This window comes from Eulemur rufifrons, chromosome 13, assembly GCF_041146395.1.
Source record: "Eulemur rufifrons isolate Redbay chromosome 13, OSU_ERuf_1, whole genome shotgun sequence".
Lineage (NCBI taxonomy): Eukaryota > Metazoa > Chordata > Mammalia > Primates > Lemuridae > Eulemur > Eulemur rufifrons.
In genome coordinates, this window is record NC_090995.1 from 9,410,687 (window position 1) to 9,471,634 (window position 60,948).

The 60,948-nt window shown below is 35.1% G+C and overlaps 1 protein-coding gene across 1 annotated transcript; it reads right to left on the reverse strand.

Moving 5' to 3' along the window:
• Positions 1-16,653: 16,653 nt before the first annotated feature.
• On the reverse strand, positions 16,654-60,019 carry MMRN1 (multimerin 1). The gene is made up of 8 exons (XM_069485508.1): positions 59,433-60,019; positions 49,283-49,402; positions 45,399-45,505; positions 36,720-36,839; positions 35,227-35,400; positions 28,228-30,216; positions 18,369-18,515; positions 16,654-17,139 (listed from the first exon to the last, which is right to left on the reverse strand). The coding sequence occupies exons 1-8, from the start codon at positions 60,017-60,019 to the stop codon at positions 16,718-16,720; spliced, it is 3,666 nt and encodes a 1,221-aa protein (XP_069341609.1). The 3' UTR covers positions 16,654-16,717.
• Positions 60,020-60,948: the final 929 nt, after the last annotated feature.

Genomic DNA, 60,948 nt, shown 5'->3' on the forward strand with positions numbered 1-60,948 from the left:
CTTCATCTAAGCCCATATGATTTCAAAATTCATCTTTGGGAAATAACCAGGCAAACTCACTTAATTACAGTAGGAAAAGGCAGGAGCTGCATTCACTGAACCAATTGTAGGCACCAGGAAGGATTCATTCTAGCAAGATGCATTTCCACAGGGGCTGGAGGAAGACAAGAATTGAACTTATCACAGCACCTCGAGTGATAATGTATTAAGGTGTCCTACCAAGACAATTATGTACAAATTAGGAATTTACAAACTGACCAATGTTTACTCTTTCCACGGAGTCCCAACACTATCTTCTGCAAGAATCAGAGACCGCTAATCTCTCCAAAAGTTATTAGAGCCCCAGAAAGTACAACTGACATTACTTGCTCCTACGCTTATGCTTCCCTCGTTTTCACTGAGTACACAAATTAATGGACAAAAATAAATCCACACTTAAGCATATTCAGAACACTGGATAAAAAGGGAAGGGTACTAACAAAAGATGGGTCAAAATGGTCAGGAAGATTTTTCTAAGGAGGCAAATGTGGGTTGAAACCAAAATAAAAAGTCATGCCTAGCTGGGGGTGGGTTTGGACAGTGTTCCACGCAGAGGGAAAGAACAGTCTAAAGACCTTGAGGCAGGAAAAAAGTGAAATTTTAGAGGAATTGAGGAAAAGTCTGAGTGTTTAGAGTGGGTGTAATGGAGTGTTTGAAGAAACAGGGAAGGGCTAAATCATGCGTGGATTTTACTTGTAGAAAATAGAAGAAATTAGAGTGTTTAAGCAGGCAAGAAAACTTGTCTAAATATTAATATCAACCTGGCTTCCATGTGGAGAATGGATTGGGAATAGGCAAGATTGGAAGTAAGAGACCATGTAGGAAGTGGTCCAGTCTAGAGACAATGGTAGCAATAGAGATGGCAAGAAGTGGTTAAATACAAAATACGTTTGAGACAAAATATACAAAATTAGGTGATGGATTTAGCATGGTGGCTGACGGAAAAGGAAGTATTAAAGGTAACTCACAGATTTCTGTTTGGGGCAACCTGGTACATGGTGGCACCATTTATCCAGGTAGGGAATGCTGGAGAAAGGACAGAGGGAAGTATGCAAGGAGAAAGATAGATTTTTCACACAATTTAAATTGCAGATGCCATTAGGAATTCAAGGGGAGCTATGAATCTCACAGTTAGATTTGTAAATCTGAAGTTCAGATATATGTCAGGGAGCTGTCAGAATTCAGAAGTCATTTAAAGTTGTGGGAATAGATAAGTGTATCTAGACAGGGTGAAAATAGAAGACTACTCATGTTCAAGCTCCGAGTAATTCTGAAAATTAGAGGTCTGAGGAAGAAGAGGATCAGAAAACGAGACTGCAAGGATGCAGACAGTGACATAGGGAGACAGTCAAGAGAACATGGTGATGTGGAAGTCAAAAAAGGACACTGTGTCATGAGGGAGGGAGGGAATCTGTTACATCCAGTGCTGCTGGGGAGTGAAGTTAAGAAGAGAAGAAAAATGGTCCCTCGTATTTGAGACTATGGAGGACATCAGCGATCTTGAGAAAAATCGTTTTATTGGAATGGTCGCTGCAACAGCCAGAGCTGAGCAGATTGAAGAGGGAGAGGGAGGTGAAGAATTAAAAGCAACAGTGGAAAACAGAGAAAGGGTGGGTTCCCATAATATATTTGTTAACTGAATTGAATTTTCAAGCAACCCCCTCATCTCTCAGTAAATGGGAATGTTGGGCAGCCCACAGGACAAGCTGTGGGGAAGGGAATGATGACGGTCAGGAAGGGCCATATCAGAGGGGACTGTAGTGTCAGTGTCATAAATTAGATACTAAATCAGTTACGGACTACTGTCAAGTGACTGTCATTTTATTTTTCAAGTAAAAAGCATTCACATAAAGTAAAAATTCAGAGCCAGTCTTTCAACCAACTACAATCACAAATGTCAAGAAGCCCAGAGCTTTCAACACTCAGTTGTACTTTAGAATTTTATGGTAAAATCAAGTTATTCCAAGTGCCTATTGATTTTTACGTCTTTAACTTGTTTTTGTCACCTATACAGTTTTAAAGCTGGAAGGGTCCTGTATTGGCTTTCTATGGCTGCTGTAACAAATCATCCCAAACTTGGTGACTTAAAATAACGGAAATTTATTCTCACAGTTCTGGAGTCCGGAACGTTGAATGCAGTATCGCTGGGCCAAAATCAAGGTGTCAGCGGGGCCACAATCCCTCTGGAGGCTCTAGGAAAGAATCTGTTTCTTGCCTCTTCCAGCTCCTGGTGGCTGTCGGCATTTCTTGGCATGTGGCTGCAGCACTCCATGGTCATGTTGCCTTCCTCTCTCCGGTATCAAATATCCCTCTGCCTCCCTCTTATGAAGAAAACACTGCGATTGCATTTAAAGGGCCACCTGAATAATCTAGGATAATCTCTCATCTCAAAATATTTAACAATCATATCTACAAAGTCCTTTTTGCCATAAAAGGCAATTTTCATAGTTTTCGCACACTGGGACTGGGATATTTCGAGGAGCATTGTCTGGCCTACCTCAAGTCCTTGGAAATCACTTAACATGATCCTTTGTCATTTTTGATGAGAAAAAACGATGCACAGTTGAAGTTACCTATCCAGGTGCATACATAATCACAGGCAGGGCTGACGCCAGCTGCCAGTCTCCTTGCTGCAGTAACCTCACATTCAATTAGAAACAGGATGACACTTTTTCTGTTTTCTGAAACTGGTTTTGTACTGGAAAGCTATACAGATTTTTGAATCACAGAGACTTAGCATCAAAAATTCAAAATCATATGATTTTATTTCAACGATAATCCTAAAAATTATTTTTAACAATCACATACATAAAATTTCTCATTTACAGTGATAATTCATAATTTAATATATTTTATTAGATTATAGAGTTTGGTTCTTCCTCAATGAGTTGGTGGACAATTTTCCTAAGGGTTCTGGGGCATTTTCTTCATTTGAAGAAAGTGTTCAAAAACACTGGGATATCTGTGTTCCAGGGCATTGGTGATTCCGGAAATTAAACATTTTCTCCTCTAGTACCTGGTTAAGTATTGTGTGGCCTGTTGAGGGGACAGGGAAGGCCAGCAGGGTTTATATGCTTCCCAAACTATTTTACAGCCAGATCAGTACACACTTTTCCCTTTTATTTATTTACACTTCACACATAAAGGTTTCCTGACCAAAGGTGGAGAAAAATAAAAACACTGTCTTAGATGATCAAATCAAACCATAGTAGATGTTGGTATGGTCAAATCTTGGTTGTTAGTCATCACTGCAAACTTTCCAAGTGTCACAAGAGTCTTATGTGAAAAATCATAAAATATAGGCAAATAAACATTCAAATTCCTCTTGATTATTCCACAGTCACTCAAAGATGTCATGGAGAGGAATAAAGAGATAATATTAGAATACTTTGAGAATAACTGGTACATGCTTAATACTGTTTGGAGCTCTCCTATGTGAATCCTTATCGAGGAAACTTTTCCAAATATTAATACATTCAGCCCCACCACACCTTGTCTGAAAGGTGAGTTTTGACAAATATCATGTTCTGATTCTAACTTCTGCACTCAGTGGAATCATTCCCCTACATCCCTACTTACCTTCAATCATTTCATTTTTAGCAATTCAGTGGTATGTACTCATATGTCATTGTTGTGTACCCTTTTATTAATATATGTTCATTGTCTATTTGGATATCCTCTTTTGTCAAATTTCTGTAGAAGACTTATGCTTATTTTTCTTTTAAGCTATGTTTTCTTTATTGATTTGTAGGAGTTCTTTGTATGTACATTCTACCTCTTAAGAAAAAATCTTTCAGTTAATTATTCCTACTCTGCCTTTTATTTCATGTCTTTTCCATTGTGCTAGAGTGAGAGAAGAATATTTCTAATTGAACATTTAAAAATACTTACTTTAGAGAAATCCATCAAGAGATTTTAGTGAAGTATTTTACTTCTACTAAGCCAAGCAATTTTTGGCAATATGGTTTCCTTAATTTTCATTTAATTTTGATGCATTAGAACAGTTTATGATGCTCAATAGCTCTAACTCCTACATACTCTGTGTGATCTGTTATAGTGACATTTATGGTTATTATAATACCTAAAGAATCTATAGGCCGGGCGCGGTGGCTCACGCCTGTAATCCTAGCACTCTGGGAGGCCGAGGCGGGTGGATTGCTCAAGGTCAGGAGTTCGAGACCAGCCTGAGCAAGAGCGAGACCTCGTCTCTACTAAAAATAGAAAAAAATTATATGGACAACTAAAAATATATATATAGAAAAATTAGCCGGGCATAGTGGCGCATGCCTGTAGTCCCAGCTACTCGGGAGGCTGAGGCAGGAGGATCGCTTGAGCCCAGGAGTTTGAGGTTGCTGTGAGCTAGGCTGACGCCACGGCACTCACTCGAGCCTGGGCAACAAAGTGAGACTCTGTCTCAAAAAAAAAAAAAAAAAAAAAAAAAAAAAGAATCTATGAATACTATAGTAAAACTGATTCTAGAATGCCAATAAGCAGGCAAAAAATGGATTTAATATTTTTTATTTATGTGATAAATCCTTTTTTATTTTGGCAATAATTTTTTTCATACCCTTTTGTAGTTAAGCCTTTTTTTCACTCCCCTGCAAGCTTTGTGTCATTATGATAGAAAGAAAAGTGAAAAATTAATATAGTGTCTGATGTTCAACAAATAATTTCCTGTTACATTTTCTTGTTCATATGCCTTTATTTCCTATGCCAGCTTTTTGCCTCAAACACTGATGTATGACCTCAGACTAAAGATACATTGCATTTCAGAAGTATGCAACTGAACGTGCAAGACTTTTTATCTATGAAAGTTGATGCTAGTTACATGGTATCTCTTGATTTATTCATTTTCATAAGCTGTTTACCAATTCTGTTCATCATATGGCTTTTCTTTTTCTATGCTAAAACTTGAATCCAACAACAAGCGGTTACATTGAGCTTGTCACTTGTCTTCTGTGCTTTCCTGTGCATTCTCCTATATTGCTCACAATCTTCTTTCTAGTCTAATAACAGTGCTAGCCAATCATTTTTGAGTATTTGCTAAGTACTGGTCATTGTGTTTAATGTTTTACATGCATTGTCTTGTCTTGTTTAATCTGCATCAGAATCTTAATAGGTAGGAGCCATTTTTTATGTCCATTTCACAGATGAAGAAAATGAGGCAGAGAAAAGTTAAGGTCAAATGGCTAATGACTGGAGTTTGAACTCAGTCAGTCACGTCCCTAAGATCTCCCACACTTACTAGCTTGCCTCTCACACCAAATAGGTATGATCTTCGGGTTTGACCAACTGACAACTGATTTCAAGCTTTGTTAAAAAACGAAGACCTGATTATCTTGGGACCTAATCTGTGATTAGTGTCAGTGAAAAAAATTCACTTTCAGATAATCAAAAAATGGAATCAGAACTTTTAACAACATGCAAATATTCAAACTAGAGTTTACACATGATTCTTATAGCCTTCCATTTGGAGTTGATTCACTTCTACAGATTTAATTTAATTGTTATGCTGAATAGACAGGAGATTACAGCAAACTACATTTATATGAAAGATTATTTTTATAAAAAATTTATTTTGCCCTTACAATTTCCACATACATGTATGTATAAGTTATGCAATTCTTTATAGCTTATTTCTGTTTGAAGACATTTTATTTACTTTCTCAGGTAACATGATATATTTGTGTATGCCTAAAACATGTATGTCCTTGTGAATACTTCACTCATACATTTATTTTTCAAGTCAAGCACTCAGCAAAAAAAAAAAAAAAAAAACACTAAATTGTCCACTATATGTTGATTATTGGGCTGGGGCTTACAGATACTTTGAAAAACAAGAAAACCAATGGTAAGTCCCTGTGAAATAGCACTAATAAATATAACCAGTGAGTGGATATTGCAGCTTTCTGATTACAGGAGTGTTTTGGTTTTTTTTTTTTCTGTAGTAGCTTATGCTTGAATGTAGATACTAAATACCAGTGTTTCTTTGTAATGAAAAGCAACATATAGGAGTTCAGAAATCTTTTCTTTTTAAAATTTAAGTCACTTGCAAAATAGGTTTGATTATTTAGAGAGGTCTATAAATTACCCTTTATTCAAAATGTCTATAATTTTAATCATGTTATTTTAATTGTGATAGGTTGTAAATTTGCAATAAAATAACAAGAAGGGAGGCTGTAACAGATGTTCTGTCAGCACATGTGATTTCATCTGAGACAATCTAGCATTCATCATGCTTAATCTTCATCAATTGAAATGTACTACTGATTTTCAATAACGTGAGCTCTGTACATTCAAAAAGCTTCTGATACTTAGAAAAAAATTTCTTTGACTGAAACATTAATTTTATAGTGGTTAATTTACCCCATGGATTTCTTTAGCCCTGATTATATGTAATTTTATTTAGTTGTGTATTTTTTTATATTACATGATAACAAAAATGGCTATTTTTTACTATAAATGCAGTCTTTTTTTTTACGAATCATACCATGTTTCTTTGCATATGACAAATATTTAAATAAGTAAAATGTCACCTATACTTAAACTGGATGTACTTTGTAAATACTGGTGTTAATTTTTTTCTTGGAAATACACTGCAAAGATTGCAGTTTAATTTGTTTAGATAGCCGTAGAATCCTATGGAACAGCACATTAGAAGTAATATTTTCATAAAGAAAATACAATGTAGGCCTGCTTCAGTGCTGTATACAATAGAAATTAATTTCATTAATAATATAGCACTTCCTAGAGTGCAGTTTGGATTATTATGGGGCCTTGGAAAATACGGGGTGAAAATAGACGAAGAAAAGGAACAGCAGGATATATAGTCTGTACATTCGTTAAATGATGACTTAGGAAAACGTGTGTAAGAAAGGGAGAGTGGGAAGGAGAAAGAAGGATAAAGAGGAAAGCAAAAGAGAGACAGTGAAAGAAGGGAAATTCAGAAATAATTCAGGGGAAAAACGAACAGATAGAAAGAAAAAGAATCGGATGAAGAGGAGGAAGAAAAAGAGGCAGAAGAGCAGGAAGAGGGAGAGCAGGAGGGGAAGCAGAAAAGGAAAGAGAAAGAAGAAGGGAGAAATGAAAGGAGGGAAAGACAGGATCACACAAGTGAAAAGACCAAAGCTTTTCCTTTCAGGTGCAAGGCCAGACTCCTCGCATGCACGTGCTGACGTTCAGAGGCTCACGCGGAGATTCAGGCTGCTGGGTAATGAGAAGGTGAACTCTGGCCCCAGGGCTTGTTTTCATGGAAGAGGAGTGGATGTGGGGGGAGACATGAATTAAAGTTCCTGCCAATGGGACTTGGGGAGAGGCAATTAGGTCTTGGCTAGTTCGCAGGTTCTGCAAAAGCCATTTGTCTGGGCCTGGAACTGTCGCGGTTGCTGGGTAAATGATGTCGGTTTGAGAGGCTCCCGAGGACATGTGGGGAGTTGCCCAGAAATGCAGGGCTGGTGAATCTAGAGGTCAAACAAAGTAAGATTTCAAGTAGGAAAAAACAAGGTGGGGAGGGAGGAGGGGGGACAGAATTGCCCTTATTTCTTGGCCTTTTCTACCAAAAAGGTTGGAGAACAAAATAGAATATCTTCCAGAATTTCTTTGCATTCATTCTAAAAAACGGTCATTACAACCCTGCCTGAATGACATTATAACATATTTTAGGAAGAAAAAATCAGAAGAATGTACCTCTGATGCCTGTTCTGAGATTTTATAACGAACCCCCTCTCCCAAACTCCACCTCCACTGTTACTTATTTATTTGTTCATGAGTGTTTTCTCCTTTTCCAAAAAGGATGCAGGCTGAAATCAAGGAAGTTTTATTTTAGGGTGGAAATTTATTTTGTCTTTTAAGAGCTTTTTGGGAGAGAGAGAAGTAAATATTATTACAAATTATTTTCTGACCAATATTTATAAGAACGTATTTTATATTAAGGGCCAATTCAATGTAAATTCATTTTAAAGCCACTACTCTAAGACATTTTTAAAAAATTCATATACTATTTTCTTTACTTTTAGAGTTCAGGAAACACAGAAAAAGTTTAAGTGCACTTGCTAACTTCCTACATTTGTTTAGCAGCAATGCTAGTGTAGCAATTCAGCAATTCCGTTATGGGAACTTAAGCTCTATTTATTAAAATCACACCCACTTCATCCATTCATGTCTTTTGTTTTAATGTACAGAGCTGCCTCATATGACTTAAAGGAGTATGTTGAACAAATGCATCGATAATCACATTATACCAGGGAATAATCTTAGGATTCTACTGAAAGAAAATTTATGGGGATGGTAAGTTTTTTCCCTCGTTAGAAAAATTCCCAAGTTTCAGGAAATAAGAAGGAAACAAATGAAAGACACATAATCACACAGAATTTTTGAAATTAAGGCAACAATCCCTGTCCTTTTCCTTCCTAGTTTGTGAAGCCAGTATTAAGTTACTCAAAAATTAGCAACTTCACAAAGTTCAAAGGACAATATGTCTGGTCACAGTCTGAAATGTCAGTTCTTGGTGCACTCATAGTGGAATAATGACCAGGCACACCAAAGTAAGGCAAGCACGAACCTGAGGTTTATTGAGAAGAGAAAGATAGGATTATAGAGTCAAAGCAAGATATAGGTTTAGAGAGTGAGATACATACACCACAGTTGATGACTGGATCTGCTGTTGCAGCAAAAAAGAAAAGAGCTTGGGTATGGTCTGGGTCTTGTTTTACCAGTGTCTGGATAGAGACCTCCCTGTGGTTCAGATTGAAGAACAGGAATTGATAGTAGGAAAATGTGTGCTCTCTTTGATTCTAACTGATGCTATTCGCTTCTGTGACTATGCTTGCTTTTAGTTGTTTAATAAATATAGTTAATCAGAATGAAAAACAGAGATAAGAACAAAGGTAACTCCATGATAGGCTAGGCTTCCTGGATGTGAGAAGCCTAGTTCTGCTTCTGTATATATGGCTTGCTGGCTTGGTGCTTAGCGTAAGTGGAGCCAGGGCAGGCTTCACTAAAGTAAAGGAAAACAAAGCCCCGGGGAGGTAACTGCAAGTTGCTTTCTGATAAAGAGCTGGAGAATCCAGGTGCCCTCCAACCAACTAAGTAAATAAGAAGAGCAAGACATGATCAGCGCATGAATGGCTTGTGCAGGGCGTGTGTTCCCAGTATGGCTTGTAACCAAAAACTAGAAGGTATGCAACAACAGCCCCCGCTCCCCCGTCGGAGACCCTCCTCTTCCCCTGGATGATGTTAACTACAACTGGCGCCAGTGCAAAAAGCCCGAAACTTAGAGTCAACAAACCTGAAGCCAATGCGATCAGCCACTTCTAAACAAAAGGAACAAATAAACTGAAGGGGAATAAAGTACAGACTAGTGTGTCGTGTGCAGACTAGTGTGTCGTGTACAGACTAGTATGTCATGTGCAGACTAACGTGTTGTGTGCAGAATAACGTGTCGTGTGAAAACTAGCATACAGAAAAGTATAAAAGCCTAATCTTTACCCCAGGGTGGGGTCCTAGTTCCTGGAGAGGCCACTGCGTTGGTGCTCTGGAATTTGGACCCTGGCCTGGGGCTAGTTAATAAACTCCTTTGCCTTTTTGCAGCCTCGGTGACTCTGCCTCTCTGTTCCTGGGGCCAAGGGGAACCGGATCTAACAAGATGTCACCATGGAACCACTTTGGACAGTTAGAAATTATATGACCTGAGTCTTACTACACATGCAGATCTCCCATGAGCCTCTCTGAAAGCTCATTTGGGGGAATGGGGGTGAACCATCATGGTACCCATTTTCATCCCTAGGAGACCCAGAATCCCTTGCTATCTACCTAACAAATGTATGTCTTAAAATTTGTTCAAGACAAATTTGCAGGTTTTCAAAATGGCAACTGGATTGGGTAGAGACAGTAAATGATTGCCTGTTGTAGAGTTCTTCTACTGGTTTTTCATATCATCAAAGCCAGAGGGAGGTTGATGAAATGGTACTAATATCTTACATCGCTGGTGATTTTCACTTTTCCACACTGTCTCATACTGTGTTTGGCCACCCTCTGTCTCTCAAAAGGAACCAATCTGGCTATACTCTTGACCCCAAAACAACACAGGCTTGCTCTGTAAACCTATCGCCTGATACGCAGATTTTCTTTAGACTCTGTCACCCCTAAGACAGCAAGACCAACACCCCCCTCTTCTTCCTCCTCCTCCTCCTCAGCCTACTCAACATGGAGACAATAAGGATCAAGATCTTTGTTCTCCACTTTGTTCTTCTCCTACCTTTTGTTCATATTCTTTTTCCTTTTTCCTTTGGCATTAATTTTCTGCCAGATAGCCACCAAAAGATGCAAAACAATAGGGCAGGAACATATTCAGGAGTTTTGTTTCCTGAAGTTTGTATTGGTTTTGATTTTACAATTATAGAAAAAATGACATTGTAACTTTTCAACTGTAGTGATATAAGGGAGATTAGTCCCTCTTGGTAATGTCTACTTCAAAAAGAAAAGGGCAAAATCAAATTCTGCATAATTATTTACTATTGAAAGTGGTCTTTTCTCCCTGAGGCTGGAAGCATTTGGTCCTATTGCAAATAGTTTTATCACACGGTCACTTGCCAAGTCAATTTTTCCACTGAGATAAAGAAGACATAGCTTGTTGACAAAACTGCATCAGCGTGGTCAGGATATAGCTAGGAATGTAGTAGTTGTTGGTTACAACACAGAATGAGAAAATCTTATGAATATTTGATGTCTTCATCACAGGCCTAAAACCTCTATTCAATGATGATAACAACATTAATCGAGTGTAGATGTCGTGTTTTACCCCTCCATATTAAACAAAGAGAAATCAGGATTGGTGGTTACAAATTCAAATATGTGTCTTCATTAGGGTGAGTAAAATGAATTTTACTAGAAAATTTTTAAATTTTATAAATTTTTCAAATTTGATTCAAGAATTTAGAACATTTAATTCTTTCCATATTCCAGCATGTTCTGTGCATTTACTGATATCAGTGTTTTTTCACTAGCTGCAGTGCCAAGACCTTTACTGATGAGCAATTAGCACATGGCCTCATGGAATTCTTAGGTGTTCTGTGGGCACTTTAGTCTACTTGTTCTTCAGAATAGATTATAAAATCAGTTTTCAGATACCAGTATTGTTCCAGTGATATCTACAATGCATTTCTTAAATGTAAAAGTTTCTTTTGTGATGCCCAAGAATGCTTTTAGGGTATATTGGTGTGTTGATGATGATGACAATTTCTTTTCTCACACACAAGTTCTACTTTGAGTGTACCACATAGAAAGAAAAAAGACAAAATTATACAGCAATATATAATAGTAATGGCCTTTGTTTATTCTTCTCTTCATTGATGGGGTAGATTTCATAGTTTGCTATTAACATAGAGCTCCATGATAGAGTAAAACTCAGTGATGATCTGTCAGTGTGTTGGCTAAAGGAAATAGAATTAGAGTTTATGAAATAGAATCATGTTTCAAAGGATTTAATGACAATATTCAGAAGGAGCAATAAAAGTCACATTAAAAAGATGTGCAATCTCTGGAGGGTCTTTGAATTTCACCTACAGAATAATTTCTACACTATTTAGTTCCCACTTCAGCAGGAGAAAAAGAGATCTAAACTTGTTCATTAAATAGCAAATTCACAATTGTGAGTTAGGGAAAAGGGTATAGTAGGGAACTGAAAGAGGGATGGAGGCTGTGGAAGGCATTTTTGTAGATTGCTCTTTGTTAATAGCAAGGTTAGTCTGAAAAATCATGAAAATTAGTGCATGTGACTATAACTAAGAAATCATGATAAGGAAAGCACATGTTCTTGACACATATTTGATGTATAAATGGAAATTAAATGTGTTTGTCTAAGTTTAAATGTTTTCTTAATATAAATTATACATCCAGCCACCTTAAATCATTTTTAGAAAGACCTAGGTATTACAAATAAATGTATTTTTCCTACATATGTTTTTCTGGCAAATTGCTGTCATCCTTAATCCTTAGATTTCACATATATAAGAAATATTCATGTGGTCCTCTCTATACATATTATGCACAAATAAATGTTTTGATGGTGATGATAGTGACAGCAAACATAAATGAGGGGAAGTAAATTACAAAAAAAAAAAAAAATTAGAAACTATCTGTAATAGTCTGTGTCCTGGTAAGAATAACTCAGTACGTCAATTTCTTCATTAGTATTTGAAGTACAGAGAGTAGAATGGTATTTAAAAAACATTCATCCCTCAGGTGATATTGTATCATATTTTTGCTGTTAACTTGAGTAGACTTGATATAATTATTGATTTGAATTCAAAAACTAAGAAATCTAAATAAGTATTTGAATCTAAATAATACATTAAAAAACACCACCTCCAAGATTATGTCATGTAGCATTTTCACTATCTTCAGTGGGCTTGATATAAATATTTATTTGAATCTAATAGGAAGTCACATTATAACCATGATCTAGCATATACTGATATTTTAAAAGTTATGAAAATAATGTTTTACAACACCACTCTAGATACTACTACATTCAATACTTGGTACAATGGACTCCATGTTTGTGCCCTCTCCTCCCTCAAATATTTATGTTGAAGCTCTAACACCCAATATGATGGTATTTGGAGGTGAGACCTTTTGGAGCAATTGTCTTTAGATGAGGTCATGAGAGTGGAGCCCACATGATGGGCTTAGTGTCTTTATAAGAAGAGAAAGAGATCAGAGCACTCACATACTTTCTGTTCTCTCTCTCTCTCTCTCTCTCTCCCTCCCTCCCTCTCTATCTTCCTCCCTAGACCATGTGAAGCCACCATGAGAAGGCAGCCTTTTGCCTTCTGCAAGCCAGGAAGAGAGACCTCACCGGAGAAACCAAATCTGCTGGGACCTTGATCTTGGACTTCCCAGCCACTGTGAGAAATACATGTCTGTTGTTTAAGCCACTCAGTCTGTGGTACTTTTTTATGGTAGCCCAGGCTGACTTAGATACATAGTATCTGAAAAATGCTTGGACTAAAGCCTGGGGTTTGATAGTACAGGAAGCAAACCATAAATAAATAATAAAACCTCCAAAATTTGGACTTTTCCCAGCGTTTTATATTGTTTAATTAGGATGTCATCCCAGAGAAATGTATACTGCTTTATTGTTGTTTTCTCTAAACACAAATGTGGTATAGCTCATCGAGAATTCTCACTGAGCTGTGGTAAAGCACTCAAGGGAAGGTATTTAGTAACACTCCCAAGCTTATTGATGAAACCCTGGATTTGAAGCCACTGGGGCAGCAAACATCTCCACCTTCTGCACAGGAGAGCAACTGAACTGCGTGCTCAAGGAAGGGCAGGCCTATATTTTCTTGCCATAATGTGTCCCGTGTGTCCTTATAGGCAAAGTTTTCAATAATGAGGAAAATTTTGCTGCATTAAAAATTGCCTTTGATGAAGGCAAAGACTCACTAGGTTTCCAGTGTGAATCAGTGAATTTAAATTTTGAAATAGATGAACCACCACCAAAAAATCTCCTCTGAGAGGACTAAATGGACAAACCAAACAAAAATCAGTATGGCTTATTTTAATCATTTCTCAATGCCTGAATTATATTAGCTCATTCTTCCAAAATGAGAATTTTGACTGGTGAAAGAGAGTAAGGAAGAACAATTTTAGGCACATGTGGTTTTGAACATGAAGCCTCTCACTGCCTGGAGTGATCCAAAAGGAGGTAATGGGAGATTGGTCAAGAGTGCAATAAAAAGAAGAGGGTGATTATTAATGATAAATTTCCCATTCTTACAGAGCTACCTATGATTCTAGTAGTGGTAAATGTCTGCATGACCCTGGATAACGTATTTCAAATGCAGCACTTTTCTGTATTGATTTACTTGACCTGTATTTTTATATTATTTGTTACATGTAATTTATCATGCTTGTTATAAATTACATATTTACATATTTATATTTATTTAGTAATTAATAATTATTTAGAGATTAATAATGAATAGATTTGAGATTGTCATTAATTAGGACTTGGTGTACTTTGGGAGCTGGCTGGGCAGGTAGGAGAGGTAAGAGATAAGGCTTTGAAATTAAATCTATAAAATATATCCAAGATAGTCAGCTATCTTCATGGAAGAAATCAAGGAAAATTCCAGTGCTGTATTTTTTCTACATGGTTAAGTTTGACCATGACAATTAGAAATCCTTTACTAAATTTTCTTACATTATACTGAGTGGCTTTTGAATACATAGCCAAACAAGTTCATAGCAACTTAGAAGCTGCTATAATGCCTCTAGACTATTGGTGACAGTTTGGTATTTAATTGTATATTCTATAAATATGTACAAAAAATAAGATATAATAGTAATTAAATTTCCAAATACCAAAGCATCATTTAATGCTAAATGTTCTAAATTATCTAATTACAAAATAAGTAAGTTAAATTGGGCATTGCACTGATGAATATTGTCAAGGGATTTACTTTCTTCTGTTCTGGTAATATTAAAAGTGATGCATTGAAATCACTGAAATCCATGTTGAAAAGCGTATTTGGAAAGCAAAAACCATATTTTAATCCATATTACTTGAAGAAATGAAATGAAAAACATTCTAGAGTAGAATGAATTTTTAGGTAGGGACTAAAGAAATTATTAAAACTTTTCAAATGTTTTTGAAAATGACAAATTTATACATAACAAGATAAGTATTGTCAGTAATCAGCCTCTAGTTTTCAGCTTGTAGGTCCCACTCTTTTCTGGCAGCCTGAATCTAGTATTGAGTGAAGCTGAGGTATGAAGGCCGTTTACTTTGATTCCACTTGGGATATTCTAATGGATTGACCAAGGTTTATCAAGATGCAGTTTGAAATCTTCTTCTGCATAATTATGGTGAGATTCTTGGGTGTTGCAGTGTGTTGATTCTTCTTTATTGCTTGGTGTACTACTCCATTGAATGGATATATCAAAGTTTGCTTAACCAATTTGTCTATTGCTAGACATGTGGGTGATTCCCAGTTTTCAGCTATTACAAATAAAGCAAGTATGAACATTTATATATGAGTCTTTGTATGGACATATGTTTTCAAGTTTTGGCAAACTTGAAAAATTTTCAAGTTTCTACTCTTATATAAATAGACAGTACTTTCACTTTTAAGACTGGAAATATTTTTAAAAATTGTGAATTTTGAGAAGGATTGTGGAGGATAAAGAGCACTCTTATTCATATTGATGGAACTATAGATTGGTACAAATATTTTTAAAAGCAACTGGATAGTACCTATAAAAATTGAAAACTATGTTTATCCTTTGTTCCAGAAATTCTCCAGCATTTGCTGTAATATTGGAAAAATGACTTAACTTCTATGTGCCTCTTTCTAATGGGAAGAAAGAGAACAATAACAGGTAATACATATTTCATAGTTTAATACATAATTTGCCAGGTTATAGTGAGCATTAAACAAATTAATTCACAAAAAATGCTTGCCATACCAAAATTTTTTGTTATCATTTTTATTACTGCTTATGGGAATCTATTTTTCAGAAATAATTTGTCAAATATGTAAGAAGTGTATTTATAAAAATGTTCACTACAATAATATTGTTATAATAAAAAATTGGAGATAAATGTCCATTGATAGGGGATTAGTTAAATAGATGCTGGTATATCTGTGGGAGGCAGTATAGCGAAAGGATGGACGTGGGCTCTGGGGAAGATATGGCCTGATTCCTATCCCGCCTCAGTCCTCATATGATGTGGGCCTTGGTCCATTCCTTAACCTCACTGTGCCTTAGTTTCTTCAACTATAAAAATAATGGCAATAATACCCACCTTGTAAGAGTTATTGTGAGGAATGAGACATCACATGTAAATTATTTAGACGAGAACGTGGACACAGTGAGCATCCCATAAATTGTAATACTGCACAGATTACTACTTACCCCTTATAAGAAAAGGGGCAGATCTGCATGTATTGCTATAGAAGGATACTTATTAGAAAAAGCCTTTATTTTTCTCCCTGTAGATGTTGTATGAGGGATCCACTTACATATCCTTAGACTTGGGTATAAATGTCCAAATATAGGTTGATTTCTACTTTATCCTCTAATTGTAGGAAAAGAACAATAGTTAAGCATATTTTAAGTTTTTAATTTAACTTTCTTAACTTTGATTCCAAATGAAAATTTTAGTACGCAAAGTGGAACAACTCAACAGTAAGGACGAAAAATAGAAGTTTAAAAAAGTACTTTTCAGTCTTTGAGTAATTTATTTGTATTTGTGAATCTAGGAAATGTATGTTATATATTTATATACAGAGGGAATAACAGAAGTTGTGTTTTATTGAAAAGAATACTGTGATAATACTGTGTGATTGCCATTTTGTAATATTACTTTACATTGAAATGCCTTAAAATGAAGGAACAAAAATAGGAATAGTTGTGCTAACAAATTCACTTTTTTTTTCCTGTGCCACTACATTTCTTTAGGAGCAAAAAGAACTCCTTCATATACAGGCTATTCAAAAGATATCCAAATGATCTTATGAAATACACATACAACTTTACTCACATTAAAAAAGAAGTTAGTCTGGTTTTCATTTTATGTAGAAAAAACAAAACAGAGCAGATGTGAATGCCAAGATAAATAAAAATACTGGCTGTTTCTCCATAAAGGTGATAGTCTGTCTTTCATACTAACTTACGTACGATACAACAAGTAACCACTAAATGTAGTAACAGGGGGAAACTTGGCAGGAATTGTTCCTTTTACAAGTCGCAACCAGACTTCCTGCCCATAATTTAATTCTAATAAGGCATCCCCAGTCAAAACCCTATCACAGTGTGTTTCACTGTTAATATTCTCGGCCTCAAATGCAAGCTTATCTTTTCCATCAACGACTAAAAATCCAGAGATATGAGGACTAAATGACTCAATGGTATACTTGAAAACATACACCCCAAGATATGGAACTCTGAATTTTCCAGTTCTTGGGGTATATGAAGCTCCATAATTGACATCCAAATTGTTAAACAGGATAGGACCAGGTGTCGTCATTCCATATGTATGAGATGCAAAAAATGCCACCATCGGTGCATATCTATAAGATCCTTTGGAAAAATCTGTTAGAGGAAAAAAATGGCAAGAGTTAATGTTAGTGATTTTATCTTATTTTGTCTTTCTTCATATCTTTATCATGTTTATCTCAGTTACAAAAAGGCTTAGCAGAAGGAAAAAGATCATCTATCAAATTTAACAAGGGTATATGCGAGTGGTTGCCTGCCTCTTTTCTTGGAGGAATCCCCTAAATCACTTAGTCTCTTGGAGCCTCAGTTTCTCCATTTAGATCAGGATAGAATGAACATGAAAATAACATTTGATAACTCCGTTATAGAAATGCCTCAAAGATTAATTTGCATGTTGCTTTGATCTCCCAAAAGATAATGGAATTCAAAGCACTCTATGATTATTACGGTATGCCAGAATGTTTTAAAGCCCCTTGCAGGAATTGAAGCTGACATGATGTAGAAACAATTTTTCCAACACCTTGTCAAGCAGTTTCTAGAGGCTAAAGCGAAAACCAAATAAAGCCAAATTCACTGTAGAAAAGTAGACAAAAGCAATTTTCTCTGTAATTAATGCGAAGTGTACTCAGAAAGGCTGAGATTTAAAAATAGACTAAAAAATTTACTCTTCATTATACAGGATATTATTAAGAAAAGCCTGATTTGAAACATAAATTTTGCTGTCATTAAAGAGAACATATTTTAAATGCTGCACATGTTTTCCTGTATGAAAAGCAGAAATGGTGCACTCTTGAAGTAAATCTCAAGCAACCAATACTTATGAATTTAAATGGACCAAAAAGGCATCTTGTTTTACTGAATACATTCGAGCACGTTCTAATAGTCCTCACACAGTCAAAATAGCACTATTAGCTTAACCTTCACAGAAAACATGTTGCTGAGCACGGATTAAAGCCTTATCTAAATGTCCATACCTGACATGAATCAAAGGTGTATTTAACAACTTGTTTTGAGGAGAAAGAGTTTATACCAGTCACATATATTAATATACACCTGTGTTTTCTTTAAAAGATGAACCAGAGGCAAAAATTATGAGGGGGCAGAATTTTCCATGAACTACCTCTAGTATACCAACATTGAAACTTTCAACAAGTGCATGTAAATAAGAATTTGTCTGACAAAAAGACATTGCCACTTGTAATTCAGGTGCATTATTCAGTAAGTTTCAGAAGTAAAAGGAATTAATTCTCACGTGGATCCAGGTTAAGCAGGTTGTTTCTGTTTACGACTTTGAGCAAACCCAAGGATGCATACACTTTTTTTACCTGGAGCTAAAGCATTTTCTTCCACCAGCTTGACAGTGCAGTTGTCACCAGTAAAAGGATGGCGGCAGGCACAGGTAAAGCTAGCTCTTCCGTTTATACACGTGCCCCCGTTCTGGCAAGGGAACCTACTGCAGCCTGAATACTCCTCTGTTACTGAAAAAGAATCAAGATAAAAGAGAATAAAGTGACCTGTTTTCCTGTTGATCTCAAATCATAGTTTGTAGCAGAATAGGAAAAACACTGAATTTGAAATAAGCAAAATGGGTTCCTAAGCCCAGGTGTCGACGTGGTCATGAACATGGACATGAACTTGGACTTCATGTAAATCCCTCAGCTCTGATCTCCCTTTCCCCTTCTGTGAAGTGGGGAGAATTCTGTGATTCATTGCACTTATTTCTGTGACATGTTAAGATTTTGATCAAATGTAGAACAAAATAGAATTATCTAGGCACAGGACTATATATATTCAGAACTGGTACATGATAAAGGTAATGTTTCAAATTACTGGAGAAGAAAAATGTCTATTCAATACATGGGGCTAAGGCAATTGAATATCTATAAATACACAAATTCCATGTGTACTAAAATACTAAACATGAACAAAAAAACCATACCATTGTATTAATTAAATAAAGTACAATATCTTTGCAGAGCTATTAACATTTTGAAAAGCTCTTTCAAAGCAAAACAAAACAAAAACAACCCATAAGAGAAAAAAATTCTCACTTTTGATCACGTAAGAATCAAAATGTATTTGCAGTGAAAGCCACCCTTATTAAAGTTCAACGATAAGTGACATATTAAGAGAAAATATTTTTTGACAGACATAACAATATAATGAGTAATATCTATAACATCTGAAAAACTCTGATAAGTCCCAAGGAAAAAAAACACCCTCTCCTAAAAAAATGAGAAAATGGGCAAATGATATAAGCAGGCAAATCACCGAACAAAAATCACAAAAGCTCACTAAAAGTTTTACAACATATGCAACTTCACTACTAATTAAGGAATAATACATTTAACAATAATACCATTTTGATTTCAGGCGGCAACATTTAAAAAGACAGAAAACAGTCATGGCAACATGAGGAAAAATGGGCTTTTTCATATGATGTTGGCTAAAGCTTAAATTGTCATTAAACCTTTTAATAGGAACATATTTATCAGCATTAAAAAGGTTTGTTTACTTAGAGCCAGACATTTCTCCTGGCTGAATATACACACTCAGACATACTTGTCCATGTACACAAAGATAATTCTTCAAGGATGACATCCTTTGCATTAGGGAGAAATTAAAAGACTCAAATGACCACTGATACAGGACTTGTTAAATAAATGACAATATATTCCTGCTGAGGAATATTAGGCAGCGGTTAAAGAATGAGGTAGATTCCCAACATATTTGCTTTACTGAAGACAGTAAGTTACAGTTTGGACATTACATGTAGAATAATTTCATTTATTTAGAAAACTTCAAATTATGAATATGGTTATATACATAATTATGTAAATGCAGAAAAAAGGAAGAATAAAGCACTTACACTACTTGCCACAGGTACCACTGTGGTGCCACCTTGTGGCAATAGCGTAGTTTACAATTCACTCATTTGAAATTGCGTGATTGTGACAATTTTTAAATTGGAAGTGATTTGCTTTGTTTAATATTTCTCTAACGAAGTAAGAGCTACGCATATTTTATGTACATTATGTTTCATATCTGTGTAATTGAAATTCTCATAAAATTTGACCAAATTGTATGCTTCTATTATTAGAATTTTTTGCAAAGAAAATATATTCATATATTAATTATGTAATTAGAAACTTATTTGAATTATTTTGATATATGTTCTGTGATAGTCTATAAATTATTTTCCTTATTGAGAAAAGTATTAAAAATATTTCATGTATCTAACATCTTTTAACAAATATTTCAAACTGGCCCACAATTCTTTAACATCATTTCTCTTATGTCATTTCTCCGCCATGTGACTAGGTGATCAAACCCTTTCTTTTGCTGTTAGCTATCATTAGCTATCTTTCTAGAACTTAGCACATTACTTGCCAGCTTTAGAAACATCAGTGTTTCTCCATTACCTGTACAAATATGAATTCTTTATATCAAAACATTGGCTTCATTTATTTTTACATTCTCTGAATCTAACGTAGTGATCAACTCACAGGAGAGTGTTGAATTAATGTGTTTCTCTAAGAATGAATCAATTGTGCAGTGGAGTTGGGGAACACTGAATTATTTATGTAACCTGATCAGCTCTATAATTCTAATTCTCCCAAATGGGAAAAAGTCACACTCACCTATAGACTCAGCCCTGTCCATGAATCAGGGATCAAACCTGTGCTAGAGAGGAGAATTTAAGAAGTTGTAGAAAAAAATGGATTTCTCTGCATTGCTATTGACTCAACTCTGATTTTTCAGGACCAAGGCTATCCCTTCTATCTAGTATCCAGGATGAGAATTGCATTTTTCTCCCTGTGTTCCATAACCTTAGCAATGGGGCCTTGCCTTGCTCTTGTCTTTTGAGTGATTTCAAAGAGTGCTATTCTGACCTTTATTCCAATGTCTTTATAAGGTCATTCATCTGGAGGAGGGGAGGATTTTTTTTTAAACATTGTGTTATATCTAAAACATCTAGAACAGTACTTGATCCCATTAGGCACTTAATATTTGTTGAACTGAATTGAACCATTATGAATTATAATTTTCAGAAAATATTAGTAATTCTAAAGATAATTTATTTGAGTTTTAAAAGAAAAACTGCTTAGAAGAGTTTTAGCACAACATTTTAAGCTAATATGACACTGAATAATAAAAATTATCTTGTACCTTTAATTGTCCCTTTAATCTAGAAAAGTATTTTACAAACATCTTCTTTTTTTTGTTTGTTTGTTTTTTTTTTTTTTTGGAGACAGAGTCTCACTCTTGCCTGGGCTAGAGTGCCGTGGCGTCAGCCTAGCTCACAGCAACCTCAAACTCCTGGGCTCAAGCAATCCTCCTGCCTTAGCCTCCTGAGTAGCTGAGCCTTAGGCATGCACCACTATGCCCAGCTAATTTTTTCTATATATTTTTAGCTGTCCAGCTGATTTATTTCTATTTTTAGTAGAGACGGGGTCTCACTGTTACTCAGGCTGGTCTCCAACTCCTGACCTCGAGCTATCCTCCCTCCTTGGCCTCCCAGAGTGCTAGGATTACAGGTGTGAGCCACCACACCTGGCCACAAACATCTTCTTGAGATAAATCTGCAGCTTGACATTTCCAAGCAAGTTTCCTAGTTTATAACAGATGACTAAACAAATGTATACATGACTTTGTACAAACAATAATTTCTTAGTTGACCATAAAGTCATTGAGTGGTAGTCTGAAAAGTACATTTGAAAAGTAGTATTGATATCTCCTCATTATTATTCAGACAATTATTTGAGATACTGAGTATTTTTATAAATTCTAATTTACTTTGATAGAACTGGAAAACACAATTGTATGCTAATGTCTATATATGATGTGCTCAGCCTCCTATCTCTTTGTTTCTTCTCAATATTCTCTCCTGACTTCTCTCTCTCTCTCTCTTTCTCTCTCTCCCTCTCTCTCATTACCCTTTAAAGGACGTTGTTCCTCTGATTCTGCTCCTGGTTCTGGTCTTGTGGTTATGTGCATATTCCCCTGGCTTTTCTCAACCACACCCAGAGTTTCAAAACACCATCTTTATGCTTGTGCCGCTCAAATCTAAATCTCCATGCAAATTTCAAATTTTAACACTTGCTTAAGATTATAAAGCCTAAAATTCTTAAAGGAGGGTTGATTAACCACAAAACATGGTTTGGTTTTTTTTTTGTACAAAGCAGATGTATATTTTGGTACCTTTATCATTCTGGCACAACACATGCAATAACCTTCTTTCATTCATTTTTTGTTTTCTAAACATTGTATAATAATTTTATTGGTAATTTGTTTTTAGGGTAAAGAGCCTTGAGTTTAGATTTATTAATAATGACATCAATAGAGCGTCATGTGATATTTTCCCATAAAATGATGACATTCAACATAACCAGATTTGAAAAGTTCAGATTATTTATATAATAAAATACTCATTATTTCTTTTTAGAGTAAATTTTAAGCTGTGGATAGTAAAATTGGCAATTAAAAAACTTAAAAGGGCCGGGCGCGGTGGCTCACGCCTGTAATCCTAGCACTCTGGGAGGCCGAGGTGGGCGGATCGTTTGAGCTCAGGAGTTCGAGACCAGCCTGAGCAAGAGCGAGACCCCACCTCTACTAAAAATAGAAAGAAATTATATGGACAGCTAAAAATATATATAGAAAAAATTAGCCGGGCATGGTGGCACATGCCTGTAGTCCCAGCTACTCGGGAGGCTGAGACAGGAGGATCGCTTGAGCTCAGGAGTTTGAGGTTGCTGTGAGCTAGGCTGACGCCATGGCACTCACTCTAGCCTGGGCAACAGAGTGAGACTCTGTCTCAAAAAACAAAAAAAAACAAAAAAAAACAAAAAAACTTAAAAGTATGTTTTTCAAACTCTGTATGCAGTTAATACATGGTACCACTGTCATTTTTATGCTGCAGTTTTTGTCAGGATGGAAGTATTATGTTCACTTAGACCATTGTGCAACAAATTCACGATATGTGATTTAATAATTCCCACACCTACACCTTCCTCTCTGTGTTTGATAATCAACACGACACAGGTACAATTTTGAATTAATGATGCAATTAATGACTGGTACAAAGACATATATTCATTGTATTTAATTTGCAGACCAGTTACCCAGATTTAGTTTCAAATCTTAGGTGTGAAAGAAACAGCCTATTGTTGAGAAATAGCTCCTGTGATTCTTGCTTGGGAAGGACACAAGCATATGCAGTAACTATGCAAACGGAACCTGTACTCTGTCCCATTTCCTTTTTAACATCACACCAGCTGTTATAACGGAATTTTGGTTCAGAAGATGTGATCATCAAACGCCTGGGTTTCTGACTGTTCACCTTGGGTATCCTGGCTACTTTATTGTAGGACAAGGTGCAGAAAAGGGCTGTCAATTTTGTCAGCATCCTCTCTGCAACTGTCACCATCCTTCCAAATAAAGGGGAATCGTATGGAAATCGGGGGGGAGTCTTTTCTTCTCTCAGAGAGCCATGAGCAAAAAGTAGTTCATTTAATATTCTCTTCAACACTGATATGTTTTATTGACACAAATTGGGGAGGCCATCCCCAGTAGACAGGCCTGCTAGCCGACTCTGACACAAAGAATGTCTTTAAGATCACGTGCAGAAACGAGTGAACACAGCGAGCCTGAGACTGCTATCTTTAGCAAGGCCTACTTGGAAGGTTGTGCCCCGGGCTGACATCTGGGAACTTGACTTCTCTCCATTTCTTAACAGGTAAGTGTCATTCGCTGTGCCTAGACTTTGTATAAACAATATGGTTTATGCTGAACATCTGCTTTCCTTCTGAGAGTCTGGAGTTTTGATATGTGCTAGGCAGAGGGTGCCTATGTGACTAGTCCTTAATAAAACCCATGGAGATCTGATAGCCTTCTCTGGGAAGAATTATTGTACTTGTCACTATGTTTTTTTGTGGCTAGAAAAAAGGGCACACAGAAATGTTCTCCTTTGTGGGAGGGAGAGAGCATAAAGAATCCTGTGCCTGGATTTCTCCAGACTCTGCTTGTATCTTTTTCCCTAGCTGATTGTACTGTGTATAAACGTTAGCTGAGAACGCAACTATATTCCAAGTCCTATGAGTGCTTCTGTTGAATCACCACATGTTTGCTTGGTTTAGGGGACCTTCTAAAACTGAACATAAATTTTATATTAAAGCAAATAGCCTTCAAGATTTAATTGGCTTCTATTCAGCCATTTTGTGCAGAAGACAATTTATTAGTTATTTTGAGTTTATTTGAAAATGTTATTTCTTCATACATATATATGGAAAATGATATAAATAGTAGAAAATCTCTTGGAGAAAACCATTATTAAATCGTTTTGCAGATTTTTTCAGTGCTTATCAATACACATCTTTTTATACAGTTAAGCCTTTGTATTTTATATCCTATTCTTTTTGGATTCATCATTATATGATAAGCTTAAATGAAGTTATAAGCATATGCTGAGTTTGAAACAAACTTATAAAAATAAAGATAGGGGACAATGGAATGCCACAAGTTCATAAATTATGTTGATGCATGAAAATAATCATAAGTCAAATATTAAGTGAAAATATTAAGAAAATAAAAATATAAACATTAAATATAGCCAAGGAAATTGTATCATATAGTCATAACCAACTTAATAATATACTGTGTGCAGATTATTTCTTTGATCCTCAAAGTAAACTTATACGGTGTGTAGGTTTTTCTTATTTTATAAATAAGAAAGGAACAGTTTAGAAAAATAAATGACTTATTATAAATAAATACATTGGTTTATGATTCCAAATTCAGTGCTCATTCGTCATCACAATTGCCTCTATGCGGAGTCACAAAATTTAGAAATGACTTTAAAACTACAGTTACGTAGTCACTAGGCCCTTATTTTTCCTTTTTTAAGTTGCTTATATTCACAACAATGATACTTTTTAGAAGTATTTGGTACACTACCAAATGTTTAATGGAATGTAATCTTTCTTAGGAGTATATAATTAATTATGAATGAAAGAGGTGTATTAAGGAGAGCTAAATTGGCAAAGATTAGAGAAATGGTGGAAATAAAAAGTCAAGGGTTTCCCAAGCGGGAGGCGCGCATGCGCAGTAGTGAGGACGCCGACATGACATGGCGCTGAGGCGGGATTCAGCTGCTCCCGGAAGGGCAAGCAGCCAACTTCTCTCTGCGGGGAGCAGTCTGCCAACTGCTGCACAAACAAATCTTCAAAGATGAAATAAAAACCTCTTGGTGTCTATTAGAATATTGTTTAGAAACAAATCAAATATTTAGCCATTGAACCAGAATAGCTTATCCAGCAATGGCCTACGAGGAATCAGAATTAGCGTAATTCAATGGCTCGACAGGAAGTGATAGGGATGAATGCTTTAAATTTTGCCCTCCTCCTCCATCAGTCAAAGGAAGAGCTTGTGAATATCTGATGGTGACTTTCAATGACTACCCACTGGCCGTATCACAGAAGAGCCACGCTGAAAAGTAGCACCTTTGATTCCTCATGGTACAGAAACAACTTGTCAGTACTTGGATCTTCTAGAAAGGAAACTCCCTAGGAACATCAACTCTGGTCACATGGAACCTTCAGATATGGCCGGACTCTGGGCACACATGACACATGGAACAGTAACAGAAAGATAAGAAAGGCATAATAAGAACATTTTCCACCACCTCTTGGAGGACAGTGGTGGAGGATGGAACCCCGAGTCCAGTCAACCAGGAGTCAGGCTCTATCACTTCCTAGTTGAATGATCTTAGGCAGGATACTTTAATTAATGTCTCTGAAGGTTATTTTACTCATCTGCAGAACAAGAATAATAATACCTACCTCATAGGTATTGTTAAATGAAATAACAAATACTCTATAATTTGTACAGTGTCTGGCATGTAATAAATGTTAATAAATGGTCTGTAATATTATAGTGTTATAATATTAGATTAATATTAATTCACCACTAGTTTTATGCCCCACAGAAGCAGGGCCAGGTTAACAGGCATGAACACCTATCACCCACTTAAAAGGTCCCCACACATTATGTTCCTGGACCTGAATAGGATGAAACCTATCTTGCACATAGAATTAGCTCAATGTATTTTTGTTGTCTTAGATATAATAAAGAGGTTTTAATTAATTATAAATTTTGATAGGTAAATATATAAAAAATTCTACTCATAGTAAATAAAGAAACATCAAGCAATTTTATCAAGGAGTCATTGGAAAAAAGAGAATCAGAACTGAATTCTTTCCTATTGTTAGCCCATTAAATGCAGTATTGAGTCAATTGTAATAAATATCTGAATATAATTTTTATAAGGTCCTAACTTGCATTCTTTATGCTGTCAAAGTTTATAAGTTCTTAGGTGCTATGAAATTTTTTTACCTTAATTAATTTTGAGGCTATTTAAATTTTATAATTACTGAGTAGATACTATACATATTTTTTTGTTTAGGAAGAAAAATGACAGCTTGTCTGGTGTATGACCACACATACTGTAGAGCTTAAATGAAGCTCATGTTGAAGTTCCCACATGAAGATCAAGGATTGAAATAGTATGGAAAATGAACAACACATTAGTTTTCCTAAAACTGTTATAAGAACATCTTGCATTGAGATACTGCCTTTCTCTGGGAAATATATAAGTCTAAATAGTTTGTTCTGTGTTCCCACAGAGGTAAAATTAGTTCTCCAGGTCAGATTAATTTGGGAAAGTCATAAATAAACACACTCATTTAAATAGTGGAGAGAATTCAACTCTGTGAATAGTGGAGGGAATTCAACAATATTCTGTGATTTTTAATGTTATTAAAACATTCAGAGATTAAATATGAGGATTCATATCATGTTAGAATAATGATCATCCCCTTGCAATTAAAAACCAATAAACTACAAAATTTATACAAATGGGCATGTAATTTAACAGCAGACAGATATGAGAAAAATACTGCCATTTCTTTTAGTAAAATTAGTAGCTGTTCTCATTCTCAAAAGATCATTCAATATAATGCATATGCCCAACATATTCACAAAACAGTTCTTTCATACAGAGACACTATTATGCAGTTTATATGCACCACACTGAATTCTTCTTTCACCCAAATTTATGTTCCTCCTTTGGTGTTTACATTTGGTAATAGTATCATTATCCTCTCATTTCTCAAATTCAAAACCATAGAATATTCTAGCTCTGTCTCTTTCCCAAGTGCCACACATTCAGGCTGTAAACAGCTCAAGTTCTTTTACAATGATACGATCTTTAACATATTTCTGCTAATGACTTCAGCAAATCACCTACTGCAATCTCCTCATTTAAAAGGAAGAAACTGAGACCCAAAGAGGTGAACTTTTTTTACCTAAAGCTACTTAGTAATACAACTAGGACTAGAATCAAAATTTTTTCTTAGATCATTATTCTTTCCACTCATCTTCTGTTTCTGCTGATTATAGCTTCACATTTCTCACATCTCTCTACTGTTTCAACTGCCTCTTCTTTAGATCTTACTCCTACTGCTCTTGCCAACATTAGTTCAATAATGTCCTGACTGGTACCCTAATATCATTCTCTGCAATCATGCTACACACTACTGCTAGCTTCATGCTTGTGAGCCACAGTTCTTACCACAACCAACCTACTGCTACAGATTTTCACAGACATCCCGTTCTTTATAAAATTGTGTCTAAGTGCATTAGCTTGGTATTCATGGCCTTCTGTGATCTACTGAAATCTAATTCCTGGACTTTCACTGTCAGACAGTCATTCCGCAGATATTTACTGAGCTCTGATTGCATACCAGAGATTGTGTCAACATGCCAAAATGAATACTAACTCTTATCTTATTGACCAAGGATCTCATTGTCTAATAGTTTCCTTTAATAACTTATGCAAAGAAAACTCTTTTATAGGAGCAAACTTGATTGTTTCATAGGGGTCTAGTCAGAAAAAGTAGAAAAAACATATAGCCAAATATTTATACTAGACATATTTGTTTTGGATTGATACCTAAATTCCCAGAAGTTAGAATCAGATTCAAATGTGTCAGTGATTTTTGCATTGCTTGACTATCTACCCAAGTTCACATACGCACCTTTTATGTTTTACAGTCTTGCTTAACTATACAGATCTACTAAATATTTAAATAAAGAGAGGTTAAAAGTTATTTTTCAGTAATAGCTTACCGGGATATATAATATTGTCTGTGTTTCTTTGATTCCGGCCTATCAGGACAGTGGTAAGGTTCACTGTTGGTTTCTTAAGTGTATTAGGTTTCTTTAGCAATGATTTTACTTGCTTCTGAGACTTGACAACATTTGCCAGATTTCCAGATAATGATCGATCTATATACCAAGTTAAGTTAGACAGGGCAGCTTGAGTTTTTACTTCAATTATTGGTTCCACAAATTCTGTCATATCTTTCTGGAGAAGCTGAATATCTGGCATGGAACCTTTTATCCACTTAGGTATGGTAGCGTTCAGTTCTGACATACTTGTAGAAGCATTATGGCACATTGTTAAGACTTCATGGAGAGTTTTGTTGAGCAAAGCGAAGTTAATTGAAAGATGGATGGATTTTGCTTCCAGTGCCTTAAATCTGGAATTTAATACCTGCAGTTGAAGATCCTGATTTCTCTCATTTAAAGCCACATTGCCTTTTTTAAGTGAAATATAATACGGTATGAGCGTCTGGGTCACTTTAGACTCGATGTCTTGCAACCGAGTTTCAAAATTTTCGGAAATCTTAGCACCTAAGAGTATCTTTTCTTCCAAATAACTCATATTTTGCTGGTATTCTCTCACTTGGGAAGTGGTTTCATTGAACAGTTGATAAATCTTTTGAAAGTTGGACTGACTCAGTTTCCCATCTTTAGGACTATCTGCAAGAGCCTTAGCAACTTGCAAAACAAAGTTGTATCTCTGATTATCATTGACCAAAATCTGAATAGAATCATTTAAACGTTGGAATTGAGAAATAAATGTCAAAACAGTTTCCATATCTGGGGTACATTTATGATGGGCTTCGAGATTATACTTAATGGTATTTAAAGTCTCTCTTAGCACATAGTTGTCTTGAATGAAATCAATAGCGTTATTTATAATAGTCATTGTCTTATTTAGGCCATCTTCCATTTCTAAGGCATATTCATTGATACGTCTTTCTAAGACATCACCACGACTCTGCACTTCATTTCTAAGTAAGTTATGTCTTTTTGTAAGTTCTTTAATAAGAACATTTAGACTATTGACAGCAGTAATCAGATTTTCTAATTTTTTCTTTGTAACTACTGCTTCCTTTGGTTGCTGATGTGTCATAGTCTGTTGAAGTGATGCTCCCTGCTCAAGCAAGGGTTGAAGGATCTCCATGTCGTAAGTCAAATCATTTAGTTGCTCATTCATTTTGTCCATCTTATCGTCCATCGGAAAGAGAATCTCAGCTAACGTTTGGTTTAACACATGTATATTCTCTTCTGTGTCCTTGAGTTGAAACTTAAAATCACTTCTGCACTGAGATAACATGGCTTCACATTCACCCCTGACCGTTTCTTTCTCCATTTCCAAAGCGACGGTGAGATTGTTAATCTTGCTGTCTTGGATGTGCAAATCGTCAAACATTTGCAGCATCATCAAACCCTGCTTCTTCATATTCTCATGCAGAGTAGCCATGTACTCAGTGACATTGTTGGTAAGTGATTCGACAGCTGGAACGTTCTTCTGCTCTGATACTTTTTCAGTTGATAAAAGCTGCTCGTGTACTTCTTTCATTTTAGAAAGAGTCCTATTGAGGGATTCGTAATACAGAACGCTTCTCGAGCGTTCCTGTTCCAAAGCACCTTCTAAATGAGACTGCTTGATTTCCAGTTCTTTAATAGGCTTCTCACATGTAAAAGTCATTTCTTGCCTTACGTTCACGATGTGATTCCTTAGATCTGCTATATCCGTCAAAGTGGGCCTATTTTCTTGCATTAAAACAGACTTTTGCTGGACTGCTATTGAAACCACAGATTCGTTGACTTTTTGAATTATTTGCCTGGTGTTTTCAAGGTCCTCTGATAGACTTGACACAGTCTTGAAGAGCTGTGCTACCGTCTCTTGCATGTCATTTTGAAAAATTTTAAATTGTTCTCTTACTATGTCCTTTACCAGCTCATTAATGCTTTTAGATTTTAGACCTAAAGAAAGAAATAATAAACAATAATAAATGATTTTAAATAAGACTTTAGACATCCCTAAAAAGATTTTAAAAAATTGAGACTAAACACTAATGACATGCAATAATGAAAATCCTACTTTGAATGCATTTAGTTATGAAATTTTAAAAATTGCTATAACTCATAAAAGGTGATCATCTCCTTAAATAAGAAGTCAGAGAGGAAAAATCACTTGTGGAACATAGTAGAATATACTAGAATTATAAAACTAAGGTTCTATGGACAAAAGATATGAAAGAACTACTACTGACTTCAGTTATAGACCCTTGTATCCAGTAATTCCAGGTCTAATCTTATTCTTACATAAAAATAAATGGCTCTGGGCTTTGTGTCTTAGAAAATAATACCTGGTGTTAGCTCATGACTGTGTTATTAGGTTTCTAGTAATTAGGTTTCAGAGCTTATGTTTTGAACCTATAAAAGCTAATAAATTGACTGCAGAGAAGAACCTTAATGAGATTCCTAAGTGAAGAAAAATGAAGTAATATTCATAAGATTTAGCCATCGTTTATAATAACAATAGAATAATAATAATGAGAGGTTTGAGGATTGTAAAACTAACTCAACCAAAAATGAAAACAGAAATTCAGGATATACCTGATTATCATAATATGATGTTAATTTTTAGCAAAAAGACAAGAGTAAACTGGCCATTAATGATACACATACTGGTATCTTCAATATTAGAAAGCAAAGACTAATCATAAGCCAAGACTGGGGTAAGCTCTAAAAGTAGCATTTAAAAAAGAAAAAGAAAAGGGTACTGGACTATTCTGAACTATTTAGAATAGCAAATGAGTATTTAAAAATGTAAAAAAGAAACCTTTTGCATACAAAGACAGAAAACAGGAAAAAATAAAACATGCCTTTGAGGTATAGTTACATGAATAGCATCTAGCTACAAAGCACACATAAATGGAAGATATGTCCATTCAAATTCAAAATAGAGGCAATGACTATAATGTAAAATACAGGCAACATAATGCAAAGCATTTTAAACAGGAAAGTCTGTACAACAGGATATTGCCAAATGAGTTATGGCTACCATGTAGCCTATTCAAGAAAGATCATTATAGTATAAAAATGAATATAGGTTCTACATGTCTCTATTTTGTAAGTATGTTTTTAAAAGTATTTAACATGCGTGAGGGGCTTACTTAAAAATTATTGTGAAAGAGCAATTATAAGAAATAGTATTGATGTATTGCTTGAGCATCTTGATTTTAATTCATCTGGTACAAAGACAAAGCTATAAATGTGATGGTTTTGATGGATAATCATTTCCCTGGAAATCCTACACCCTAAAGATCAATGGTGCCAAATGAAGAAAAAGGAAAAGATATTTCAGTTTACTTTTTCCAAATCTAGTAGAAACTGAAATCAGTTTAAAAGTAAAAAAAAAAAAAAATAAAAGTAAAGATCAATTTGTATGTAAAAGAAAAAAAATGTGAAGTATGGAATAGTAATGAATGACACACAACACCAAAGTACTAAGGAAAGGTGAAATTAATTAGAAAAGACTAAATAACCATAATTAAGAGGAGTGATACAGAAATAGTCCTAGCTTTGGTATCTAATGACATGGATAATCTCACCTGAAAGGTTTTAAAGTATTTTTATGTTCTAAATTTTGCTTAGCATTTAACCAGTCACCCATTTATTCAACAAATATCCATTAAGTACATTCTATATGCTACACAGAAAATGAAATTTAGAAAATTAGATGCTGGTGGTAACAATAGAATATCTTAGCTTCACTGAGAGTAAAGTGCTGCTCAATAGCAAATTTATTTTTACTGCTCTTTCTACAAGATCATTTAATCATTTCCCTTTGGTTAAAATTCTCTTTAATTCACATGACATCAAAAATTTGATTAAATACAATAAAATATTTGAGGTTGTGTATCAGACTTTCGTTTAGCTATAACCTTATAATTTTGACTTTAAGATGTTTTCTGAGATTAAAAAAGATAAAATAAAACTTAAGCTTTATTGACTGAATTAATTAGTTGTGAACAATAACAATAGGCATTTAACTTCAGAAAACAAAAAACTACGTAACCTGAAAGTCAGAATAAGAATGACAATAGGTAAAAACACCGTAGCTATATATTCAGTACAGAATCTCGGTCAACGTAATTAGGAAAACAAAATGAATATGAAAAATATGAGGTACTTGGGCTGTTATGTTTTAAAACCTTTATAGAAAAATAAGTTAAAGAAAGGGCTAAATCACAACAGTTTCTGAAAAGATATAAAACACACTATTAGCTTAAAAATTTGTTTTGGGATGAGGAGCTATTCAGATAACATTTCTACAATTTGTTACTAAAGAAGCATTTGTGCAAGAATAAAATTTTTCAAAAATATGTCAAAGTGCTTTACGTTAACATCTGAGTGGGTATATCATTTTAATTCTCTTTGATTCCGTTTCACGTGTCTATGTGCTTCTACTTTCTTAAAAAGATGAGATTGTATTTCGCGATTTAACAAATATATTTGCTACCAGACACCGTGGCATGACCTTCTCTGATTGTGAATGTTTGGTCTTTTCATAACATTCGGATACCTCTTAAGGAGTTGAGACATTTGATTTTCAACAGTTTCTGTGGCTACTGGCAGATGAAGCAGTGTTTTCACCTGGGATGTAAACTATAGGAGGAAGCTATGGTTTTGCAACGCAAGCACGCACCTTGGGGGTGGGTCTTGTTTTTGTTTCCTGTAAGAACATTCATTAACTACAAGCCCTCTGGTTCTTATAATTAATGATTGCACTCAGTACACAATTAATCCCTCCTATTGAGGAGGGAATTTCATTATTGTTGCTGTTGCTGTGTGTGTTTTCTCTTGTGTCAGTCCCAGAATTTTTGTTAGTAGCCTCGTAGTTCACAAAAAGCAGATGGCGGGCCTAATTCTCTCAGGTCATGAGGACCAAATTTTGCTACGCAAATTTCATTCACATAGTTACAGTCAATTATATACTGTTTCTAGTTGACTTCTTTATTGTACTATCACTTCAGGGAAAAAAAATGGTTCTCTCTGATACTTGGATTTGGTAAGTTTGGGCCATACCAAATATGTAGGACAGGAGCTTTCTTTCAGTGGCTCAATAGCAACAATTATTTATGTGATTTAAAAAAAAAAAATCATGGTTGTTGTTGAGCTACATAAGTATCTGTACTGGTAGGTGGTATGTCAAATCTCCAGCTATTTATCTTTTTTATCTGAAAACCCCAATAGAGAAAAAAATAACTTGTGAGAAATGGGGTTGTACAGTGATACTTTTTAAATGAGTAAAGCAAAGGAAAAGGGACCAGTAAGCCTGAAACTTGGAAACATACAATAAATCCAATGAATTGGGACATTCTGAGTTAACCAGATTCTTTGCCTAGAACATCCAAACCCTACCTGAAGCCCGTTTGCCTGGTTAACTCCTCCTGACCCTTCAACTCATAGTTTGAGATTGCTTCTCTTTCCAGAAGACTTCCCTGGTCCTCTTAGACTGGATTTGTTGCAAGTCTCAAAGGGTCCCATTGTACCCTGTGCATAACACTATCACAGCAACTACTTCATATATATATATATATATATATATATATATTTGGCAGGCAGAATAATGTACACTCCTTTCCCCTAAAAGCCTCCAGAAAGGAACACAACCTGCTTTTAAGCCTGTTGTTCCAAGAGCACAAAGCCAAGCAAAGCCTATTCATTTTTATAAAGAAATTATTATTCTTTAATAATAATAATGGAATTTTCAGGATATATTTAATTGATTTTATGCCATGAATTGGATAATTTCTGGGATAACAATGCTTTTCAGATTTATCCTCAATGTCTTCGTTAACAGTATTGAGACAGCCATGCATGTAGCTGCCTTGATCATCCATCTCTCAGCTTCATCTTTTTTTTTTGTTTGTTTTCATAAAATTTACTTTTATTGATTTGTTTATTTTTTAATTTTTATGGGCACAGAATAGTTGTGTATCTTTATAGGGCACATGTGATGTTTTGATACAGGCACACAATGTGAATTAATCAAGTCAGGATAATTGGGGTATCTATCATCATAGGAATTTATCATTTCTTTGTGTTAGGAACATTCCAATTACACTCTTTTAGGTATTTTAAAGTATACCCTAATTTGTTGTGATATCAGATATTGTTCATTCTATGTAACTACATTTTTGCACCCGTTAACCATCCCCATTTTATCCCTCCCTCCTCACTACCCTTCCCAGCCTCTGGTAACCATCCTTCTACTTGCTATCTCCATGAGATCAATTGTTTTTAGCATTTAGCTCCCACATGTGAGTGAGAACATGGGAGACTGGTCTTTCTGTGCTTGACTTATTGCACTTAACATAATGTTCTCCAGTTCCATCCATGGTGTTACAAATGGCAGGATTTCATTCTTTTTTGTGGCTACATAATATTCAATTGTGTACCACAATGTCTTTATCCATTTATCTGTTGATGGACACTTAGATTGATTCCAAATCTTGCCTATTGTGAATAGTCCTGCAATAAACATGGGAGTGCAGGTATCTTTTGAATATACTGAATTCTCCTCCCATGGACATATACCCAGCAGTGGGATCTCTTGGTCATATAGTAGTTCCCTTAACCTCATCTTTATTCTTGAACTGGATCCCACAATGGAAGTAAATTAAGTATGGCTCATTTTAACTAGAAATAAATACAAGTTAGGCTATAACTAGATACATAATGTCAATCAACCAGATGGAATATTCAGTCAATGATTAGAATACATAGTAAAAAAAAATTTAGATGATTAAAATTATTTCAGAAGTTTAGTGATTTAAAAATATCTTATTCAAAAAATATCTGTCATAAATTTCTATACCATCTGATCTAAAGCAAATATCCCAAAGTGATGTTAGGAAAGAGAAATGAATCATTTGCTTTTTGTCTTAACTGAATGAGTAATTCATTTTATTTTATTTTTACCTTTTAGAAAAGATTGAAATTCTCTGCCTTTATCTTCACTGATTTTCTTTTCTAGGGAGTAGTAAGTGCTCCTTACATCATTCACAGCCAAAGAAATATTATCAAACTTCTTCTGTAGAAGAGTCAGTTTTGTTGCCTGGTAGTTCATCTGGTCAGTCAGTTTTTGCATCACTGCTGCATGCAGAAGGAAAGAATATTGGAACCATGAAAAATAGCTTTAAAACCACTCAAATTTCATAAGTTTAAAGGTAATTCAAATAAACCATCTTTGCAGTAATCTATCTGAAAAATAGACTATATTCACTTAGCAAATGACAACTAAATGTTAAGACTATTTAAGTGTAGAAATTTGTAAAAAAAAAAAAAAAAGTATTATACTGTCTTAGATTTCTAAATGTTTTAACTTTGCTCAGAATTTTCAGTCTTTTTTTTTTAATTTCAAAGAGTTATTGTTACACTCTCAATAGATGAAAAAATGAATGGTCAGAAAATCAAAATAATTTGCTTAAAGTTGCCCAGCCAATGGCTCATTTTTGGCTTCCAAATCCAATGCCCCAGCATTAAAAATGTATACACACACACACACACATACACACACAAATATGTATGTAGTTGTAACTATATTCTGAGAATTTTGTTGTTACCTGAGGTATTCTTTAATAAGAGATAAAGATTTAGAATTTAGTTATGAGCACTTTGTATAGCAATACTCTCCATGCCTTTACATATACATTTGACTAATTCAAGAATTTTATAGTATTTTATAAAGATACTGAATTCCAATCCCTTAAAAAATTACAGTGCAATATCTAAGGCATAGTCACCTTCATTCTTTAAGAGAGCCCTGTAAGTCACATTTCTCAATGAATGTCTTGTATGACTGGTTCTATGCCAAACATAGTGACTAGATGTTTTTAGCAGTAACCAACCTTACATTTGTAAGAGCTAAAGTCTAAATGAAATGAAATAGCATTTATGATTACAAATATGAGAAAATATGTGACAGGCCAACTTTGGATCAACATGAGGTTCTTGTTCGTTTTTAGCCACAATTTTTTTTCTTAGTCAGTGATCAACACCCTTCAGTGATCTCTTATCAGCCAATGGAAGAGAGCCTTCCTGCTTCTCTTAACGTGATCAAACCTTTCCTTCCCTGTCAACATTCTTCTATGATCATCCTGTCTGAAGGACAAAATTTGCTTTTCTTTTGGAAACCTGTGATTTCCTTACAATCCAGTATCACAGCATTTTTACTCTCCTGTGTTTGCACACAGAGCTCCAATAATTATGTTGCTGCATGGTCCTTTCGGTCTGGGCACCTACCGGTCATCTACAATTTCTCCCAACATCCAGCACCAACAGAAAAGAATTGAGAGGTATGTTAATGTGTCACCATCAAACATTTGACAGCGAAGAGATTTCTTGTTTGGAAATTGTAATAAATAGTGTTGACGACAATTGGGTTAGAGATGATAGTAATTACAGTCTATGACCTGAGTCACCACAGTCTTGCTGCTGCTGCTGCTGCTGCTGCTGCTGCTCCGCTGACCCTCTGCCAACAGCTGCGTGACTTTCAGCCTGGTTGGTGTGTATCAGTTGCTGCTGTTCCTGGGCTGGATAGAAGCAGAAAGAGAAGGGAGAGAGTTAAGCACTAGGACTGCCTCATGTTTTCCAGTCCTGAGCAGTAATGTGGCTGACATTCATTTTCCCGTGTACTGAAGCATGATGGGCTGGGATGATTGCAGAGTAAGCTGCTCCGCCCCCAACCATAGGGCAATATGACACCAATTGGAGTTGGAAGTGCACGACTCTAATTCTTTCTGGGAAGAATAAAATTATTCAGGTCTCCTTTGAGCGAAAATGGATGGTAGTTTGGGGGAGCAGTGTAAACTAGCAGATGTAAACTGCCTGCATAATTGAAAGGATTTTAAAAATCTGCTGTGTTAAAAGCCATAGCAGCTTTTTAAGTGGACGGCCACAAAGGCTGATTGTTTAACAAGGCAATTTCCAACTGGTGGTCTACTTAGAAATAAGGGAGAGCTACGCATTTCTTACTGAAAAATAGAGCTATTTAATTAATAGTGCCACTTAAACGAGTTGCTCTCAGGTTTTTAAAAAATACATAGTCTCAAAATGGCCTAAAAGTAAAGGTCAACTATTATAGGCATGTTTCAAGGAGATCAACACGCAACTCAGTAACATTTCAGACATACAGAAATTCTTGTAAAATAAATTTACTCTGCTAAAGAATGGCTTCCCATTTTCCATGAATCAAGCAATATTTTAAATGGCTAAATAGTATTTCACTGGGGAAAATAATTTAGAGGGAAGATTTATTAAAAATATTTAACACGTCAAATAATATATGCCTATAATTTGCAGACTTCTAATGAAAAATGTATCCATTGAAATCTGCATATCAGACATGAGGAAACAAGTGTTTGGTGTCTGGCTGTGCTTCTTCCCATGTGAAATTATGAACCAATGAAACTGCATCTTTGGCACATGTTAATTATCCTCCCTAAGGCATAAGTGACTGTGACAATACTACTGAAGCTTCTCTACTCCATACAAAGTATAATATATTTGACTTTAATTTGATTTCGTCTCTACTGTTAGATTGAATTTTGCTTTCTTTTTCAGGACATTGAGCTAAATTAAATTTCCATTCATGTCCAAGATTTTTGTTTTGATTCTGTTTCTTTTTTATTTCTTTTCCTCCACTATACTATATAAAGTCCTGAGTAATTTTTGGTTTATTTAGTGGACAGAAACAATCTAAACTTAGGGAAAAATATAACCCCCTGTGGGCTGAAGAAGGTGGGGAAAAGTGTTGATCTTCTGCTAAATCCTAGCAATAAGGTTCTTATAAACCGGGCAGGATGCACATGCCTGTTTCAGCTATTCATGAGTCTGAGGATTCATGCAAATCAGGCTAAGAGTTCAAGGCCAGCCTGGGTAATATAGTGAGACCCCGTCTCTAAAATAATAAAAAAAAAATTTTAAATAAGGTTCTTGTAGCCTAAATTCAAATTAATTCATACAAATATATCCATTAAATAATTGCATAAATTTTTTTATCATGGTTCTTCCTTAGCTGGTATAATAAAGCATTTTTTTCTGGCAGCTTAAAGGTAAATCTGCCCAAGTGTAACTAGAAAGTAAAGCCATGGTTCTCAAACTGGGGCCCCTGAATCAGTAGTATCAGCATCACCTGGGAACTTTTGACACTGTAACTTCTAGGGCCCCACCCCACACCTACTAACTTAAGAAACACTTAAACTCTTAAGAATTTTAAGAAACTCTGGAGTAGGGCAGCAATCTGTGTTTTAACGAGCCCTCCAGGTGATGCACACTGAAGTTTGAAAACCACTGCAGTAAAGCATCAAGATAAATCTTCCTTAGCAACTTCCTACCTTACCATTTTCCCTGTTTCTCTGACCAGTGGTAGAATGTTCAGGATACAAATTTATAAATAGTTGTAGCAGTAAGAACAGGTGGATTTCACAAGATGAAAAATGGTCTTTCCCTGATTAACTTTTTGAGCTAGATCGCAGGGAGGAAACCAGCAAGTGCATTTAAAGGCAGTGCCATAACTGTAGGTGGCGGATACTTTGTTACAAGGGAGGCATAACTTGGTGAAAACAAAGACTACATTGTTTGGGGGTATACAAAGTAACCATTCAAGTTTCCTTTTCTATCATTAACTTCTGACACATTATTTTTTTTACATCCCTTTGAATACTGGTTTTTCCAGCATGGATGGAAATCAGAAGTTCCTATAAACCTTGAAACATTAAGTGTCCATGTTCTTTCCATTTCTCCACCTGAGATTCTGATTCAGTAGATCGATTCTGGGGAATTGGGCCCTTGTGTATTTTTTAAAACTCTACAGGTGATTTTGATGCATGGCCCTGGTTAGGAATACTCATTTAGAACAAATTGCTAAATTTTCCAATTCTAACGGGTAAATTCATTGTGATAAGGCAGAAAATACCAATATTTTCATACTAAAATTGCAATCCAGAAATCAATCCTGCACAGATTTTTAAACAGCATGCCCGTCGATAACAAGGGCATGAGTTCAAGACATGATTTATTAAAAGTCAAACCAATGGAAACCTTGAGTATTGCATCATTCCATAAGGAAGTGGACCATTACAAAGTGTAAGTGAAGTGGGCGGAGGGTGCAAGGTGCTTTTCACAGCTTCCACATTCACTCGCGTAGACATTGCCGTTCTCTGTTATTACAACACAAGATCCCTGAAGAGTTACTGCTGAGCATGGAAGTGTAGGAACAGTGTTCCTGCTACCTTTGCAGCAATCAGTTCTAGAGCCCACCGACAAATTTAGAATGTCTCACAAATAAAATCCCCTTTCCACGCAAAAACTAGACTATCGCTCCTTAGTCTCATCCAGCAACATTTCCTATTCCCCAACTCCCAGATTGTGTTTAGCCAGTACGTACCAATGGGGTCTACCAATTTTTAAAACACTGAAATGAAGCCATACCTGTTGGCAAAAACATCATTATAAAGTATAATAACTGACAAACTTAGTTATAAAAATTATAGTATTAACTCATTCCAAGTTAACTGTGAGGACATAATAAAGGATTTATTTTGTAGGATGCATGATGAATGGAATTCCTGTCATGCCAACATCTGAGAACTATTTTTCAGAATTAGCGTTTTGTTGGGCCCATGGTCATGCAGTGCTAGACTTCATAAAATACTCAGTGTTTTAGTAGAATGATCAGTTTATCATTAACTATGATTATGTAGTTGCTAGAACTTTTGAATCATTTGAGGCTTACTTTAGTTTACTTATTAGTATATGTTAATTGTTCTAAGTGCATAGCTTATTTCGTAATTATAATTCAGAAATTTATAATACATTATTAAAGACAATGAAAAAGAGACAAAAATTTAAATTTTAAAGTATTTCTTTCAGATATCATGAGTACGATTTTTTTGAATCTGACAAAAAAAAAAAACAAAAATCATCAATTAGAATCTCAGTCCTAGGTAATCTAATGATATTGGGAAACTATCAGTCTGGACCATCTTTTATCATGTATAATATAAAAATAATATCAATTCAGTATCAAAAATAAATTCAATATAAAACAATTAAGTTATGTGTCTGGAATGAAATCAGCTCAATTTTCATTATTTTTGTTGGATTATTTTTACTTGGTATGTAAATGTTGGATTCAAATAATGCTAGAAATTTTTATCATTTAAAATTGAAATTACCAGAATCATTCTACACACATAAAGCTTCCCATTTGCTCTTAGCTATAGTTATTGTTAAATTAATTGTTTCTAGAAACTAGGCGAGAAAACTGTACTCCCCAGTAAAGGAAACAACTATTAAGTGTCACACGAAGATCCTTGAGATCCAATTGTCACATAAACCTCTTTGCTCTGGAATTCACTGGATGGAGTCTCTGCCAAGGCTGTTAAAAACTTGAAATGCCTGTTTTACAAATTCAATAGTTTATGTCATCTTTTCCTAGCTCTGTTTGTGGACTGAAGTTCAATGCTTGCATTCATCCCAACTTACTGCAGGGGATTTGACTAGACACAGCCCAGAGATGATAGGATCTCTGACAGTAGAGTCAGTTACTTTCCTGTGATAAAGAGCCTCATTGATCATTGCTCTTTTGTTTTTTATTTAGCAATCTTTCCGTCTCCCCAAATGCATTCTCTACCACAAGGATTGCCACAGATTCTAGATTTTCCAAGTAATCTATCTTCTCTTTCGCTTAAGCACAGACTTTTGCTTTGTTCCATAGAGTGCAGATTTCTAAGTCTTTTTTTCTTGGTCCCTTCTAAGCGATAGGTGCAGAGACACAAGGGCATTTAAATCAACTAAATCTTAAAGATCTTTGTGCACTTCAGATTTTTAAAAGATGAAATATATTTTCTAAATTGGATTCTTTTTTTTTTTTTCTTTTCTCCCAACACAATGACTCTTTTTTTCCCCTGCAATGGAAAAAAAGATCCTGACCTGGGCAGATCAAGGACTTAGAGAAGGAAGCAAGGTCGGCAAGTGTCAAGAGCAAAAGCAACAGCTTCCTTATTAGATTTTTTTTTTCTTTTTTAATTAGACAGGTTTTATTTGCAAGTTTTTTTGTTTTCCTTCCAGGCCTTTGGGCCATATGGAGGAAGTCATTAATGGCAACTCAGTAATGAGGATGCTTGCTCTCTCCCCTTCAAAACCAGAAGGACTTCCTGGATGGCTTGAGAAGACAGATTTCTAGCTGCTCCTGCAATATCAAGTGAATACTTGCATAGTGAATGTTCAGGGTATGTATAAAGATTTACTGAGATTTATTAGTTAAATTGAAGTAGGCAGTTTGGTGCAATAAAGACTTAAGGTACACAGTGTTCCTTAACTAGATGTATCATAGTTTTATTGTGCAAGATGCTTATGGGAGGTAATGTTTCTCAAAGAGGAAAGTGTTAACCACCACTGGGAAAAACTAGATATGCAAAAATACAGGAAATACAAATGATTCCTCTTTTGAGTACTATAATTTTCAATCCATATTATGTGGAATACATTTTAAAATACTGTTGATGGAGAGGCCCCATATTTAAAATGTTTGTTATAGCAGATCTTAAATAGTGTACTGAATTATTTCACAGCATTTGTAAAACCAAATATTTGTCATATATTCATAACATATGGTAGAGGTCAGTTTATTTTAATACCTGTGCATGCTCCTGTGTTTTCAGCATTCATAATATTTGTGATAAATTTTATAAAACATGAATTTATAAAATACTTTTTTTTTCTGCATAAAGGATCTAACTAAAGCAGATTGGATTTTTAAAAACAGATTTGCAAAGAAGTTTTCATCTTCTATAATCTAACACTATTTGGATTTAAATCCCTGCCCTTTGTGTCATTAAAGAAAATCACAATTTCCTTGTTCTACTTCAGAATATTTTAGAGACATCTACTGGAAAGGTGCATTATTGCAAATTTTATAAAATAGGTTTAAGTGGTATGTTACTACTGACTTTTTGAAAACTGTGTTGAATACCATATCACGAAATTAGATCCCTTTCTGAATGCCAAACTCTTGTACACTCTAATCTTTGATGATTCACCCCTCATTATGTGGAAATATTATATATATGAAGTGAGAAAAAGGCATAACAAATGAAAAATATGTCAAAACTATTACTTTGATGTTAGACTTAATAATCCTTTTTTCTCAAAAAAGTTCTGTTCACTTAACTTTTTAAAAAATTGGTTTCCTTTTGATAGTATGACTAATGTTTTTAATAAGGTGATCTGGAACAATAACTACCAGTATTTTGATTATATGAGTTGTAGCTAAAGTGCACGTGTGGCAGATCAGTGTATTGTGGAATAAGACACCAGAGAGAATTGTCCCATGGATTTGGAGTTGTCACATCCCTTCCCAACAGCCTGGGGATGAATCTACAGAGAGAGGGGGAGAAAGAAAAAGAAAGAAGGGTAGAAAAGTGGAGGAGAAGAAGTAAAAGAGACTATAGTTGCTAGAAACCCCATTTTATTCTTGATCTATTAATGCTTCTTGTAAATGTAAAAGATCTCCCTACTATAAATTAAAAGGAAATCATTATTTTTACATTATGGAATTTATTTTGTCTGTGGAAAGGAAACTTGTTGGGGAAGCCAAGATCTGTGAAGTTTATGTACCACTTCACACATTTTTTACGAATAAAATAATCTCTTGGTGTTCTGAGGGACTGGCACTGAAGCGGCTGTCATGGTGGTTCCATAACCAGGTTATTCCAAATGCTTGAGGTCTCAGAGGAGGTTAAAGAGTGGATGAGCCAAGATAACTATTCTTGCCATATTTGGGGCAGTTTGTCATATGAGACAACATAGAATTGTGAAACACTGTTTATTCTTATGGGGAGACAATTTTCTCTCCCGTATGAGAATAAACAACACTGTTGGCACATACATAAAGTGTGAAAAAAAGGGTGAGGGGGACTTGGCATGTAATTGGGTAGGCAACAGAAGGGAAAAATGTTCAAAAACACCCTCAGGATAGAGATAACGAAGAATGGCTCAAAGGAAAAAGAGACACAGTAGTTCTTGATACAACCAGTGCATCAATTGCACTAGTAAAAAATTCAATAGTTTTTATGTTCTGTAATGAAAGCAAAGAATAGGATAGAGTATCATAGGAGCAACAGGAGTTTCTTCTGGAATCAAAGCTGTATCAGAATTGATTGTATGACAACGTGACACAGTGGGCCTCTCTGCCACCAGAACATTATTGCCACTGCAGATTCCAACCAAAAAGACACCTTTCTACAACACCTTAATTAGCAGAGACCTGAATAATGAGTAGTTCGAATTATACTATTGTGACAGAAGGTCATAATCAGAACTGTCCTGGGACATTTTTGCCAATGGGAACTAAGACAATGATTTGTAAATCTAGTATAAAAGATATCTACAGGTTGCTTCCAATTAAAATACAAGGTGTCATTAAACAATCAAAGCTAACCTACTTGAATTCAATTTATATATTTCACATAATACTTTGAAAAAAGGGAATGACAGTACCTGGTAGATAGTAAAAATTGTCAACCAGTCTTTGTTTCTTGTGTGTATATTTCTAATGATGGAGTTCTGTTTTTTTTTCCTTCTTATGCATATTGTAATCCACCATATAACAAAGAATTGATTAGCAAGCATAGAAGGATGAAGCATGAAGCAACAGCAGTCCTCATCATCTGGAGCCCATGACATTTTTTGACCTATAGGCTTTGCTCCTTGCCATATGTCTACATTCAGCCCCTTGCATGCAATAGGATTTGTAATATTCTACATTTCTAAAAGGGTACTCTGCAAACAAACACTTGAACCTTCCAGAAATAATGAAGAAGGAATTAATAATCTCAAGATATCCTTCTTTCTATAAGATGATAAATATGGACTTTAGAAATATAATTCTAAGTACTGCCCAGAATTTTTAACCATTTGCCAAATATGAACTAGAGACAAATACGTTTCACCATTGTGAGTATATTTGTGCCCTTCATAGAAATCCAAAGTCCTTTGAAAAGCAGGGTCATATGTGGATCATTTTAGAATATGCTAAATTAACTCATTTCCAAATATCTTAGTATACATTATATTTTCTTTAAAAGTTTATTTTACTTGACTATAAGTGCAGTACATAGTCATCTTACAGTCTTAAAAATATGTTGAATTTTTATAACATCTCTGAAATTTCAGCCAGACACAGAACAGCATTCGAGTGAAATTTCCCCACAGATTCTCATTGTATGGGCTAGCAAAACCATATATAATATCCCTAACTAAACTGCAAGATTCCTAGAGCTTTTGTATTATGCTTTCTTTTTCTTAATGTGAAGCATAATGGTTTCTCCACACTTAACATTAATTTTTAATCACAGTCTCTTACACTGTTGATTGAACTCCCCACCACTGCTAATGGCTTTTCTTATAATATTCATTCATTTAAAATATGTATGCTGATGCCATATCTTATTTTTCAAAGGAAACCTGTTTAAAGCCAAAAGCAAAATAATAGTCACATGGATGTTAGGCCACATTGGGTTACCATGTGTTTGATCAGCCTCACCACTGGAAAATCCTTAAAATCACAGTTGAAAAAAATGGCTCCATTAAGATACAAAAAAGGAGAATTATTCATGACACACTTTGTACATTATTTAATATTGAATTTCATTCACATGCACATTATTTCAAATAATTGAACTGAAATAAAACTAGAGGGTTGTCTTGTTCCTACAGTGAGTCACTTTGAATAATTATTTATTTAAAACTATAAAATTAGTATTCCTGATATCTTAATAAGACATGCCTCAATAGCATATAATTAAGAATAAGTAGGATATTTAGTCAGATCTCCATTGACTCGTCATACAAAATCAACATAAAAATGGGGGGAGAAATCAAAGGATAGCTTATGAGATTTTAGGGTGCTACAATAGCTACCAAGTTAGGAAGCTCTAAAAAGGTAATGGTCCTAGTAGTTTGCCTACATATTAATTTACCTTGGTTCAAAAGGGAGCATGCAATTCTTTTCTTCACTAGAATCAGTTACTTATACTTCAGAATTTTTATGCTTCTAATTGTTATTATGAAATTAATATTAAGTATACCTTTTGGCTGACATTTGGGTCCACTGTATCCAGGACAGCACCTCCAATCCAATGAGGTAACAATTTTATGTTGCATCCTGTAGACAGGATTTGATATCTTCTGAGATCTAGAGAGGAGAGCCATGGGGGGGGGGGAAGATATTATTTTCTTACATTAAATTGTCAGTTGGAATAATAAATGTAAAGTACTTGGAACCATGCTTGAAATACAATATGCATTTAGTGTGTGTTAGCTGGCATTATTATAATCATAATCTTCACCATCAATATCATTGCCAAATTTATGTTTCTTCAAATATATTATAAAAAGAATGAGTAGTTACAATATTGGGTATTTTAAATTGATACCTATCATTAATTTTCTAAAGATATTATACCTCTTCCCTTGATAATGCATTTAGCTAAGCCAATGTTAAAACTTATTTTTAATTCTGATTTTTAAAGAGTTATGTGGAGACAACTTATTCTATTAATATTTCAATTCCTATTATTTCCTGTACTGATATAGTTAAAAGGATCTGCATTTTTTCCAGATCAGTATCAAATAACTTGAAACAAATTAGATCTTAGTGATCTATTTGAAGTTAGGAAAACCACTATCATTTTCAAACTGCACTTTCTCATCTCCCAGGTTTTAAAATTATACTGTCTACTATTTCTGTCATATAGTAATTGCTCTGAGAGAGACAGAAACCATCTAACATGAGAAAATATTATTTCTTAGATGAAACCACAGAATGAAAATATACATGAAATGAATGTAACATTTCAATACAGCAATCAATAAAATTACAATATAATTAGTGAATGGCACTACATTACAGGCTCTAGGTGTGTAAATGTAAGTCATAAGCACAATTTGACCATATATAATATTATTATCCATATAATGTCAATATTTAGCTGATATTTATCAAATGGGTCTACAGGTGCATATTATCTTACTTAATCCTCACATTGGTTCTATGATGAAGGTATTATTAGTTCTATGATGAAGGTATTATTTTGCTGATAAGGATCATGAAGAGTAGAGAGATGAAATAACTTGCTCAAAGTCCCATATTTAAAAGTGGTATTGCTGGGATTTAAACCCATGTTGTGTGGGCAAGCCTCCAGTGTTTTTGTCCTAGAGTTTGTTACATATAATTATGTGGAAACAACAGTTACCAGATGAGTAAACCATGAATATGTGAAGGAAATGCATTATAACAGACTGGGCTGTAGGAGACTTGGGTTTTCGTTTCTGCTAAAAAACATATTGACAGGTACCTCAATATGTCTGAGGTTATTCCTCAATTGTAAAATGAGCTATATAGTTCTTTCCACCTCTAAAAGCATGCTAATCATTTACCTCCATTTAATTCAGTAAATTATATTCAGTATATAATTCTGTCCAGTAAAATATCATCTTAATCCCAACTCACAGTGGATAACAGATTTAAACCTACAGCATGAAACTATAAGAATTCTAGAAGAAAATGTTGGAAAAAGTCTTATAGACATGGGCCTAGGGAAAGAATTTTTGAGTAAGACCCCAAAGGCAATCACAGCAACAACAACAAAAATAAATAAATGGGACCTGATCAAATTCAAAAGCTTCTGCACAGCCAAGGAAACTATCATGAGAGCAAACAGACAACCTACAGAATGGGAGAAAATATTCACATGCTACACATCTGATAAAGGGCTGATAAATAGAATCTATATAGAACTCAGGAAAATCAGCAAGAAAAATCAAACAACTCCATTAAAAAGTGGGCAAAGGACATGAACAGAAATTTTCAAAAGAAGATAGACTAATGGCCAACAAACATGAAAAAATGCTCATCATCTCTAATCATCAGGGAAATGCAAATCAAAACCACAATGAGATATCACTTAACTCCAGTGAGAATGGCTTTTATCAAAAAGTCCCAAAACAATAAATGTTGGTGTGGATGTGGAGAAGAAGGGACACTCATACACTACTGGTGGGACTGCAAACTAGTACAAACTCTGTGGAAAGTAATACGCAGACACCTCAAAGAGCTACAAGTAGATCTACCATTTGATCCAACAATCCCATTACTGGGCATCTACCCAAAGGAAAAAAAGACATTCTATAAAAAAGACATCTGCACTAGAATGTTTATAGCAGCACAATTCACAATTGCAAAGATGTGGAAACAACCCAAATGCCCATCAATACAAGAGTGGATTAATAAAATGTGGTATATGTATACCCTGGAGTTCTCTATTCAGCCACAAAAACAATGGTGATCTAACACCTCTTGTATTATCCTGGATAGGGCTGGAGCCCATTCTACTAAGTGAAGTATCACAAGAATGGAAAAACAAGCACCGTATGTACGCACCATCAAATTGGTGTTAACTGATCAACACTTATGTGCTCATATAGTAGTAACATTCACTGGGTGTCAGGCAGGTGGGAGGGGGGAGAAGGGGATGAGTATATTCACACCGTGTGGGGAATGGACAGTGTGCACCGTCTGGGGAATGGACACGCTTGAAGCTCTGACTTGGGTGGGGCAAAGGCAAGATAGGTAACCTAAACCTTTGCACCCCCGCTAATATGCTGAAATTTAAAGAAAAAGAAAGAATGCCAAAGGAAGTAAGGCAGTTTGGAAATGGACTTTTTAGAGTTTGTAAGGGTGAGCTCAAGCAGATATTTGAATTATTATTGGATTCAATATTCTTGTTTTGGCAAACTGGATCTCTGTTGTATATAGCTCAAACATGATAAAAGAAAGTGTCAAATATTGTGTAAGTGTTGAAATAGTGAATGAATGAAGAGAGACATTTAAAGGCATAAAAAGATAAATATTTCTGGTTTGTTTAAAGAGAAGAAAAAATAAGAGCTCACCTTGAACCCAGAAAGGCAGTATGATAGGGGTTACTGTGATAATATTTTCATTACCAAAGAATTAACAATGTATTCTTTGTGTTTCACATTGACAAGGAAATTGTCACAGAGGGAGTGAATGCAGAAAGCAGAACTGAGCACAGCTCTCCCAGATCCCTGAGATGTGCTTATCTTTCTGGATCATGAACCTTAGCTATTCCTCAAGGGACTAAGAAACACCTTGATTTTATGTATCCTTACTGTGCACTGTTCCAGATTGCCCATGTGTCAGATTCATTGCCTGAGTTATTTGTATGACAATTTGCATAACATTAGCCATCATGGCCTGAGTACCAATTTTAGCTTTTATTGCAGGTTCTTCAGAAACACCCCCAGCTGAGCTACTGTGACGATGTGAATTCAGAGTATTTATCAATTACTTAGCCTCACATTTTAGGACAATGACACAGATTTTTTTAAAAATGAAAATCAAATAACACAGGCTATTAAAATAGACACAAGAAGAAAGGCCACACTTAGTAGCTTTACCATGCATAATTGTAACCAGTAGCTTTCCAAATTTTAGAATCTGAGCCAAATTATGGACTTCTCTTTGAACTAGTGTGGAAAGAAAATTATCAATAAATATTCGAATTTGTGTATGGATTTAGGAAGGAATTAAAAGACAAGATTGTTCATCAGGTCATAAAATAAAAGTGATAGTGATAGTAAAAAAAGAAACAAGCATGAGAGTTAACATTTATTGAACACTCATAAAGTACAGGCTCTAGGCTAGGTATATTACTGTGTTGTCTCATTTTAAAACTTGAGAGATGAGAAAGTACGTCTAAAAATGACCATATGAGGCAAGTGTTACTAGTATCTGTGTTTTAACTTACTGAAGGTCATATATCTTAATCTAATGTGAGTACTGTCCCCTCACCTTACTACACATATTTATCTGGGATTACTAACTTTATATATTCCAGGACATAAATGATTATGGTGCATGCAGTGGCTATTTTCCAGAAACATTACCTACCTCTGAGGACAGGATCCACTTGGCCAACCACAGGATCCTCTCCCTCCTGGAATATAAGTCACCTGGTTGTCCAGTATCACTGTGGGAGATAACCTGGTATGTACATAAGCACACCAGTTCCTAACGAAGAGATTATTATTGTTAGAACAACAACAAAAAAAAATCATTGTCAAAAATAATTCTTTTCATCACAATTATTTTCATAGATGTACTTCTGCCAGTATTATAGATCAGATACCTTGAAAGATTGATAACTAGCTTTAAAAGAGCTAAATATGAGAGAAGACAAACATTGCAGCATTGCTGTACTCATAAAAGTAAAGAAACACTACAAGACCAAAATAAAGAAGGAACAAATCAGAGATAAAGGGAGAAGCTGCAGTGTTTAGCTGTAAGATAAGTCAAAATCCAAGATTGCCCTTGTTGCAAATATTAATATTAGAAGTGAAATCAAAGACTCAGATCTAGTTCCATTACTTTGAATTATGACCAGGAAGACTTAAGTAAATAAACAAAAAATGGTATAAAGATCAAAAAAGGGGGGAAAATCCTGTTATTTAGCAGACAATGATTGTAAACAAAGAAAACACAAAATATTCTAGAAGTAGATTATTATACTTAGTAAAAGAGTTTAGCAATGTAATTAAGTTAAATGTAAGTTTTTATAACTAATAAAAAAGTCAATTTATATTAATTTACCCTCAAGGTTAAGATCAGTTACATTTCTATGTACCAACAACAAATTCAAAAAGATACTCTTTATAATAGCAAAAAATAACAAGAATAATGTACTTAAGAATAAATCCAACAAAAGAAGTGTAAATTTTAATATGTAAAATTCTAAGTTTTCTAGGAAGACCTTAAAGAAAATCCAATAAACCATGTTAATTAGTGGGAAAGCCAATATTAATATGTCAATTCTCTTCAAATTAATCTACAAATTCATTACATTTTGTTAAAGCAAACCTTAGTTTCACATGAGTTAAACGAGCTTATTCTATCCTTTTTTATATAATAAACTAAAAAAACCATGAATTTCAGAGAGTTCTGTCTCTGGCCATAAAAGAGGATCATATTTACTTTTCAATGGTAAAAATTATAAATCTGGACAAGATACAGAAAGCAACAGTTTTCAAACGTTGTACAATGTAGACAATACAGTGATATCTTTCTTGACAGAAGGGAAACACAATGTGTGAGCTCCACGTTCAATCTAGTTTTCTGCCTGGGAAAAATTTTCAAATGACATCCAGAGGGGTAGATTCCAAAAAGAGAGAACACCAGGTGAAGGCAACAGAGACCTGAGTTTGGGGATGCTGGGGTGGTTAAAATATGTGGGGAAAATTAATGAAATGAGAGGGCTGGACAGAGATGTCATTTTAAAAGTCAAAAAAGGGGTCCCCTTGAATCTTGGGGTGCATAATCTGTTGTGCTTGCAGACAACAAAATCCCTCTTTAATAGCTTAATGCTCACAATGCCTGGCATGAAAAAACAAAAAACTAGTTATGAGAAAAACAGAAAAATAGGACCAATACATAGAATAAAAATTACCTAGTAAATAGAAAAAACAAAACAAAACAGAAATGACATATCTGTGGGAATTAGCACCCCAGATTTTAAAACAGTTAATCATTAAATAGAACAAGAAGCATACAATATACAAATTAAAATTTGACTGGATATGCTTAACAGAAGTTTGGACACTGTAGAAATGAAGATCAATGAATTTTAAAGACTGGGCAGTAGAAACCATCTAAATTGAAGCATAGATAAAAATACATTAAAACGTAATTGAGGCCGGGCGCGGTGGCTCACGCCTGTAATCCTAGCACTCTGGGAGGCCGAGGCGGGTGGATCGCTGGAGGTCAGGAGTTCGAGACCAGCCTGAGCAAGAGCGAGACCCCGTCTCTACTAAAAATAGAAAGAAATTATATGGACAACTAAAATATATATATGCAAAAAATTAGCCGGGCATGGTGGCGCATGCCTGTAGTCCCAGCTACTCGGGAGGCTGAGGCGGTAGGATCACTTAAGCCCAGGAGTTTGAGGTTGCTGTGAGCTAGGCTGACGCCACGGCACTCACTCTAGCCCGGGCAACAGAGTGAGACTCTGTCTCAAAAAAAAAAAAAAAAAAAAAAAAACGTAATTGAACCAAAATTCAAGTGGTCTAAGATTATGTAGCTCAAGTTCTAGAAGAGTAGGAGAGAGAGAGATTAGAACAGAATAAATATTTGAAGAAAAATAAAGCATTCTCAATTTGATTTTTAAAAAATCAACCCTCATATCTAAGAAGCTCAATAAATTCCAAGAAGACAAAAACAAAGTGAAACCTCACTTAAGTCCATATACTCAAACTCCAGAAAACAACATAGAAAAAGAAAAAAAATGGCTGTGTTAATTAGCTAGACTTAATCATTCCATGTTGTCATCCACTTTAGGAAGATAGGACCATAGGACTTACTCTGTAAGGTTTTTTTGGGTTTTTTTTGGGGGGGGGCGGGGAATGAGTTGTTTAAAAATTCAGCCCTCTTAAAGAGATTAAAAAAAACATATTGGTGCATTTTGCTAAATCACTGGTGACACTTGAGGCAAAAATAATGTGAAACAAAGAACTGGAAAAAGGAAGACATAAATGTTGGGAAGATTTAAAATTAAGAGTATCACAATAAAAGGATCTTTAAAAAGTTAACTAGATTTCTCATGTGAATTTAGTGATGGTCCTAATTACTGAGAATGACTAACTTCAACAGAGGCACAATTAAACTGAATGACACAAGGAACATTTGCTGAATGACTACGGAGGGTGGAGAGTGTGGCCAAAGAATTAAAAGCACCAGCATCTCTATATACTCTGGGTTTTGCAAAGAAAAAAATATACTTGTTCTCTGTGAGGCAAAATGGCATTGTTACCTGGCAGAGACCTGTTAAAATCCTAAGTAGTAAAACAGTCTCATGGCTAAAATAGTTGAGGAGGCAAGGAAGCGGATGAGCAGATTGCTCATGGCCCAGCAATCTTTGATCCAGAAGAAACTGGAAGAACTATCCACAGCAAAAGAGCCCCTGGTGTGACTCATAATTAGGTTGATGCTACCGATGGAATAAGCTCATTAAGGGATGTTAAAAATGTAAATATAATTTTAAAACCAAATTATCTGAAAATGTAAGTTTAAAAATAGAAAATTAAGCATGGCGAAATGGTGACAGGCAGTTTAAAGGCAAATGCAATGATCCCAGACAAGCATTTTGCTGAAACTTAGAAATCCTTTGTACCTTTCTAGACTGATTATGGTGGATGGAGAGCAGTCACTTTGAAGTGTTTAGCTTTTTCCATGGGGTCATAACCCTCCATCTAGCAGACTGCATTTGGGATTCTCTTTAAGGGTAATAACTCTGTTGCTTTTGTGCAGCCACATGTACTGAAAAAAGGTTGTATTGATTCTTTGGATTTTCCAAGTTAATAGGTGAAAGGTTTGTTCTAGGGGAAACCAGACAACTCTGGTTACGAGCAAAGGCCTAGCTGCTTGAACATATAAAACAGAAGGTGGAAAAGGAATCTATTATAACTCAAAACTCGAAGGCTTGCGGATAATGAACTAAGAGAAGGCATTGCAAATGAAGAATGTGCTATATTTTGACTTGGACATTTTAGAAACCCAATCTTTCTTCGGGGAGCTGGTGAAAAGACTACATTAAGAAAAACTTCCATTAATTGTCCAAATCATGGCCCAATCATACCCATTCTTATCCAGAACTGAGTGAGAGTGGACTGAAGCAACAAGGATGCCTTTAAGTAATGTCCACACAGAATATTTTCCAAAGAAATAAAGGAGACAACAATCTAAGAATTGACATTGTTCAGTTATACTAGTCGTTGGAACTCAGATTAATAAATTACTTGTCATCCAATTCCTAAGAGGTGAAATATTTAAACTTCCATGTCAATAGCCTCTTGCTTTAATTGGCACAATAGTATGAAGATACCAAGTCATGAGAGTGTTCATTAGAAGTCAAGGTAAAAGAGTAAAATCTCCACCATAAATCAAACCAATGGTATGTAATTTTCTCTCAGAAGCTGAAGATTTTATGTTTGGGGGAGACATTCTGGATTGAAGGACTTTTGTTTCCTGTCATCCCCTAATTGCGATGAACTTAGAGATTTAAAGGGGAACAAGAGGAAGATGAGACAAACCAAGACAGACATGACTGCTCATGAAAATTGACACTCTTCCGAAAAATAGGATTATCTGGTGACTCTAGTAACAACCTCCCACACTGCACCTAGCACTCACCCACACCTCCCTGACTTGAGAAAGTGGGAGATCTCAAATGGCCATTTCTTTACCTTGTTTCTAAAGATGACTACAAAGTACAAATGACAACATACACATGTATTAATGAATTCATAAATGCCTCAAGGAAAGAACTAAGTCTCTGGTGGGATTTAATTTAGAGAAAAAATATTAATTAATCCTTCATAAGGAAATAATTTATTCATGTTGTCACTAATTTATCTCATAAAGAACACTATTGTCTTAATTATAATATTATTATCGCATGCAAATAAATGCCAACAAAAAACTAAGTTTGATCATGACTAATAGAAAAATTATGAAATGACAGTGTTGTATATCATTGTACACTAAACCCCTCAATTCCATAGCAATTAAATCCCCACCAAATTCAATGATGATAAGTGTGATAAACATATCCTAAATATATAAAAAGTATTCATGTGTTTTTAATAATAAGTGCTTACTACTTTTGCAAATCCATCTGGTTCATTTTATTCTCAACTCCATAGCAAGTCTGACATATGTGGTCAATTCCTTCTCTCTCTCTCTCTTTTTAAAATATAAATTAGGAAAAAGAAATAGCTTGTTTAATGAGAAAATAAAATTTTAAAGGCAAGATTTTATCTTAATAAACCTATCATTATTGATGTCAATAAGCAAGGAGAAAAACATTCAAATAAAGCCTCATATGGTTCAACAGTTCAATTACTAAGTCCCTGAGGATAAATATGTGCTCTAAATTAGCAGAAAGAGAACAGATTTTAGATAGCACCACTAGTCAGGGTAAATGCTCTCCTTGGCACACTATCCTAATTTGAGAACATCATTAAAATATCATGCATCAGAATAGCCAAAAGGTAGAAGCAAACTCAAGTGTCCTTTGACAGATGAATGGAAAAGCAAAATTATATACATACACGCACACGCGCACACAAACACACACACACACACACAATGGGATATTATTCAAACTTAAACATGAAGAAAATTCTAATACATGCTACAATATGAATGAACCTTGAAGATATTATGCCAAGTGAAATAAGCTAGTCACAAAAGGACAAATGTCCTATGGTCCTTATCTGGTGTACCTAAAATAGTTAAATTCACAGAGACAGAAAGTAGAATAGCGGTTGCTGGGGACTGTGGTTGGGGAGGGAGGAATGAGGAGTTATTATTTCAATGGACACAGACCTTCAGTTTGGAAAGATGAAAAAGTTCTGGAAATAGATGGTGGTGACAGCTGCAGAACAATGGGAACATACTTAATGCCACAGAACTGTGCACTTGACAGGTAAAATTGCACATTTTATGTGATGCATATTTTACCACAATAAAAATACATACATGCAGACAGACTGCAAACATGTCACAGAAAGCCATGAACAATAATTTCATATGCCTCTTGCCAAAATCAGAGGGGGCTGAAGAAGAAAAAGAAAAAGAAAGAAATACAGGAAAGGATGAAAAGATACAAGGGATAAAAGAGAAAAGCAGGCATGGGGAAAAGAAGAAAGAAGAGAGGGGGCATGAAGGATTTCCGTCAACATCACAGCCATCCCAAATATGTGCTCTTTCCGCCCCTGTACGTCAGAATGAGAAGGTCATTTCTGGTGCTGAAGGACTGCCTGCTTGCTGGACAGATTTTCATTCTCCCTTTTATTGCACACATGGGAGTGCATTTGCTTACCCGGAGTTTATTTTTTCTATAGCTGAATTAATTGGGGGGGATACACCTGCATAAGCGAAATAAAATAATTAAAGAAAAATTTTCCCCGAAGAGAGGCACATAAGATAGTTGGATGCTGGAGTCAGCCTGCCTGCTTTTTAGGTCTTGACTCTGCAATTTATTACTCATTACCTTGTCTGTTAAATGAGGCTTCCTCATCTGTATAGTAGGTAGTAATATAATACTATTACCTATCTCACAAGATTATTGTGAGACTCAATGAGTTAATAAAAGGAAAACACTTGTTGTGACTGTTGCTGGCTCTGCTGATTAACAATTAAATGTTTCAGAGAGGTAAGTGGATTTTTTTTAATCCAGGGGACATATATACGGCCCCATTTTTTTTTTTTTTTTTTGCCTCAGATACAAAGAGACATGATTCCTGTTTTGCTTCCTTAATAACCTAATAAATTCACCTTAAGCATAATTGCTTGTATGTTTCAAGCAATTTTTCAGAAAAATAATATTTTTAAACAAGAAAATATAATAATAATTTATGTTGGTGGTTCATTTTCTTTTAGTCAGTATACCTTTATAGAGTTATAGTTCATGCTCTTACACTATTACATGCAGTATTCAAACTTCCATGAAAGTATTAGTTTATAAAAGAATCTTGTAAATAAATTGATATTTAAAATAAATTTTTGAAAAGCAATCATGCAAAGCTCAGATCACGGGGAGTTTCCAATACTTTAATTTTATGGTTAATTTAGGCTTTAAGGAGAAATCCCTTTTTATGTACCAACTTTTGCAATTAAATCCTTTTATCAAGCATCATTAGCTTGCTTTCGATAGTGGGCACGGAATGGTGACTATAATTGAGTTTTCAATGATAGATGGCTGCACAGTGCCTCAGAGTGACAGATAATTGTTTTTATACAACATTCTCAGTGCAAAGTTTTAGGAGAAGGAGCTGAATGTATCCCCATGGCAAGATATACATGGAATTTGCCTTTAGGATCCAATTTCCAATTTTAAGATCAAAGATAATAAGTTTTTTCATGTGGTTCGTTGAATTAAATATGTATAACCTAAATGTCTTTTCATAAGTAACGGTTCTTAAGGTCAATCTTATATTAAAGATTATATTAAACCTTTTTCATAAATTTGTTTTATTTTACCTAGTTGTTGTTTTCTGCAGACTGATTTCAGGATATTCAGGGCATTGTAAACTGTTTCTATTCCAGCAGGTGTCAGACTTTCCCAGTGGGCAGACCACACACGCAGGCTAACCTGCTGTGATGCTCAATTTTACGCTTCACTGAGTTCCTGTAAACTGACTTTTATAACGTTTTCGCCTACATAGTAAATTTTTAAAATTATAACTGTATATTCAGAAAAGCAGAAGGTGTGGAAATACAAGATGTTTTCACTTAATTACCAAAATTATATAAGCATTCATTCAATTCTAGCCTATAATGTACAATATACTATATTTATATATTTAGTAGTAATTTAGTGAGTAGATATAGTAAAATAATGAAGTAAAGAAGATGATTAATGAGAAAAAATTCATACAGAAGATACGTTATATAGTATTTGTTTCCCTGGCAGTTATGTAATAGGTGGATTTATTTCCCAAGGATATAAGAAAATATCCTTTTGTATAATAATATGTTTCTCTTTAGAATTTTATGGCAGGTAAGAATAATCCCTTTTCTTGGATGCTATTAGACCGAATAATAACTCTGCAAACAACACATGAATTTAATTGATCATGTTTTTCACATCTAAAAACTACTCATTGACACAAAATGAGCAAGAAAAAAAATGCATATTGTGACAGCAGAATTAATTTAATGGCTGGTTTTGTAATTTTAAAACAATGATTTAAGTGAGGTATTTATTTTTTTAATTTATAAGTAACCTAATAAAATGTTTCGAATTCATCATCCTAAACATTATGTTAGAAGTCATAAAACATTTAACTTAAGCTACCTCTTATACATCAAACAAGTTACGTAGCTTTCAGAAAAAGAATATAACAAATGCAATTTTAAAACAAACAAGTAATTAAACTCTGCAAAAAAGCATCTTGTTTTTCTGCATATTCAATTTTTATCTTCCTTCTGCCTTACCTCATTAACATTTTAACCTATTTATGGCCACTCTATATATAAAATAAAACTTAAAAAGAAACAAAAACAAAAAATGGAAATCTGGACTAGCCTTGGTTTTTGATCTATTTTTCATCTCCCTTTTTGTTGAAAAAAAAAAGCCAAAAAACCTCAAAAACTCCTCAATAGAGTTGCCCAGAACTGCTGTCTCTTTTTTTTTTACCTTCCTTCACGCCTCAATTCACTGAAGCCAGAGCAGAGCACTCACTTCACTACTTATCACTGCCATGCCACTAAAACTGTGGATATTTTCAGTCCTCATTTTATTGTCTTTTTAACCAGTATTTCACATTATTGATCACTTACCTTCCTCTTAAAATCTTTTCTTCCTTTGCACAGCACAATTCACTATAGCAAGGATGTGGAAACAACCCAAGTGCCCTTCAATCCATGAGTGGATTAATAAAATGTGGTACATGTATATCAAGGAATACTACTCAATTACAAAAAACAATGGTGATCTAGCACCTTGTATATTATCCTGGATAGAGCTTGACTCCATCCTTTGAAGTGAGGTATCACAAGAAGGGAAAAACAAGCACCAAATGTACTCGTCATCAAATTGGTACTAACTAATCAACACCAAGGTGCTCACATGGTAGTAATATTCACTGGGTGTTGGTCAGGTGGGGGGTGGGTAAACTCACAACTAATGGATGTGGTGTGCACTGCATGGGGGAAGGGCATGCCTTTAGCCCTGGCTTGGGCTAGGCAAAGTCATTACTTGTAGCCAAAATATTTGTACCCCCATAATATCCTGAAATTAAAAACTAATAAGGAAGAATCCCTCATTCTAAATGCTTTTGGGACACCCTGTATAAGCACAAATGTATTGGCTTGCATTATTCCCAATGTCTCTCTCCTCATCTTTATATTAACAGCAGCTTTAGCAAAATGCTCTCCCATAGCAGGTGTCAACTACTGTTTTTAACTTGAATTTTATTATATTATTAGTAAGATGCTTAACTCAATTTAGCTCCCAGGGAATGTCTGGTGTCTTGACATTGTTTTATTATGTGAAAGGTATCTGTAAGTTTAGTTTTGTAACACTAAACATCTGGTATTCCAAATACACAGATGACTCTGAATAGAAAATGAAGAAAACATTGACCTGCCAGGAATTTTTGTGTCTGCTTGATTTGGTTTTTAGTCCTTTTGAAAGCCTTCTTTAACAATACCACTTTAAGCTTTGTTTCCTTGTTTTACTTGAACAATCCAAATTGCTCTAACTTTAAATCAAAACCAATTTGAAAAATAGGCTTTTCAGATTGATCACATTCATGATGACAACAATACTCAATATAATAACAATACTGGTAAATTTAATTTGGTGAGCACCTATTCGTGAAAAGTATGCCTCAAAGCATATTTCATTAATCTGAATGTGCATGATAACCCTGAAAAGTTGTATCTTTATCTGCATTCCTATATTATATCTATAGTTTACATATGAAGAAACTGAGGTTCAGTTGACTTGTTCAAAGTCATGGATCTAGAAGACAATACTGGAGGCAGGGTTGCAGCCCAGGTCTCCTTGGTTTGATTTTTGATAACTGTATATTTGATAGTTTCTACAATGTTGCTATTCCAACATTCAAATCTGTTCATGTCCCAATTTTATTGTTTTTTGTCTTTCATATTGTGGTGTAATTGAGGGCATGATCAACATATCCTTCCTTGACTTGAATTAAATAAGCTAACAGCCACCATGGTGCTATTTTGTTTGATAGTGACTATCCCCAGGAAAAGAGCCTCTACAAATGAATAGAAAAGTGACTTGGACTATTTCAGTTAAAACAAAATTGCTGGATTTTATTTGTCCATTTCCCCATTAGAGAAGAAAATAATTACCTTATCTAACTGAAATGATGCAATTGCAAATAGAGTTCAATTTCATCTTGAACCTCAAATAATTTTCTGGGAGTAAGGCAGTTTAAACTGTTCACTTGCAATCTTACAGACCTTATAGTCAGAGTAAGAACATAAAATAAAATAAAATAATATTTCTTACTTTCCTCTAGTTGTTTCAAAGCTTGGTTTTTGGTAGTCAGTTCTTTGGCTTGGACGGCTGTCACCTCTGCTGAGGTATGTCTCCCGCGGGGCTCGATTTCCCGTGCCTCCAACTGAGTTTGGAGAGATCGCTTGTTGAGTTGACTTTTGGGCAAAGCTCCGAAGGAATTTCAGTGTCGAGTTGGAAAGGATCACTGACTCTTCTCCAGGATTGAACTTGATGCCAGGGTTGGTTGGGAGGGCAAGAGTTTGTGCCTTTACCACTTCTTCTTCTGTCTTTGTGAGTGTGAGGGTTTGGTTTCCCACACCCTCAGGAGGTGCCCCTGTCTCTGAGGGAGGTGGTGTTGATTTCAGGAGACTGTCTTCAGAAGTTCTTGCCTCTGGAGTTGGAGTTATCTCAGCTGACATGACCTGAGTGGTTGGCAGCGTTTGGAAACTTGGTATTTTATTTAGAGGAACTGAAGCAGATGTCATAGTCTTCTGGGAGTTTTCATCCTCAGGTGTAGTCCCAGAATGCTTGCTGTTATTAAACCCAATGGCCCCGCTCCATAAACTAACAAGCAGGACAAAGAATCCTGCCCTCTTCATCTCAGTAGTTTGAAGCAAGAAAGCTCATGTGAAACCGGGAGACAAAGTCCTTCAGGCCCTTCTGCTAGCTGCTTCCACACTGAATCTGCTAAGACAGGGCTTTGCCAATTTGCAATGTGTAGAGGAAACAGGTTTCTGTGTTTTGTGCAGGACGCAGGAAGTTCAAGTTCCTGTTTCTGTAGGTTTTTTGTGATCTGTGACCTGTGGTAGGATGGCTCTATGGAAGCGGTGAAGGGTCTCTGACAGAGCTAGGGGTAAATGGGAAAATACAGACAATTATTATCAGGAAAACCCATGAGAAAAACATGAAGTAACTTTCCTGTCCTAGGTGCACTCATGTTTCACGTTTCACTGATTCTGAAGAGAAGCTTCATGTTGACAATGGGGAGTATAAAATTTTGCTTGTGTAGGCTGAATAAAGGAATTGAACATTTTGTTCTACTACATAAAGAAATTTTTGTGACATTTCTTATCACTATGCCCTACCCAGAGAGCCACATTTTGTTCAAGTGCATATCTACATGCACGCACATAAACATAGTGTTTCTATCCTTTCATAGACCACAGGCTCAACGATGAAAAAATATATATTATATCTCCCTCTTTTTATAAATACATTTCAGCTGTATCATTACTTGAAGTTAATCTCAATGATTATACCTGATAACAGAAAAGGAAAGCATGAATAATTAAATTCTACAGGCCTACACAGAACTCACTTTAAATTTTGCTCTTAGAACTTCTACCAGAGACATCCATTAATGAAATGAATAATAAGAATTTTACTTTCTCTATTTTCCAATCCTGATCTAGTCATTGGGGGTAATTAATATTTTACCACTAAGGAATAGATGAAGAAAAAGTGGAGTCACATGAAAATAAACACATATAATGCCCTCACACTTTATTGTAGTGTAAAATTATGCTAG

What these genes read in the sequence shown, in the direction of transcription:
- MMRN1 (XM_069485508.1), bottom strand. Translation starts at nt 60,019, where the DNA reads ATGAAGAGGGCAGGATTCTTTGTCCTGCTTGTTAGTTTATGGAGCGGG. An exon ending in AGTGGATCCTGTCCTCAGAG is followed by an intron (nt 45,506 to 49,282) that starts GTAGGTAATGTT and finishes TCTCCTCTCTAG; the next exon opens with ATCTCAGAAGATATCAAATC. An exon ending in ACCCAAATGTCAGCCAAAAG is followed by an intron (nt 36,840 to 45,398) that starts GTATACTTAATA and finishes GCTTCTATCCAG; the next exon opens with CCCAGGAACAGCAGCAACTG.